Raw genomic sequence first — 72,089 nt, 5'->3', positions numbered from 1 at the left:
CTCCAACCAAAAGACAAAGACTGGTCGAATGGATACAAAAACAAGACCCCTATACATGCTGTCTGTGAGAGATCCACCTCAAACCTAGGGACACATACAGACTGAAAGTGAGGGGATGGAAAAAGATATTTCATGCAAATGGAGACCAAGAGAAAGCAGGATTAGTAATACTTATATCAGATAAAAATAGACTTTAAAATAAAGACTGTTATAAGAGACAAAGAAGGACAATACATAATGATCAAGGGATCAATCAAAGAAGAAGATATAACCATTATAAATATATATGCACCCAACATGGGAAAATCTCAATACATAAGGCAAATACTAACAGCTATTAAGGGGATAATTGACACAATAATAGTGAGGGACGTTAATACCCCACTCATACCAATGGACAGATCATCCAGACAGGAAATTAACCAGGAAAAACAAGCTTTAAATGATACACTGGACAAGTTAGAACTACAGGGTATTTCACCCACAACCAATGGATTTCACCTTTTTCTCAAGTGCACATGGAACATTCTCTAGAATAGATCACATCACACCTTGGTAAATTTTTAAAAATTAAAATCTCTTCAAGTATCTTTTCTTATTACAAAGCTATAAAATTACATATCACCTACAGGAAAAAAAAGCTATAAAAAACAAACATATGAAGTCTAAATGACATGCTTTTGAATAACCAACAGATCACTGAAGAAATAAAAAAGGAAATCAAAAGTCCTCAATGGTGAAAAATTGAAACCATTTCCTCTGAAATCAGGAACAATTCAGGAGTGCCCACTCTCATCACTACTATTCAACAAATTTTGGAAGTCCTAGCCAAAGCAATCAGACAAGAAAAAGAAACAAAAGGAATCCAGACTGCAAAAGAAGTAAAACTCACATTTTTTGCAAATGATATGATCCTCTACATAGAAAACCCTAAAGACACCACCAGAAGATGACTAGAGCTAATCAATGAATATAGTAAAGTTGCAGGATAAAATTAACACAGAGAAATAACTTTTATTCCTATACACTAACAATGAAAAATCAGATAGAGAAATTAAGGAAATAATCCCACTCATCATTGCAATGAAAAGAATAAAATACTTAGGAATAAATTTACCTAAAGAACCAAAAGACCTGTATACAGAAAACTATAAAACACTGATGAAAGAAATCAAAGATGACACAAATAAATGGAGAAATATACCATATTCTTGGACTGGAAGAATCGATATAGTGAAAATGAGTATACTACCCAAAGCAATCTATAGGTTCAATGCAATCCCTATCAAACTACCAACAGTATTTTTCAGAGAACTAGAATAGGCAATTTCATAATTTGTATAAACACAAGAATGGAACTGGAGGAATCGACCTTCCTCACTTCAGACTACTACAAAGCTACCATCAACAAGACAGTATGGTATTGGCACAAAGACAGAAATATAGATCAATGGAACAAAATGGAAAGTCCAGAGACAAATCCACACACCTTTGGATACCTTATCTTTGACAAAGGAGGCAAAAATATACAATGGAGAAAAGACAGTCTCTTCAACAAGTGGTGTTGGGAAAATTGCTCAACTACGTGTAAAAGAATGAAACTAGAACACTTTCTAATACCATATACAAAAATAAACTCAAAATGGACTAAAGATCTGAATATAAGACCAGAAAATTATAAAACTCTTAGAGGAAAACATAGGCAGAAAGTGAAAGTGAAGTCACTCAGTCGAGTCTAACTCTTTGTGACCCCATGGACTGTAGCCTACCTGGTTCCTCCATCCATGGAATTTTCCAGGCAAGAGTACTGGAGTGGGTTGCCATTTCCCTTCCCAGGGTATCTTCCCGACCCAGGGATCAAAGCCAGGTCTCCTGCATTGCAGGCAGATGCTTTACCATCTGAGCCACCAGGGAAGCCCTGGTGGCAGAACACCCTCTGAAATAAATCACAAGATCCTGTATGATCCACCTCCTAGAGTAATGGAAATAAAAACAAAAGTAAACAAATGGGACCTGATTAAACTTAAAAGCTTTTGCAAAGCAAAGGAAACTATAAGCAAGGTGAAAAGACAACCCTTAGAATGGGAGAAAATAATAGCAAATGAAACAACTGACCAAGAATTAATCTCCAAAATATACAAGCAGTTCATGCAGCTCAATACCAGAAAAACAAACAACACAATCAAAGAGTGGGCAAAGGGCCTAAGCAGATATTTCTGCAAAGAAAAAATACACATGGCTAATAAAAACATGAAAAGATGTTCAACACCACTCATTATTAGATAAATGCAAATCAAAACCACAATGAGGTATCATCTCACACTGGTCAGAATGCCTGTCATGAACAAGCCTACAAACAATAAATGCTGGAGAGGGTATGGAGAAAAAGGAACCCTCTTACAGTTGGTGGGAATGAAAACTGGTACAGCCACTGTGGAGAATAGTGTGGAGATTCCTTTAAAAACTGGGACTAGAACTGCCATACGACCCAGCAATCCCACTGCTGGGCATATACCCTGAGGAAACCAGAACTGAAAGAAACACATGTACCAAATGTTCATTGCAGCACTATTTACAATAACTAGGACATGGAAGCAACCTAGATGTCCATTGCCAGATAAATGGATAAGGAAGTTTTGGTACATATACACAATGGAATATTACTCAGTAAAAAGGAACACATTTGAGTCAGTTCTAACGAGCCTATTATACAGTGAAGTAAGTGAGAAAGAGAAAGACAAACACTGTATATTAGTGTATATATATGTAATTTAGAAAGATGATACCAATGATCCTACATGCAGGGAAACAAAGGAGACACAGATATAAAGAATGGGCTTTTGGACTCAGTGGAAGAAGGTGAGGGTGGGATGATTTGAGAGAATATTATTGAAGCATATACATTACCATATTTAAAATAGATGACCAGTGTGAGTCCAATGAATGAAGCAGAGCACCCAAAGCTGGTGCTCTGGGACAACCTAGAAGGTGGGGTGGGGAGGGAGGTGGGGTGGGGAGTTCGTGATTGGGGGGACACATGTATACCTATGGCTGATTCATATTGATGTATGGCAAAAGCCATCATAACATTGTAAAGTAATTATAGTCCAATTGAAATAAATAAATAAATAAAGGCAGCTAGAGAAAAAACAATGTATTACATACAAGGGGAACCCCATGAGACTATCAGTATAATTCTCAGGCCAGAGAGGAGTAGAATGATATAGTCACAGTGCTGAAAAACAGACTTCCAACCCAGAATTCTCTACCCAGAAAGGTTATTGTTCAGAATCGAAGAAGAGACTGAGTTTTCCACACAAACAAAAGTTAAAGGAGCTCATCATCACTAAATAAGCCTTATAAGAAATGTTGAAAAGAATTCTATAAGTTGAAAAAATATACTAATTAATAATAAGAAAACATACAAAGCAATCATCTCACTGGAAAAGATCAACAAAAATTAAAGGTAGATAGGTAGTGAATCAATCACTTATAAAGGAAGTATGAAAGTCAAAAAATAAAAGTAGAATTAAAAATTGTAATAACTAGTTTAAGGGATGCATAAAATAAAAATATGTAAAATCAGCCTAAAATATGAAGACTGACTGGAAGAGTAAAAATGTAAAGCTTTTGGAATGTGTTCAAATATAAGTTGCTATCAAAACATTCTTAAATATATGCACAGGATGTTACTTATGAAACTCTTGGTAACCACAAAGAAAAAATTTACAGTAAATACAGAAAAGAAAATGAGAAAGAAATCTAAATATAACACCAAAGAAAACCATCAAACCAGAAGAGCGAAAGAGAAGAAAGGAAAAAAGAAGAACTATGGAAACAGCCAATAATCAGTGAACAAGACTGCAATATGTACATGCCTATCAATAAGTATTTTAAATGTAAATGGGCTAAATTTGCTAATCAAAAGAGGTAAAATGGCTGAATGGATTTAAAAAATAAGACTCATCTATAGCTATATTCTGCATACAAGAGACTCACTTCAGAAGTAAGGACACACACAGGCTGTGAAGGGATGGAAAAAGATATTCCATGCAAACAAAAATGAAAAGAAACTTTCAATAGTTATAGCAGATAAAATAGACTTTAAAACAAAGATTATAAGAAAAGACAAGGATACTAAGAATAATAAAGAAGCCAATAAAGCACGAAGATAAATATTCATTTATATATATATATATGTATATATATATATATATATATATGCACCCAATGTAGGTGCAGTGCTGCAGTCCATCAGGTTGTGAAGAGTTGGATGTGACTTGGCAACTAAACAACCCAATGTAGGAGCATCAGAATATATAAAGAAAATAGTAATGTACCAAAAGGGAGAAACTGAATGCAATACAATAATAGTAGGGGACTTTAACACCCCCCACAAGACTGTATATTGTCACCCTGCTTATTTAACTTATATGCACAGTACATCACGAGAAATGCTGGGCTGGAAGCAGCACAAGCTGGAATCAAGATTGCTGGGAGAAATATCAATAACCTCAGATATGCAGATGACACCACCCTTCTGGCAGAAAGTGAAGAGGAATTAAAAAGCCTCTTGATAAAAGTGAAAGAGGAGAGTGAAAAAGTTGGCTTAAAGCACAACATTCAGAAAACGAAGGTCATGGCATCTGGTCCCATCACTTTATGGGAAATAGATGGGGAAACAGTGGAAACAGTCTCAGACTTTATTTTTGGGGGCTCCAAAATCACTGCAGATGGTGATTGTAGCCATGAAATTAAAAGACACTTACTCCTTGGAAGGAAAGTTATGACCAATCTAGACAGCATATTGAAAAGCAGAGATATTACTTTGCCAACAAAGGTCCATCTAGTCAAGGCTATGGTTTTTCCAGTAGTCATGTATGGATGTGAGAGTTGGACTGTGAAGAAAGCTGAGCGCCAAAGAATTGATGCTTTTGAACTGTGGTGTTGGAGAAGACTCTTGAGAGTCCCTTGGACTGCAAGGAGATCCAAGCAGTGCATCCTAAATGAGATCAGTCCTGGGTGTTCATTGGAAGGACTGATGCTGAAGCTGAAACTCCAATACTTTGGCCACCTCATGCAAAGAGTGTACTCATTGGAAAAGACCCTGATTCTGGAAAGAATTGAGGGCAGGAGGAGAAGGGGACGACAGAGGATGAAATGGCTGGATGGCATCACCAATTCAATGGACATGAGTTTGAGTGAACTCCAGGATTTGGTGATGGACAGGGAGGCCTGGTGTGCTGCAATTCATGGGGTCACAAAGAGTCGGACACGACTGAGTGACTGAACTGAACTGAACTGAACAGTAAAAGATGGGACTTCCCTGGTGGCTCTGCAGTAAAGAATCCACCTGCCAACGTAGTGATGTGGATTTGATCCCTGGGTTGGGAAGATCCCCTGGAGAAGAAAATGGCAAACTATTACAGTATTCTTGCCTGGGAAATCCCACGGACTGGGGAGCCTGGTGGTCTACAGTACATGGGATCACAAAGAATCAAGTATGACTTAGCAGCTGAAAACAACAACACACATTCTCCTCAAGAACACAAAGAACATTCTTTAGAATAGATCATATGTTAGGATACAAAACAAGTCTCCTTAAATTCAAGAAAACTGAAATCATATCAGTGTTTTCTCTGACCACAATGGTATAAAAATAAAAGTCAATGACAGTAAGAAATATAGAAAATCATAAAAATATGGATATTAAATGGCATACTACTGAATAGCCAACATTAAAAAATCAAAGAAATTTAAAAATACCTTAAGACAAATGAAAACAGAAATACTACATACCACAACAAAAGAAGTTCCTAGAGAGAAGTCCATAGCAATACAGGCTTATCTTAAGAAACAAGAAAGATCTCAAAGAAGCAATCTAATTTCACACCTTATAGGAACTAGAAAAAGAAGAATAAATGAAGTTCAAAGTTAGCAGAAGAAAAGGAAATAATAAAGATAAGAGCAGAAATAAATAAGAGACTAAAAAGACAATTGAAAAGATGAAAGAAGCTAAGAGTTGGTTATTTGAAAAGATAAACAAAATCAGCTTTGTTGTCGTTGTTCAGTCACTAAGTCATGTCTGACTCTGTGACTCCATGAACTTCAGTACGATAGGCTTTCCTGTCCTTTACTGTTTCCCAAGTTTACTCAAACTCATATCCATTGAGTCAGTGATGATATATAACCATCTCATCCTCTGCTGCCCTCTTCTTTTGGGTTCAATCTTTCCAAGCATCAGGGTCTTTCCCAATGAGTTGGCTCTTCACATCAGGTGGGCAATGTATTGGAGCTTCAGCTTCAACATCAGTCCGACCACTGAATATTCAGGGTGGATTTCTTTAGGATTGGCTGGTTTGATCTCTTTGTTGTCTTCAACAGAGCCTTCTCCAGAACCACATTTCAAAAGCATCAATTCTTTGGTGCTCAGCCTTCTTTATGGTTCAGCTCTCACATCTGTACCTGACTATTGGAAAAGCCATAGATTTGACTATACAGAACTTTGTAGCAAAGTGATGTCTTTGATTTTAAATTTGCTAAGTTGTTATAGCGTTCTTTCCAAGGAGCAAGTGTCCTTAATTTTTTTTATTAATTAATTTTTTTTTAACTGGAGGCTAATTACTTTACAATATTGTGGTGGTTTTGTCATACATTGACAGGAATCAGCCATGACTGCAGCCACTTTCCACAGTGATTTTGGAGCCCAAGAAAATAATATGTCACTGTTTCTACTTTTTCCCCTTCTATTTGCCATGAAGTAATGGTACCAGATGCCACGTCTTCGTTTTTTGCATGTTGAGTTTCAAGCCAGTGTTTTCACTCTTTCACTCTCATCAAGAGGCTCTTTAATTCCTCTTCACTTTCTGCTATTAGAATGGTACATATGCATATCTGAGGTTGTTGATATTTCTCCCAGCAACCTTGATTCCAACTTTTAATTCATCCAGACCAGTATTTCTCACGATGTACTCTGCATAGAAGCTAAATAAACAGAGTTACAATGCATAGCCTTGTCCTATTCCTTTCCCAGTTGTGAACCCATCAGTTGCTCCAGGTCTGGTTCTAACTGTTGCTTCTTGACCTGCATACAGGTTTCTCAGGAGACAGGTAAGGTGGTTTGGTATTCCCATCTCTTTAAGCATTTTCCACAGTTTGTTGTGATCCACACAGTCAAAGCATTTAGCATAGTCAATGAAGAAGAAATAGATGTTTTTCTGAAATTGTCTTGCTTTCTTCATGATCCAACGAGTGTTTGCAATTTTATCTCCGGTTACTCTGCCTTTTCTAAACCCATGAAAGCTCCCAGTTCATGGACTGCTGAAGCCTAGCTTGAAGGATTTTTAGCATAACCTTGCCAGCATGTGAAATGAGCACAATTGTATGGTAGTTTGAACATTCTTTGGCATTGCCCTTTTGGGGGATTGGAATGAAAACTGACCTTTTCCAATCCTGTGGCCACTGCTGAGTTTTCTAAGTTTGCTGGCATATTGAGTGCAGCACTTTCACAGCACCCACTTTTAGGATTTGAAATAGCTCAGCTAGAATTCCATCTAGCCTTGTTCATAATAATGCTTCCTAAGGCCCACTTGACTTCATTCGGACTGACTTCAGGATGTCTGGCTCTGGATGAGTAGCCATACCATCGTGGCTATCTACAACCTTTTTTGTATAGTTTTTCTGTGTTTTCTTGCCACATCTTCTTAATGTCTTCTGCCTCTGGTAGGTCCTTACCATTTATGTCCTTTATTGCACCCATCCTTGCATGAAATGTTCCCTTTATATTTCCAGTTTTCTTAAAGAGATCTCTAGTCTTTCCCATTCTATTGTTTTCCTCTACTTTGCATTGTTCATTGAAAAAGGACTTATCTCTCTTTGCTATTCTCTGGAACTCTACATCCAGCCGGGTATATCTTTCTTCTCCCTTGCTTTTCACTCCTTTTCTTTCCTCAGCTATTTGTAAAGTCTCCTCAAACAACCACGTTGCCTTCTTGCATTTCTTTTTCTTTGGAATGGTTTTGTACTGCTGTCTGTACAGTGTTACAAACCTCTGTTTATAGTTCTTCAAGCACTCTGTCTACAAGACCAAATTCCTTGAATCTATCTGCACCTTCGCTGTATAATCATAAAGGATTTGATTTAAGTCATACCTGAATGGTCTAGTGGTTTTCCATATTTCAACTTGAATTTTGCAATAAGGAGCTCATGATCTGAGCCACAGTCATCTCCAGGTCTTGTTTTTGTTCACTGTATAAAGCTTCTCTATTTTCAGCTGCAAAGAATATAATCAGTCTGATATTGGTATTGACCATTTGGTGTTGCCCATGTGTAGAATCATCTCTTGTGTTGTTGGAAAAGGGTATTTGCTATGACCAGTGTTCTCTTGACAAAACTCTATTAGCTTTTGTCCTGTTTCATTTAGTACTCCAAGGCCAAACTTGCCTGTTATTCCAGGTATCTCTTGACTTCCTACTTTCACATTCCAATTCCCTATGATGAAAGGGATATCTTTTTTTAGTGTTAGTTCTAGAAGATCTTGTAGGTCTTCATGGAACTGATCAAATTCAGCTTCTTTGGCATCAGTGGTTGGGGCACAGACTTGGATTACTGTAATGTTCAATGGTTTGCCTTGGAAACAAACTGAGATCATTCTATCGTTTTTGAGATTGCACCCAAGTACTGCATTTGGATTCCTTTGTTTACTATGCAGGCTACTTCTAAGGGATTCTTGTCCATAGTAGTAGATATAATGGTCATCTGAATTAAATTCAGCCATTCCTGTCTGTTTTAGTTCACTGATTCCTAAGATGTTGATGTTCACTCCTGCTTGATCACATTCAATTTACCTTGATTCATGGACTTAACATACAATAATGTTCTTTGCAATATTGTCCTATGCAATATTGTTCTTTGCATCACTGGACTTTATTTTTACTTGCAGACACATCCACAACTAAGCATCATTTCCACTTTGGCCCAGCTGCTTCATTCTTTCTGGATACTTATTTTTTTTTAATTTTTACTTTATTTTGCTTTACAATACTGTATTGGTTTTGCCATACATTGACATGAATCAGCCACGGGTGTACATGAATTCCCAATCCTGAACCCACCTCCCACTTCCCACTCCATATCATCTCTCTGGATCATCCCCGTGCACCAGCCCCAAGCATCCTGTATCCCGTATCGAACATAGACTGGCGATTCGTTTCTTACATCATAGTATACATGTTTCAATGTCATTCTCACAAATCATCCCACCCTCTCCCTCTCCCACAGAGTCTAAAAGTCAGTTCTAAACATCTGTATCTCTTTTGCTGTCTCGCATACAGGGTTATCATTACCATCTTTCTAAATTCCATATATATGTGTTAGTATACTGTATTGGTGTTTTTCTTTCTGGCTTACTTCACTCTGTATAATCGCCTCCAGTTTCATCCATCTCATCAGAACTGAGTCAAATGAATTCTTTTTAATTGCTGAGTAATACTCCATTGTGTATATGTACCACAGCTTTCTTATCCATTCATCTGCTGATGGACATCTAGGTTGTTTCCATGTCCTGGCTATTATAAACAGTGCTGCAATGAACATTGGGGTACACGTGTCTGTTTCAATTCTGGTTTCCTCAGTGTGTATGCCCAGTAGTGGGATTGCTGGGTCATAAGGCAGTTCTATTTGCAATTTTTATTTTTATTATTATTTTTTTCAAGAATAGTTCAAAGATTATCCTCATATCCTCATATCCTTTATTTTTTATTTTTTTCAAGTTTATTTTTTTATTTTTATTTTTTAATTTTTTTAAATTTTAAAATCTTTAATTCTTACATGCGTTCCCAAACATGAACCCCCCTCCCACCTCCCTCCCCATAACATCTCTCTGGGTCATCCCCATGCACCAGCCCCAAGCATGCTGTATCCTGCGTCAGACATAGACTGGTGATTCAATTCTTACATGATAGTATACATGTTAGAATGCCATTCTCCCAAATCATCCCACCCTCTCCCTCTCCCTCTGAGTCCAAAAGTCCGTTATACACATCTGTGTCTTTTTTGCTGTCTTGCATACAGGGTCGTCATTGCCATCTTTCTAAATTCCATATATATGTGTTAGTATACTGTATTGGTGTTTTTCTTTCTGGCTTATTTCACTCTGTATAATCAGCTCCAGTTTCATCCATCTCATCAGAACTGATTCAAATGAATTCTTTTTAATGGCTGAGTAATACTCCATTGTGTATATGTACCACAGCTTTCTTATCCATTCATCTGCTGATGGACATCTAGGTTGTTTCCATGTCCTGGCTATTATAAACAGTGCTGCGATGAACATTGGGGTACATGTGTTATTTGCAATTTTTAAAGGAATCTCCACACTGTTCTCCATAGCGGTTGTACTAGTTTGCATTCCCACCAACAGTGTAGGAGGGTTCCCTTTTCTCCACACCCTCTCCAGCATTTATTGCTTGTAGACTTTTGGATCACTGCCATTCTGACTGGTGTGAAGTGGTACCTCATTGTGGTTTTGATTTGCATTTCTCTAATAATGAGTGATGTTGAGCATCTTTTCATGTGTTTGTTAGCCATCTGTATGTCTTCTTTGGAGAAAGCAATCTACAGATTCAGTGAAATCCCTATCAAGCTACCAGCAGTATTTTTCACAGAGCTAGAACAAGTAATTTCACAATTTGTATGGAAATACAAAACACCTCGAATAGCCAAAGCAGTCTTGAGAAAGAAGAATGGAACTGGAGGAATCAACCTGCCTGACTTCAGGCTCTACTACAAAGCCACAGTCATCAAGGCAGTATGGCACTGGCACAAAGACAGAAATATAGATCAATGGAACAAAATAGAAAGCCTAGAGATAAATCCACACACCTATGGACACCTTATCTTCGACAAAGGAGGCGAGAATATACAATGGATTAAAGACAATCTCTTTAACAAGTGGTGCTGGGAAAACTGGTCAACCACTTGTAAAAGAATGAAACTAGATCACTTTCTAACACCATACACAAAAGTAAACTCAAAATCGATTAAAGATCTAAATGTAAGACCAGAAACTATAAAACTCCTAGAGGAGAACATAGGAAAAACCCTCTCCGACATAAATCACAGCAGGATCCTCTATGATCCACCTCCGAGAATACTGGAAATAAAAGCAAAAATAAACAAATGGGATCTAATTAAAATTAAAAGCTTCTGCATAACAAAGGAAACTATAAACAAGGTGAAAAGACAGCCTTCTGAATGGGAGAAAATAATAGCAAATGAAGCAACTGACAAACAACTAATCTCAAAAATATACAAGCAACTTATGCAGCTCAATTCCAGAAACATAAATGACCCAATAAAAAAATGGGCCAAAGAACTAAACAGACATTTCTCCAAAGAAGACATACGAATGGCTAACAAACACATGAAAAGATGCTCTGGACACTTTTGTAATTGCCTTCCACTCTTCCCCAATAGCCTATTGGACACTTTCTGATCTGGGGGATCTCATCTTTAGGTGTCATATCTTTTTGCCTTTTCATACTGCTCATGGGGTTCTTCTGGCAAGAATACTGAAGTGGTTTGCCATCCCTCCTCCACTGTACGATTTTTTTTTCTTGGTCAGAATTTTCCAACAGCTTCATTTCCAACAAGACCCTCCTCTATGGCAAGACTGTGTTCCATGAAAGGTATTCTACACCATGCACAACAATTAACTCGAAGTGGACTAAAGATGTAAATCTAAGGGCAAAACACATATAATTCCAAGAAGAAAATACAGGCGGTAACCTCAGTAGCATCAGTCTTAACAATGTTTTTGTGAGGCTGACTCCAAAGGCGAGGGAAACAAAAACAAACAGACAGAACCATGTCAAACTAAAAAAGTTATGCACAATGAAGGAAACAGTAAACAAAATGACAGTGTATCATATTTTTAGATTCCACATATGAGTGATATCATATGGTATTTGTCTTTCTGTTTCTGACTTACTTCACTTATATGATCATCCCTAGGTCCATCCATGTTTCTGTAAATGGCATTATTTCATTCATTTTTATGGCTGAGTAATATTGTCTGTGTATATATATACATATATACATGCATACATATGCACGTATACATTATAAAAATATAGAATTATTTTTATATTCTCCATTATGGCTTATTACAGGTATGGAATATCATACCCTGTGCTATAAGTAGGACTTTGTTTTCTAATCTGTTTAATACATAGTAGTTTGTATTTGTTAATTCCAAACTCTTAATTCATTCCTCCCCAACTTTGCCTTTTGTAACCAAGTTTTCAATGTTTGTGAGTCTATTTCTGTTTTGTAAATAAGTACATTTGCATCATATTTTAGATTCCACATATTAGTGATATCATGCAGTATTTGTCTTTTTCTCACTTCATTTAGTATGATAATCTCTAATTTCATCCATGTTTTTGCAAATGCCATTATTTCATATTTGTTTATGGTTCCGTAGTATTCCATTTGAGCAAACTCCAGGAAGATAGTGATGGACTGGGAAGCCTGGTATGCAGCAGTTCATGGGGTTGCAAAGAGTCGGACATGATTTAGTGACTGAACAACAAGCATTCCATTGTATATACACACCACATCTTTATCCATTCATCTCTTGATGGACATTTAGGTTGCTTTCATGTCCCAGCTACTGTCACTAATGCTGAGGTGAACACTAATTTTTTCAAATTGGAGTTTTCTTTGTTTCTGTGCCCAGGAATGGGATTGCTTGATCGTACAGCGAATCTATTTTAAGGGAGTCTCCATCCTGGTTTCCATTATGGCTACATCAATTTACATTACCAACAACAATGTGAGAGCATTCCCTTTTCTCTGCATCCTCTCCAGAGCTTATTTGTAGCCATTTTGATGACAGCTATTCTGACTGGTGTGAGGTAATATCTTATTGTAGTTTTGTTTTGTGTTTCTCTTAGTCAGACTTTAATTTTTTGGGCTCCAAAATGACTGCAGATGGTGATTGCAGCCATGGAATTAAAAGACATTTACTCCTTGGAAGGAAAGTTATGACCAACCTAGATAGCATATTCAAAAGCAGAGACATTACTTTGCCAACAAAGGTCCATCTAGTCAAGGCTATGGTTTTTCCAGTGGTCGTGTATGGATATGAGACTTGGACTGTGAAGAAAGCTGAGTGCCGAAGAATTGATGCTTTTGAACTGTGGTGTTGGAGAAGACTCTTGAGAGTCCCTTGGACTGCAAGGAGATTAAACCAGTCCATTCTGAAGGAGATCACCCGTGGGTGTTCTTTGGGAGGACTGATGCTAAAGCTGAAACTCCAGTACTTTGGCCCCCACATGCAAATAATTGACTCATTGGAAAAGACTGATGTTGGGAGGGATTGGGGGCAGGAGGAGAATGGGACGACAGAGGATGAGATGGCTGGATGGCATCATTGACTCAATGGACATGAGTTTGAGTGAACTCCAGGAGATGGTTATGAACAGGGAAGCCTGGCGTGCTGCAGTTCATGGGGTCACAAAGAGTCAGACACGACTGAGCGACTGAACTGAACTGACCAATTAGTGATACTGAAAATCTTTTCATGTGCTTGTTGTCCATCTGTATGTCTTTTTTTGGAGAAATGTCTATTCAGGTCTTCTGCCAACTTTTTGATTGGGTTGTTTGGGTTTTGGGATAGTAATCTGTAGAGCTGTTGGATAAATTCCACTTGATCATGGTGTATCATCCTTTTAAAGTACTGGTGGAATCAGTTTGCTAGCTATTTTTAAGGATCTTGCATTTAAGTTCATCAGTGATATTGGCCAGTAATTTTCTTTTTGTGGTGTCTTTGTCTGGTGTTGGAGAAGACTCTTGAGAGCCCCTTGGACTGTAAGGAGTTCCAACCAGTCCATTCTGAAGGAGATCAGATCTGGGTGTTCTTTGGAAGGAATGATGCTAAAGCTGAAACTCCAGTACTGTGGCCACCTCACGCGAAGAGTTGACTCATTGGAAAAGACTCTGATGCTGGGAGGGATTGGGGGCAGGAGGAAAAGGGGATGACAGAGGATGAGATGGATGGATGGCATCACCGATTCAATGGACATGAATCTGAGTGAACTCCGGGAGTTGGTGATGGACAGGGAGGCCTGACGTGCTTCAATTCATGGAGTCGCGAAGAGTTGGACAGGACTGAGTGACAGAACTGAACTGAACTGTCTGGTTTTGTTATCAGGATGATGGTGGCCTCATGGAGGAGTTCAGAAATGTTCCTTCCTCTGCAATTTTTTGGAATAATTTCAGAAGGATCAGTATTAACTCTTCTCTAAATGTTTGGTAGAATTCATTTGTGAGGCCGTCTTGTCCTGGGCTTTTGTTTTGGGGGAGTTTTAAAATTACTGATTCAATTTCAGTACTTGTAATTGGTCTATTAATATTTTCTATTTCTTCCTGGTTCAGTCTTGTAATACTGTGCCTTTTAAAGAATTTTCTATATTTTCTAAGTTGTCCTTTTTATTGGCATATAGTTGCTTATAATAGTCTTTTATGACCCTTTGTATTTCTGTGGTGTTGGTAGTAACTTCTACTTTTTTCATTTCTAATTTCATCAACTTGGAACTGCCTGCCCTTTTTCTTGATACATATGGTTAAAGGTTATCAACTTAAAAGAAAAACTTTTCAAAAGACCAGGTTTTAGTTTTATTGATCATTTTAATTTTTTAGTATCTATTTCATTTATTTCTTTTCTGATCTTTATGATTTCTTTCCTTCTACTAAGTCCGAGTTTTATTTGTTCTTTCTCTAGTTGTTTTAGATGTAAGTTAGTTTGCTTATTTGAAATTTTTCTTCTTTCCTGATGTAAACTTGTATCACTATAAAATTCCCTCAAAGAACTACTTTTGCTTTGTCCCATATGTTTCATACTATGTTTTCATTTTCATTGATCTCTAATTTTTTTTTTTCACTCCTCTGTGACTTGTTTGGTGATCCATTGGTTATTTGGTAGCATAATGTTTAGCCTCCAGGTGTTTGTGTTTTTTGAAGGTTTTTTCCCTTGTAATTAAACTTTAATCTCATAGCATTGTTGTTGAAAAAGATGATTGATATGATTTCAATTTTTTTGAGTTTCCCAAGGCTTGCTTTGTGGTTCCATATGTGATCTATCCTGGAGACTGTTCCATGTGCACTTGAAAAGAATGTTTACTATGCTACTTTCACACAGAAAGCTCTATAAATTTAAGTCCATTTGGTCAAATGTGTCACTTACTACCCATTTTTACTTACTGATTTTCTGTCTGCATGATCTGTCTATTAGTGTAAGTGGGAGGTTAAAGCTCCCCCAGTATTATTGTGCTAATCTTAATTTCTCCTTTTTTATCTGTTAACACTTGCCTTATACATAGAGGTGCTCCTATATTGGGTGCATATATACTCAAAATTGTTATTTCATCTTTGGTTGATCCCTTGATAATCATGTATTGTTCTTCTTTGTGTCTTAAAACAGTCCTTATATTAAGCCCCATTTTATCTTATGCAAGAATTGCTACTCTGGCTTTCTTTTAGAAAAAATTTTTTTACTGAGAAAAAATATGCTTGGTCCTTAGAAGAAAAGCTATGACAAAACAAAGCAGTGTATTAAAAAGCAGAGGCATTACTTTGCTGACAAAGGTCCATATAGTCAAAGCTATGGTTTTCTCAGTAGTCATGTACAGATGTTAGAGTTGGACCATAAAAAAGGCTGAGCGATGGAGAATTGATGCTTTCAAACTGTGGTGTTGGAGAAGACTCTTGAGAGTCCCTTGGGCTGCAAGGAGATCAAATCAGTCAATCCCAAAGGAAATCAACCTTGAATATTCATAGGAAGAACTGATACTGAGGCTGAAGCTCCAATACTTTGGCTACCTGATGCGAAGAGCTGACTAATTGGAAATGATCCTGATGTTGGGAAAGATTGAGGGCAGGAGAAGAAAGGGATAAGAGAGGATGAGATGGTTGGATGGCATCACTGACTCAATGGGCGTGAGTTTGAGCAAACTCTGGGAGATGGTGAAGGACAGGAAGCCTGGCATGCTGCAGTCCATGGGGTCACAAACAGTCGGACAAGACTGGGTGACTGAACAGCAAGAAAAAAGCTCAACATACCAAAATTAATGTGATACTTTTAGAAGATGATGCAAATCCAACTGACCATGGATTTGTTGATGCCTTCTTAGGTACAAAACTAAAAACATGATCCATAAAAGAAAAAACTGATATGATGCACTTTATTAAATTAAAAACATCCGCTCTACAAAAGACATTGTTAATAGAATGAAAGGACAAGCCACAGACTGGGAAATAATCTTTGCAAAACACATGTCAGATGAAGGACAAGGATCCAAAGTATACAAAGAACTCTTAAAATTCAACAAAAAGAATATTAACATTGCCCAAATGGGCAAAAAGTACATAAAAGAATCTTCATAAAGAAGATGTACAGATGGCAAATAGCATATGAAAAATGCTCAGCATCATATGTCATTGTGAAGTGAAGTGAAAGTTACTCAGTCGTGTCTGACTCTTTGTGACCCCATGGACTGTATAGTCCATGGAATTCTCTAGGCCAGAATACTGGAGTGGGTAGCCTTTCCCTTCTGCAGGGGATCTTCCCAACCCAGGGACCGAACCCAGGTCTCCCACATTGCAGGCAGATTCTTTACCAGCTGAGCCACAAGGGAAGCCCTCATATGTCATTCAGTTCAGTTCAGTTCAGTTCAGTCGCTCAGTCGTGTCTGACTCTTCGCGACCCCATGAATTGCAGCACACCAGGCCTCCCTGTCCATCACCATCTCCCGGAGTTCACTCAAACTCTTGTTCATTGAGTCGGTGATGCCATCCAACCATCTCATCCTCTGTCATCCCCTTCTCCTCCTGACCCCAATGCCTCCCAGCATCAGAGTCTTTTCCAATGAGTCAACTCTTCGCATGAGGTGGCCAAAGTATTGGAGTTTCAGCTTTAGCATCAGTCCTTCGAAAGAACACCCAGGACTGATCTTCTTTAGAATGGACTGGTTGGATCTCCTTGCAGTCCAAGGGAATCTCAAGAGTCTTCTCCAACGCGACAGTTCAAAAGCATCAATTGCTCGACGGTCAGCTTTTTTCACAGTCCAAATTTCACATCCATACATGACCACTGGAAAAACCATAGCCTTGATTAGATGGACCTTTGTTGGCAAAGTAATGTCTCTGCTTTTGAATATGCTATCTAGGTTGGTCATAACTTTCCTTCCAAGGAGTAAGCATCTTTTAATGTCATGGCTGCAGTCACCATCTGCAGTTATTTTGGAGCCCCCCAAAATAAAGTCTGATACTGTTTCCACTGTTTCCCCATCTATTTCCCATGAAGTGATGGGAACAGATGCCATATGTCATTAAGGAGTTGCAAATTAAAACGACAGTGAGATAGCACTACACACCTGTTACCATGACCAAAACCTAAACAGCTGAGAACACTAAAGGCTGGTGAGGATTTGGAGCAGTGGGAGATCTCATTCGTTGCTGGTTGGAATGAAAAATGGTACAGCCACTTTGGAAGACAGTTTGGAAACGATTTACAAAATTAAACATGCTCTACCATGTTTCAGCAGTCATGATCCTGATTGTTTAACCAAATGAGTTGAAAATTTTTACCCACAAAAAAAGCCTGCACATAAATGTTTATAGCAAGTTTATTCAAGGAATTCCTGAAGTTAGTGTTTTCATAGTTTTTGAATAAACACCCAGGAGTGAAAATCCTGGGTCACATGGTAGTTCTATTTTCAGTTTTTTTGGGAAGTACTCCACACTGTTTTCCAAAGCTATTGTACAACTTTACATTCCTGCCAACAGCATATGAGTTACCTGTTCTCCACAACATCTCCAACACTTGTTATTTGTAGTCATTTTGATGGTTGCCATTCTAATGAGTATGAGATGATCTCATTATGGTTTTTTTTTAATTTTTATTTTTACTTTATTTTACTTTACAATACTGTATTGGTTTTGCCATTCATTGACATGAATCCACATCATTGTGGGTTTGATTTGTATTTTCCTGATGATTAGTGGTGTTCAGCATATTTTCATCTAACTGCTGGCAATTAGTATGTTTCCTTAGGAAAACATAGGAAAAATACCTATTTCTTGTTTACATAGGAAAAATACCTATTCAGATCTTCTGCCCATTTTATAAACAGGTTGCTTTTTTGATGTTGAGCTGCATGAGTTCTTCCTGCCTTTTAGAATATAAAGCCTTTATCAGATGTTATTTGCAAATATGGTTTCCCATTCAGTAGGTGACCTTTTCATTTTGTTGACAGTTTCCTTCACCGTGCATATGTTTTTTTGTTTTTTGTTGGTTTTTTTTTTTTTAGTCTGATGTAGTTTAGGGCAGAAAGTGAAGTGGAACTAAACAGCCTCTCGATGAAAGTGAAAGAGGAGAGTGAAAAAGTTGGCTTAAAGCTCAGCATTCAGAAAACTAAGATCATGGCATCTGGTCCCATTTCTTCATGAGAAATAGATGGGGAAACAGTGGAAACAGTGTCAGACTTTATTTTGGGGGGGGCTCCAAAATCACTGCAGATGGTGATTGCAGCCGTGAAATTAAAAGACACTTACTCCTTGGAAGGAAAATTACGACCAACCTAGATAGCATATTCAAAAGCAGAGACATTACTTTGCCAACAAAGGTCCGTCTAGTCAAGGCTATGATTTTTCCAGTGGTCATGTATGGATGTGAGAGTTGGACTGTGAAGAAAGCTGAGCGCTGAAGAATTTATGCTTTTGAACTGTGGCGTTGGAGAAGACTCTTGAGATTCCCTTGGACTGCAATGAGATCCAAACAGTCCATTCTGAAGGAGATCAGCCCTGGGATTTCTTTCGAAGGACTGATGCTAAAGCTGAAACTCCAGTACTTTGGCCACCTCATGCGAAGAGCTGACTCATTGGAAAAGACTCTGATGCTGGGAGGGATTGGGGGCAGGAGGAAAAGGGGATGACAGAGGATGAGGTGGCTGGATGGCATCACCGACTCGATGAACAAGAGTTTGAGTGAACTCCGGGAGATGGTGATGGACAGGGAGGCCTGGCATGTTGCAATTCATGGGGTCACAAAGAGTCTGACATGACTGAGCGGCTGAACTGAACGCAGTCCCATTTGTTTATTTTTGTTTGTCTCCCTGAAGAAACATTTTAAAGAATTTCTAAGACAGATGTCAAAGAGATTGCCTATGTTTTCTTCTATATTAGGTTTAATTGTTTTTCATCTTACGTTTAGGTGTTTAATCCATTTTGAGCTTATTTTTGTATATTGTATAAGAAATTTTCTAAATTTATTTTTTCACATGTAGCAGCCCAGTTTTCCTAGCCCCATTTATCAAAATACACAGTCTGTGGACCACACAGCCCTTGAAATCACCAGGCCAGAATATAGGAGTGCATAGCCATTCCCTTCTCCAGGGATCTTCCCAACCCAGGGATCGAACCCAGGTCTCCCACATTGCAGGCAGATTCTTTACCAGCCGAGCCACCAGGGAAGCCCAATAATATCGGAGTGGGTAAACTATCCCTTCTCCAGGGGAACTTCCTGACCCAGGAATCAAACTGGGATCTCCTACATTGCAGACGGATTTTTTACCTTATCAACTCTAGCTGCCTTGTATCCTAGGCCATCAGCTCCATCTTCACAACTCAGCTAGTCTGAAATGTTCTTCCTCACTTTCCCCTCCCTGACTTGTAGTGTAGAAACCCTCAAAGCAGTCATCTGAGGCATTTGTAAGCTTTAACTCAGTTGTTTCCCATCTTTCAGGGATCACTGTCTGATGGGAATGTCTGTGTCTCCCTAAATTTGTGTGTTGAAATCCTACCCACCCGCTCCACGTGATGATATTTGAATATGGGGCTTTTGGGAAGTAACTAGAATTAGAAGAAGGCATGAGGGTGGAGTCCTCATCAATGAGATTAGTGCCCTTATAAGAGTTAGAACTCCTGTCCTCTTTCTGTTCTTTTTCACGTGGGAATACAATGAGAAGTTGATAGTCTGTTCTCAACAGAATCTGAACATGCTGGCACCCTGATCTTAGCCTCCAGAACTGTGAGAAATAAATGCCTGCCGTTTATTAGCCACCATTTTATGGTAATTTTTATGACAGCCCAAGCTGACTGAAACATTGTTCATTATCTGATTCATTGTTCATTATCTGATTGTCTTGAAAACAGTTGTTTTATACATTCTTGTCTGATTGTTGTTATTGTCATTGCTTCAAGTTGGAAGTTAAATCCAGTCCCTGTTACTCTGTCTTGTCCAGAAGTGATTTTACTCAGAGTTTTTTTTTTAAATTATTTTTTCAGTCATTTTTAATATAGTATGATATAGACATTCCTAAAAATCGCCACACCATGCAAAATTATGCAATAAAAACCCATTTTGCTCATAGGAAAATTAGGTTATGAACACAACACCAGAAAATACTGACACATTAAATTAAAAGATAAGTACTAAATAAAAATGGAAGTACACTTTTCAACAGGTATAATGACTAATAAATACATAAATACTATAATAAACATGGCAATTTACCTTGTGAAAAATCTGAAATTTACTTGTGGGAAGGCATGCTCATTCTCCTGCCAGCCTGCCCACCTCACCGTCACCATGCTGTATGTATGAGAAAGAAAGCAAAAGAGCTTTTAAAAACATTGAGACAAATGGTAGATTAAAAAGAAAAACAAGAGAGAACATGGAGAAAAAAGTGCAAATAGTCTAACAAGACAGACAGGAAATTAAAGCTAGAATGTACTAGGCAGAGCAGCCAAATTGACCATTTGAAGGGATATAACTTGTGAATTATTGTCAAGTGATAGAAGGAGGATTGTCCAAGATAATATGGAGCATTTCAACACCAGATATGGAAGTGTGGGGCTCATTGTCCTTGAGGCATGTGGAAACATGTGTTTTATGACCTACATTTCTCAGTTCATCTGGGTGCAGTCTTTTGCAGTTACCTAGTGTTTTTTAGGTACAAAACTGTGCTTCAGTCAGTTCAGTCACTCAGTCGTGTCCAACTCTTTGTGATGCCTTGGACTGCAGCATGCCAGGCCTCCCTCTCCATCACCAACTCCCGGAGTTTACCCAAACTCATGTGCTTTGAGTCAGTGATGCCATCCAACCATCTCATCCTCTGTTGTTCCCTTCTCCTCCTGCCTTCAATCTTTCCCAGTATCAGGGTCTTTACAAATGAGTCAGTTCTTTGCATCAGGTGATCAAAGTATTGGAGTTTCAGCTTCAACATCAGTCCTTCCATTGAACACTCAGGACTGATATCCTTTAGGATGCACTGGTTGGATCTCCTTGCAGTCCAACGGACTCTCAAGAGTCTTCTCCAACACCACAGCTCAAAAGCACCAATTCTTTGGCTTCAGCTTTCTTTACAGTCCAACTCTCACGTCCACACATGACTACTGGAAAAACCATAGCTTTGACTAGACGGACCTTTGTTGGCAGAGTAATATCTCTGCTTTTTAATATACTGTCTAGGCTGGTCATGGCTTTTCTTCCGAGAAGCAAGCATTTTTTATTTTATTTTATTTTTTTACTTTTTTTAAATTTTTATTTTTACTTTATTTTACTTTACAATACTGTATTGGTTTTGGCATACATTGACATGAATCTGCCACGGGTGTACATGAGCTCCCAAACATGAACCCCCTCCCACCTCCCACCCCACATCATCCCTCCGGATCACCCCCGTGCACCAGCCCCAAGCATTCTACATCCTGCATCGAACATAGACTGGCGATTCATTTCTTATATGATAGTATACATGTTTCAATGCCATTCTCCCAAATCATCCCACCCTCTCCCTCTCCCACGGAGCCCAAAAGTCCACTCTACACATCTGTGTCTCTTTTGCTGTCTTGCGTACAGAGTCATCATTACCATCTTTCTAAATTCCATATATATGTGTTAGTATACTGTATTGGTGTTTTTCTTTCTGGCTTACTTCACTCTGTATAATTGGCTCCAGTTTCATCAATCTCATTAGAACCAATTCAAATGTATTCTTTTTAATGGCCGAGTAATACTCCATTGTGTATATGTACCACAGCTTTCTTATCCATTCATCTGCTGATGGACATCTAGATTGCTTCCATGTCTTGGCTATTATAAACAGTGCTGCGATGAACATTGGGGTACACGTGTCTGTTTCAATTCTGGTTTCCTCGGTGTGTATGCCCAGCAGTGGGATTGCTGGGTCATAAGGCAGTTCTATTTGCAATTTTTAAAGGAATCTCCACACTGTTCTCCATAGTGGCTGTACTAGTTTGCATTCCCACCAAGAGTGTGAGAGGGTTCCCTTTTCTCCACATCCTCTCCAGCATTTATTGCTTGCAGACTTTTGGATCTCAGTCATTCTGACTGGTGTGAAGTGGTACCTCATTGTGGTCTTGATTTGCATTTCTCTAATAATGAGTGATGTTGAGCATCTTTTCATGTGTTTGTTAGCCATCTGTATGTCTTCTTTGGAGAAATGTCTGTTTAGTTCTTTGGCCCATTTTTTGATTTGGTCATTTATTTTTCTGGAATTGAGCTTCAGGAGTTGCTTGTATATTTTTGAGATTAGTTGTTTGTCAGTTGCTTCATTTGCTATTATTTTCTCCCATTCAGAAGGCTGTCTTTTCACCTTGCTTATAGTTTCCTTTGTTGTGCAGAAGCTTTTAATTTTAATTAGATCCCATTTGTTCATTTTTGCTTTTATTTCCAGTATTCTCAGAGGTGGATCATAGAGGATCCTGCTGTGATTTATGTCGGAGACTGTTTTGCCTATGGCCTCCTCTAGGAGTTTTATAGTTTCTGGTCTTACGTTTAGATCTTTAATCGATTTTGAGTTTACTTTTGTGTATGGTGTTAGAAAGTGATCTAGTTTCATTCTTTTACAAGTGGTTGACCAGTTTTCCCAGCACCACTTGTTAAAGAGATTGTCTTTACTCCATTGTATATTCTTGCCTCCTTTGTCAAAGATAAGGTGTCCATATGTGTGTGGATATATCTCTGGGCTTTCTATTTTGTTCCATTGATCTATATTTCTGTCTTTGTGCCAGTACCATACTGTCTTGATGACTGTGGCTTTGTAGTAGAGCCTGAAGTCAGGCAGGTTGATTCCTCCAGTTCCACTCTTCGTTCTCAAGATTGCTGTGGCTATTCGAGGTGTTTTGTATTTCCATACAAGTCTTGAAGTTATTTGTTCTAACTCTGTGAAAAATACTGCTGGTAGCTTGATAGGGATTGCATTGAATCTGTAGATTGCTTTGGGTAGTATACTCATTTTCACTATATTGATTCTTCCAATCCATGAACATGGTATATTTCCCCATCTATTAGTGTCCTCTTTGATTTCTTTCATCAGTGTTTTATAATTTTCTATATATAGGTCTTTAGTTTCTTTAGGTAGATATATTCCTAAGTATTTTATTCTTTTCGTTGCAATGGTGAATGGAATTGTTTCCTTAATTTCTTTCTCTACTTTCTCATTATTAGTGTATAGGGATGCAAGGGATTTCTGTGTGTTGATTTTATATCCTACAACTTTACTATATTCATTGATTAGCTCTAGTAATTTTCTGGTGGAGTCTGCGTCTTTTAATTTCATGGCTACACCCACCATCTGCAGTGATTTTGGAGCTGAAGAAAATAAAGTCTCTCACTGTTTCCATTGTTTCCCCATCTATTTGCCATGAAGTGATGGGATCAGATGCCATAATCTTATTTTTTTGAATGTTGAGTCCTAAGCCAACTTTTTCACCCTTCTCTTTCACTTTCATTAAGAAGCTCTTTAGTTCTTCTTCACTTTCTGCCATAAGGGTGGTGTCATCTGCATATATGAGGTTATTGATATTTCTCCCAGCAATCTTGATTCCAGCTTGTGCTTCATCCAGCCTGGCATTTTGCATGATGTATTTTTCATGTAAGTTAAATAAGCAGAGTGACAATATAGGGCCTTGATGTACTCATTTCCGAGTTTGGAATCAGTCTATTGTTCCATGTCCAGTTCTAACTGTTGCTTCTTGACCTGCATACAGATTTCTCAGGAGGCAGGTAAGGTAAGATAAACTTCCCATGTCAGTTCAGTTCAGTTCAGTCGCTCAGTCGTGTCTGACTCTTTGCGACCCCATGAACCACAGCATGCCAGGCCTCCCTGTACATCACCAACTCCCAGAGTTCACTCAGACTCACTTCCATCGAGTCAGTGATGCCATCCAGCCATCTCATCCTCTGTCGTCCCCTTCTCCTTCTGCCCCCAATCCCTCCCAGTATCAGAGTCTTTTCCAATGAGTCAACTCTTCGCGTGAGGTGGCCAAAGTACTGGAGTTTCAGCTTTCCATCATTCCCTCTAAAGAAATCCCAGGGATGATCTCCTTCAGAATGGACTGGTTGGATCTCCTTGCAGTCCAAGGGACTCTCAAGAGTCTTCCCCAATGCCACAGTTCAAAAGCATAAATTCTTTGGCACTCAGCCTTCTTCACAGTCCAACTCTCACATCCATACATGACTACTGGAAAAACCGTAGCCTTGACTAGACGGAACTTAGTCGGCAAAGTAATGTCTCTGCTTTTGAATATACTATCTAGGTTGCTCCTAACTTTTCTTCCAAGGAGTAAGTGTCTTTTCATTTCATGGCTGCAATCACCATCTGCAGTGATTTTGGAGCCCCCCAAAATAAAGTCTGATACTGTTTCCACTGTTTCCCCATCTATTTGCCATGAAGTGATGGGACTGGATGCCATGATCTTTGTTTTCTGAATGTTGAGCTTTAAGCCAACTTTTCCACTCTCCTCTTTGACTTTCATCAAGAGGCTTTTAGTTCCTCTTCACATTCTGCCATAAGGGTGGTGTCATCTGCATATCTGAGGTTATTGATATTTCCCCCAGCAATCTTGATTCCAGGTTGTGTTTCTTCCAGTCCAGCATTTCTCATGATGTCCCATGTCAGTAGGTGCCTAATGTGCTACTGGAGAACAGTGGGAAAATAACTCCAAAAAGAATAAAGAGATGGAGCCAAAGTGAAAACAACGCCCAGTTCTAGATGTGACTTATGATGGATGTAAAGTCCGATGCTATAAAGAACAATATTGCATAGAAACCTGGAATATCGGGTCCCTGGATCAAGATAAATTGGAAGTGGTCAAACAGGGGATGGCAAGAGTGAATATCATAATTTTAGGTGTCAGTGAACTAAAATGGAATGGGATGGGTGAATTTAATTCAGATGACCATTATATCTACTACCATGGGCAAGAATCCCTTAGAAGAAATGGAGTAGCCATGCAGTCAACAAAAGAGTCTGAAATTCAGTACTTGGAGGCAAAATGACAGAATGATCTCTGTTAATTTCCAAGCAAACCATTCAATATCACAGTAATCCAAATCTAAGCCCTAACCAGTAATGCTGAAGAAGCTGAAGCTGAATGGTTCTTTGAAGACCTACAAGACCTTCTAGAACGAACACCCAAAAAAGATGTCTTTTTCATCCCAGGGGACTGGAATGCAAAAATAGGAAGTCAAGAGGTATCTGGAATAACAGGTAAATTTGGCCTTGGAGTACAGAATGAAGCAGGGCAAAGGCTAATAGAGTTTTGCCAAGAGAACACACTGGCCATAGTAAACACCCTCTTCCAACAACACAAGAGAAGACTCTACACATGGACCTCACCAGATGATCAATACCTAAATCAGACTGATTATCTTATTTGCAGCCAAAGATGGAGAAGCTCTATACAGTCAGCAAAAACAAGATGGGGAGCTGACGGTGGCTCAGATCATGAACTCCTTGTTGCCAAATTCAGACTTAAATTGAAGAAAGTAGAGAAAACCACTAGACCATTCAACTACGATCAAAATCAAATCTCTCATGATCATACAGTGGAAGTGAGAAATAGATTCAGGGATTAGATCTAATAGAGTGCCTGAGGAACTATGGATGGAGGTTTTAACGTTGTACAGGAGACATGGATCAAGACCATCCCCAAGAAAAAGAATTGCAAAAAGGCAAAATGGCTGTCTGAGGAGACCTTACAAATAGCTTTGAAAAGAATAGCAGCAAAAAGCAAAGGAGAAATAGAAAAATATACCCATTTGAATGTAGAGTTCCAAAGAATAGCAAGGAGAGATAAGAAAGCCTTCCCCTGTGATCAGTGCAAAGAAATAGAGGGAAATAATGGAATGGGAAAGACTAGAGATCTCTTAAAGAAAATTAGAGATACCAATGGAATATTTCATGCAAAAATGGGCACAATAAGGGACAGAAATGGTATGGACCTAACAGAAGCAGAAGATATTAAAAAGAAGTGGCAAGAATACACAGAAGTATACAAAAAAGATCATGACCCAGATAACTCCAATGGTGTGCCCACTCACCTAGAGTCTGACATCCTGGAATTCTAAGGATGACTCCACTAAAATGCCTGCCTGAGAAAACTAAACACTGCCAAGAGAATATACTGTTTGTCCTACCCAGTACCTAATGATAGGCCACTGCTATCTTCAGCTCCCTTAATTCGAGCATTTACTATAAAAGGACTTACAATTATGAATCCTTTCTCTGTCCTTTTGAGATGTATATCTATGTCCTACAACTAGATGTGTCTTTCTCAAAGACCAGAAAGTCATTGCTTCAAAATGCAATCATAAGGAAGGATAGAGCACTCCCAGTCTCTAGGGAAAGATAAAATCTTAACCTTGATAATTGCCAGCTAGCAGACACTGGCCCACCTGCATTTATACTGACCGACCCTTCATGATTTTTCACTTCTTTAACTCTCCTTGAGTCTCCATTCACCTTTCCTTGGTTTTCCCTTTAAAATATCAGAACACTTCCTGACAAATTGGTATGAGGCTCAGGTTCTTTCTCTTACTGGCAGCAGAAATGTTTTCACTGCTTTAACTAATCCCCAGCTTTGATTATCTCTTACAGCTCACATAGCAAAGAAGTGAAAGCAGCCTCTGAAGAAACAACCAGCAAGAAAGTTAGGCCCTCAATCTAACAGTTGCAAAGAACTGAATTCTGCTAACCACAGGAGCTTGAATGTAGATCTTGCCTAGTTGAACCTTCAAATGAGACCGCAGTCCTGGACAACACCTTGACTGCAGCCTTGTGAGAGACCTTAAAGCAGATGGCTCAGCTAAGCTGTGCCTGGACTTCTGACCCAGAAAAACCATGGGATAATAAAGTGTGGGTAATTCTCACCAGCCAAACTTGTGGTAATTTGTAATGCAGCATTATATAACTAATACAGTCTTCCTCTCTAGAAGCTTTAAATTTTATCTTTCTCTTTTGTAGTCTCTATTTTCTCTATTTTTAGGCATGGTTTTTGTCTCTGTTTTTTTCCTTTTCTTTCCTACTCATTTCTTTACAGCTCTTTTCATCTGACATCTTTCTACTTTATTTAATCCTGGAAAATTAGTTTACAGATTTAAAAAAATTGTTTTCATTTTTCTCTTTCTGCAACTCTTGTTATCTAGATATTGGCACATAGCTTCTATCTAGCACAATTTTATTATTTATTATTAAATTTCAAAGATTGCTATTAATTAATATTACTTTTTTCTATTTTCCAGCTGCTTTCCAACATTTTTCTTGATGTGTTCTCTCAGTTCCCTAAGTTTTCCTTAGACTGTATGATTCTACTAATTGTCATATCTAATGTATTTTTAACTCATATATACTGACCTAATAAATTCATTTTTGGGTGGTTTTCCAATTATAATTTCCTTTAATTTCCTTATCTTAACTTGATTGATCATGCATATTTAAAATTTTGGTTTATCTGTTTTAGTAACTCTTCTTCATATTATATTTTTTCAGTAATTCCATTTGTCTTCTTCTGAAATAGTGTATTCCTTTTTACTTACTTTGGTTTGTGATGCCATATTCTCCTGTTGACTGTGGTTGCTTTACCTGGTAATGCATTTTAAGCAAGGGCCAAAGGCCTTACCCATATTTATGTAATTTTTTCCAGTAAAATGAAGGAGAGTGGGTATGTTGAGTCTAGAACAGAGAACTCCAGGTATCCCCAAACAGTAAAATACTCTGCTTTCTGTCTCCCCACAAACCAGGTCCCCAAGTGAGGGTTTCACTCGACTGAAATAATTCACTGGAATTTTGGGAGGAAGCTGCATCCTAGACTCTAATCTATAAGTCTTAGGATTTTTTAGAGAGACAGAGATGCCTGCACCTCAAACTATTTATCTATTAATCTCTTATTCAACTCTTCACCGCAGCAGTGCACTTTGTGTGCTTAGTCACTCAGTTGTGTCTGACTCTTTGCAGCCCCACAGACTCTAGCCCGCCAGGCTCTTTGTCCATGGGGATTCTCCAGTCTAGAATACTAGAGTAGGTTACCATGCCCTTCTCCAGGAGATCTTCCCAACCCAGGGATCAAACCCAGGTCTCCTGCATTACAGGAAGATTCTTTACCATCTGGGCCACCAGAGAAGCCTAAAGTGCTCTTTGCTGACCTGATATTATCATGAACACTTGCACCAGGAATATTGACTATTTCTTTAACTTCCTTCTGAGTGGATGGACAGACATTGATAATCCAAGGCAATGTGGGAGAGAGGGAACAGAAATAACTTAAAACTGCCTTTTTCAAACTTATGACTTTAGTTTTCTGAGCTCAGACCACAACTACTTTCTTCCCTACACGTTCATTTTTTAGAGCACTCAGGCGGCGGCAGCGGGCTGGCACACTAAGCGTGGCCGAGAGCTACCGTGCGTCTGAGGCCAGGGGTGGCGGCCAGGAGGAGCAACCCCATGCCCAAGGAGTGGTGGCTATGCTGCTGCAGGAAGGCCTAGAGGAGCCACCCCACGTTGAAGGGCAGGAAGGGCAGGGGGAGGAGATACCCCTCATCCAAGGTAAGGAGTAGAGGCTGTGCTTTGCTGGAGCAGCCATGAAGAGATACCCCAAGCCCAAGGCAAGAGAAACCCAAGTAAGATGGTAGGTGTTGCAAGGGGGCATCAGAGGGCAGACACACTGAAACCATACTCACAGAAAACTAGTCAATCTAATCACACTAGGACCACAGCCTTGTCTAACTCAATGAAATTAAGCCATGCCCGCAGGGCAACCCAAGACAGGAGGGTCATGGTGGAGAGATCTGACAGAATGTGGTCCACTGGAGAAGGGAATGACAAACCACTTCAGTATTCTTGGCTTGAGAATCCCATGAACAGTATGAAAAGGCAAAATAGTAGGATACTGAAGGAGGAACTCCCCAGGTCAGTAGGTGCCCAATATGCTACTGGAGGTCAGTGGAGAAATAACTTCAGAAAGAATGAAGGGATGGAGCCAAAGCTAAAACAATATCCAGCTGTGGATGTGACTGGTGATAGAAGCAAGATCCGATGCTGTAAAGAGCAATATTGCACAGCAATCTGGAATGTCAGGTCCATGAATCAAGGCAAATTGGAAGTGGTCAACAGGAGATGGCAAGAGTGAACGCCGACATTCTAGGAATCAGCAAAACTAAAATGGACTGGAATGGGTGAATTTAATTCAGATGACCATTATATCTACTACTGTGGGCAGGAATCCCTCAGAAGAAATGGAGTAGCCATCATGGTCAACAAAAGAGTCCAAAATGCAGTACTTGGATGCAATCTCCAAAACGACAGAATGATCTCTGTTCATCTCCAAGGCAAACCGTTCAATACCACAGTTATCCAAGTCTATGCCCCAACCAGTAATGCTGAAGAAGCTGAAGCTAAACGGTTATATGAAGACCTACAAGACCTTTTAGAACTAACAACCAAAAGAGATGTCCTTTTCATTATAGGGGACTGGAACGCAAAAGTAGGAAGTCAAGAAACACTTGAAGTAACAGGCAAATTTGGCCTTGGAATGTAGAATGAAGCAGGGCAAACACTAATAGAGTTTTGCCGAGAGAATGCACTGGTCATAGCAAACACCCTCTTCCAACAACACAAGAGAAGACTCTACACGTGGACATCACCAGATGGTCAACACCAAAATCAGATTGATTATATTCTCTGCAGCAAAAGATGGAGAAGCTCTATACAGTAAACAAAAACAAGACCTGGAGCAGACTGTGGCTCAGATCATGAACTCCTTATTACCAAATTCAGATTTAAATTGAAGAAAGCAGAGAAAACCGCAAGACCATTCAGGTATGACCTAAATCAAATCCCTTATGATTATACTGTGGAAGTGAGAAATAGATTTAAGGGCCTAGATCTGATAGACAGAGTGCCTGATGAAGTATGCAATGAGGTTAGTGACATTGTACAGGACACAGGGATCAAGACTATCCCCATGGAAGAGAAATACAAAAAAGCAAAATGGCTGTCTGGGGAGGCCTTACAAATAGCTGTGAAAAGAAGACAGGCAAAAAGCAAAGGAGAAAAGGAAAGATATAGGCATCTGAATGCAGAGTTCCAAAGAATCACAAGAAGAGATAAGAAAGCCTTCTTCAGCGATCAATGCAAAGAAACAGAGGAAAAGAACAAATGGGAAAGAGTAGAGATCTCTTCAAGAAAATTAGAAATACCAAGGGAACATTTCATGCAAAGATGGGCTCGATGAAGGACAGAACTGGTATGGACCTAACAGAAGCAGAAGATATTAAGAAGAGATGGCAGGAATACACAGAACAACTGTACAAAAAAGATCTTCATGACCTGGATAATCACGATGGTGTGATCACTCATCTAGAGCCAGACATCCTGGAATATGAAGTCAAGTGGGCCTTAGAAAGCATCACTACGAACAAAGCTAGTGGAGGTGATGGAATTCCAGTGGAGCTGTTTCAAATCCTGAAAGATGATGCTGTGAAAGTGCTGCACTCAATATGCCAACAAATTTGGAAAACTCAGCAGTGGCCACAGGACTGGAAAAGGTCAATTTTCATTCCAATCCCAAAGAAAGGCAATGCCAAAGAATGCTCAAACTACCACACAATTGCACTCATTTCACACTCTAGTAAAGTAATGCTTAAATTTCTCCAAGACAGGCTTCAGCTATACGCAAACCATGAACTTCCTGATGTTCAAGCTGGTTTTAGAAAAGGCAGAGGAACCAGAGATCAAATTGCCAACATCTGCTGGATCTTGGAAAAAGCAAGAGAGTTCCAGAAAAACATCTATTTCTGCTTTATTGACTATGCCAAAGCGTTTGACTGTGTGGATCACAATAAACTGTGGAAAATTCTGAAAGAGATGGGAATACAGACCACCTGACCTGCCTCTTGAGAAACCCGTATGCAGGTCAGGAAGCAACAGTTAGAACTGGACATGGAACAACAGACTTGTTCCAAATAGGTAAAGGAGTACGTCAAGGCTGTATATTGTCACCCTGCTTATTTAACTTCTATGCAGAGTGCATCATGAGAAACGCTGGGCTGGAAGAAACACAACCTGGAATCAAGATTGCTGGGAGAAATATCAATAACCTCAGATATGCAGATGACACCACCCTTATGGCAGAGAGTGAAGAGGAACTAAAAAGCCTCTTGATGAAAGTCAAAGAGGAGGGTGAAAAGTTGGCTTAAAGCTCAACATTCAGAAAATGAAGATCATGGCATCTGGTCCCATCACTTCATGGGAAATAGATGGGAAACAGTGGAAACAGTGTCAGACTTTATTTTTTTTAGGCTCCAAAATCACTGCAGATGGTGATTGCAGCCATGATATTAAAAGACACTTACTCCTTGGAAGAAAAGTTAAGAGCAACCTAAATAGTATATTCAAAAGCAGAGACATTTCTTTGCCGACTAAGGTCCGTGTAGTCAAGGCTATGGTTTTTCCATTGGTCATGTATGGATGTGAGAGTTGGACTGTGAAGAAGGCTGAGTGCTGAAGAATTGATGCTTTTGAACTGTGGTGTTGGAGAACACTCTTGAGAGTCCCTTGGATTGCAAGGAGATCCAACCAGTCCATTCTGAAGGAGATCAGCCCTGGGATTTCTTTGGAAGGAATGATGCTAAAGCTGAAGCTCCAGTACTTTGGCCACCTAATGCGAAGAGTTGCCTCATTGGAAAAGACTTTGATGCTGGGAGGGATTCGGGGCAGGAGAAGAAGGGGATGACAGAGGATGAGATGGCTGGATGGCATCACTGACTCGGTGGGCATGAGTCTGAGTGAACTCCGGGAGATGCTGATGGACAGGGTGGCCTGGCGTGCTGCGATTCATGGGGTCGCAAAGAGTCGAACACTACTGAGCGACAGAACTGAACTGAAATCAGTTCCCTCTGGAGTTTTCAAAATGTTCTTCAGTTTAGTTCAGTCAGTTTCTCAGTCGTGTCTGACTCTTTGCAACCCCATGGACTGCAGCACGCCAGGCCTCCCTGTCACCAACTCCCAGGCTTTACTCAAATTCATGTCCATCGAGTCAGTGATGCCATCCAAACATCTTATTCTCTGTCGTCCCATTCTCCTCTTGCCTTCAATCTTTCCCAGCCTCTGGGTCTTTACAAATGTGTCAGTTCTTTGCATCAGGTGGCCAAATTATTGGAGTTTCAGCTTCAGCATCAGTCCTTCCAATGAACACCAGGACTGATTTCCTTTAGGATGGACTGGTTGGATCTCTTTGCAGTCCAAGGGACTCTCAAGAGTCTGCTCCAACACCACAGTTCAAAAGCATCAATTCTTCAGCACTCAGCTTTCTTTATAGTCCAACTTTCACACCCATACATCCCTACTGGAAAAACCATAGCTTTGACTAGATGGACCTTTGTTGATAAAGTAACTTCTTTGCTTTTCAATTTCTTCCAAGGGGCAAGCATCTTTTAATTTCATGGCTGCAGGCACCATCTGCAGTGATTTTGAAGCCCCCTCCCCCCAAATAAAGTCTGTCACCATTTCCACTGTTTCCCCATCTATTTGCCATGATGTTATGGGACCAGAGTCTTCCCTGGTGGCTCAGATGATAAAGCGTCTGCCTGCAATGAAGGAGACCTGGGTTTGATCCCTGGCTTGGGAAGATCTCCTGGAGAAGGAAATGGCAACCCACTCCAGTACTCTTGCCTGGAAAATCCCACGAACAGAGGAGCCTGGTAGGCTACAGTCCATGGGGTCACAAAGAGTCGGAGATGACTGAGCGACTTCACTTCACCATGGGATCAGATGCCATGATCTTAGTTTTCTGAATGTTGAGTTTTAAGGCAACAATGTTCTTAGTTCTTAGAATATGTTTTCCTTTTATAATATAGGGGGAGGAAACAGCAGTTCTTGCTCATCACTGTAGCTGCTGCTGCTGCTAAGTTGCTTCAGTCGTGTCCGACTCTGTGTGACCCCAGAGACGGCAGCCCACCAGGCTCCCCCATCCCTGGGATTCTCCAGGCAAGAACACTGGAGTGGGTTGCCATTTCCTTCTCCAATGCATGAAAGTGAAAAGTGAAAGTGAAGTCCCTCCATCGTGTCCGACTCCTAGCGACCCCATGGACTGCAGCCTACCAGGCTCCTCCATCCATGGGATTCACCAGGCAAGAGTACTGGAGTGGGTTGCCATTGCCTTCTCCCATCACTGTAGCAGGATTCAACAAATCTTGTGTTGTAATTATTAGTTATAGTACTTGCAAAGAAAAATCTCTGCTGTATTTATAGTCATTTCCCTTTTTTATTCTGTATTTTTGCTTTTTTTTGGCTTTATTAATCTCTCTTAATGTCTATGTCTAGTATTGATTTTATCAAAGAATTAGCTTGTGGCTTTGTTAACTTACTGCATTATTATTATTATTTACTTCACTTGCTTATTCTTGTTTCCTTTGGTATTCTGTTGCTTCTAAAAATATGTCTAAATTGGATTCTTAACTTTCTAAAAATTAATTAATTAATTTGACTGTGTTGTGCCTAAGTTTTAGTATTCGAGATCTTCCTTGTGGTATGTGGGATCTTTTTTCAAATTTTTTTAGTTGCAGCATGTAGAATCTTTAGTTACAGTGTATGCAACTCATGTGTTTAAATATTATTATTTTATGACAAACATTTAAATCACTTAATTTCCACTATAATTTCATCTTTAATCCAGGCATAATTTAGTAATAGGTTACTCAGTTTACAGATATATCTTAAAGCTAATTCTTAATTATCTGAATAACTAATTTTAACCAACTTATGGTTGGTAAACATAGTAGATATAGTACATTATTTTATACATATTCTATATGGTCTCAAAAATAATGTGAATTATTCAATGAGTGGAGAGTTATTTACACACCTGATGTCCCAATCTGGTTTATTGCATTGTTTAGAAGTTTGAAATCTATGCCCAGCTTTTGTATGTTTTAACTATTAATTTCTCAGAGATATATGTCTATAAAATCATCCTCTACATTTGTTGATTTGTGAATCTACTCATTTCTGTCCGTTGTTGCTAAATTTGTCACTCTTTTAGCTAGCAATATCTTTATCTTAATATGCTCTTGTTTCTCTTTGATGTCCCATTCCTTTATCCATGCTGTTGTATTATTCTCTGTGCATCAGTTTATCCACCAAATGTACTATTTTTCACTAGCTGTTAAGAGTAAACAAATTAATATTTATAAAAAGTACTTAGGGTAGTGCTTGGCATGTAATATTATGTAGGTGTTTGGATAAAAATGGCTAGAGGTGGTCATTGAAACCACAAGCATGTTTACAGTCACTTTAGGAGACAGGATAGTTAGAGAAAATAAAAGGATCAATGATCAAATTGGAGGAAATCTGCTTAATGGCCATGTGAGGGATAAAACTTCAAAAGAAACTGAAAATGAGTACATAAAAATGTAGGAGGGAATCCAAGAAAATACATTACCAATGGCACCAAGTAGAAGGATTAATGTGCTGCTGAATAACTAAGATCATGGCATCTGGTCCTATCACTACATGGGAAATAGATGGGGAAACAGTGGAAACAGTGTCAGACTTTATTTGGGGGGGCTCCAAAATCACTGCAGATGGTGAGTGCAGCCATGAAATTAAAAGACGCTTACTCCTTGGAAGGAAAGTTATGACCAACCTAGATAGCATATTCAAAAGCAGAGACATTACTTTGCCAACAAAGGTCCATCTACTCAAGGCTATAGTTTTTCCATTGGTCATGTATGGATGTGAGAGTTGGACTGTGAAGAAAGCTGAGCGCCGAAGAATTGATGCTTTTGAACTGTAGTGTTGGAGAAGGCTCTTGAGAGTCCCTTGGACTGCAAGGAGATCCAACCAGTCCATTCTGAAGGAGATCAGCCCTGGGATTTCTTTGGAAGGAATGATGCTGAAGCTGAAACTCCAATACTTTGACCACCTCATGCGAATAGTTGATTCATTGGAAGAGTCTGGTGCTGGGAGAGATTGGGGGCAGGAGAAGAAGGGGACGACAGAGGATGAGATGGCTGGATGGCATCACTAACTCAATGGACATGAGTTTGGGTGAACTCCGGGAGTTGGTGATAGACAGGGAGGCCTGGCATGCTGCAATTCATGGGGTCGCAAAGAGTCGGACACAACTGAGCGACTGAACTGAACTGAACTGAATAAAGATATAAGTAAATGTGATAAACAGCATCTACTGAAATAGCTGAATGAGTGGTTTAATGAGTACACTTGACACTCTGATGCATTTCCCAGAACTTCTTTGGGAAATGAAAGTTTTATTCTGCTCACATTCCAACTGGGAACATTGCCAGCAGATATGCTTTAGCTATGCCTCAGCTATGCCTCCTTGAGTAATTGCCTTGGCTAAAGAGATCCTCCTCACCTAAGCTCATGCACCCTTCCCTGGCAAAGCTTGAATCCCACTTGGGAAGGCTTCAAAAGTTCATCTTAATTTTAGAGCTCTATGTGGGATTCTCTAAGGCCTTTGTTAAGACTGGGCATCACAACCTAATTTCTCCCTTTGCCCAACTTTGCTCCCTTCTTCCTTTCTAGGCTTCCCTGGTGACTCAATGATAAGGAATCTGCTAGCCAGTGCAGGAGACTTGGGTTTTCAGGTAGGGAAGATCATCTAGAGAAGGAAATGGGAACCCACTAAAGCATTCCTGCCTGGGAAATCCCATGGACAGAGGAGACAGGTCGGGCTACAGTTCATGGTCACCAAGAATCCAACAGGACTTACAGCTAAACAACATGCCTTCCTTCCACAGACACTGATCCCTAATAAACGTCCTGCCCACCAAAGTCCATCTGAAGAGTCTGCCTCCCAGGGAACCCAATCTGTGACAATGAGCTTCATTTATGAGAAGTACTGATGGATATGAGAAGTTAAGAAACGCAAAAGTTAAGAAATGAGTGGTGAGAAAAATGAAACAAGCCAAGAATGAGCAACTCATTTAAGTAATTTTGCTTTCACAGACAGGAAGTGAAGTCACTCAGTCGTGTCCGACTCTTTGCGACCCCATGGGATGTAGCCTATCAGGCTCCTCCGTCCATGGGATTTTCCAGGCGAGAGTGCTGGAGTGGATTGTCATTTCCTTCTCCAGGGGACCTTCGCAACCCAGGAATTGAACCCAGGTCTCCCGCATTGCGGACAGACGCTTTACCGTCTGAGCCACCAGGGAAGTCTCACAGACAGGAGGAAGATAAAGATCAAAACCAAGATAGTAAAAAGGGCTCAACTCTCTGCCTCCTCTTTAGTATGGGAATATTTGGCTGAAAGATAAATACCACTCACACACACAGGATTCGATATCGTCAAAATTAATCTTTACCAAAGAGTGAATAGTAGTTTAAAAGTATTACTCTATGATAATCGAGACGTCAAGATCTTTCATCATTTCATTAACGAGTTAGGAGAATGACTAACCAGCATTTCTAAAAGACCAAAATAAACCTTTAACTTAGCTACCATACATTAGTCTCCTAAATTTGAACAGTATGAGCCTGTTTACATGTTTACTGCTGGTAGCTAATAAAACTAGATCTTTTAAACCACTCCTCCCACAACTTCGTCCTAGTCCCAGCTGAAGCCAAAGACTCAACCCGTTTCTCAGATAAGAGACTTAACAACAGTAATCAAGAGACATCTGCCAAGTATTTCTCTGGAGATTCAGGTAAAGATGCCAAAAAGTAACTCAATACAAGAAACGAAACTTTTAGGGAATGAAGAAACTATATGACAGTGTTATTTCCAGCGAGTATTAAGGGGTGGAGGGAGAGCGTAGATTTAAGTCTCGAGGCAAACCTTTAAGTAAGAGAATAAAACCCGAGAAACCCTCAGGAAGTAGCAATAAAACAGACGCTTGCCACAGGCAGGTGTCTTAAAATTTTCTCACTCCGTAAGTTCATATGACTCCGAAAGAGCCCTCCAATGTCTTTTAAAGCACGGGCGGAAAAGAAAACAGACCAGCGGCAAATACAAAGGGAGGAAATTTGCGATTGCCCCGGAAACATTTTATTTTGCGTAGGCATCTGGAGAATTTTCTTCTGCGATTCGTTCCTTGATCCGGAAGAAGAGATGGCAGACAGCACCTTTGATTGGATCGCAGTATAAGGGCGGGGCGCTAGCGAGCCAGTCATCTTGGTGACCGGATGTGACGATAGCGGAAGCTGGCAGGCTGAGCTTTGCTAGCTGGCGGCTTTGGTGGGCGGGGTCGGTCGGGCCCTGCTGGCTCGGTTGTTCACGGCTGACCCGGCATCCATAGGGGCGGTGCCACTAAGGCCACGCCTCCAGCGCTGACTCCGGGCGGCTCTGGAGCGAAGTCCCTGGCGCTGAGTGGGTGGAGACTCGAGACCCTTCTCTGAGAGGCTAGAGACGGAACCGCCCCTTCAGTCTCTTCTACTCTTCCGGTTTTTGGTGGCTACGCCGCCTCCCTCCGGAGCCTGAGGATACGCCCTCTAGAGAGCCTGCCGTCTCTCTCCTTTCAGCTTCGAACCCCTCTGTGCTCCGGGACAACTCCAGCCCAACATTCTCTCGCTCTCGCTCTCGCTCTCGTTCTCTTCCCTTGGAGGACCTCGGCCCCGACACTGCCCCCTTTCCTGGATGTATTGGCCCCTCCCAACCCTATAAAATGTCCAATAACCCACAGAAGGTCTTCTTGAAACCTACAGAGGAAAAGTCAGGCAACGCCTCGCATTGGTAAGTACCGGTTTCTAATCTCCCTCGACCCGGCGGCCCCTCTCCTGTCTCTTAGCAGGATGTCGAGTCAGCCGTCGTTTCCTGACGTTCTGCAATTCAGACGCCTTTGATCCCTCTGTGTGAGCATTCCAGGGAAAGTGCGCGGCAGTTTGGCGCTTAGAGCTCTTAGCGCACGTCCCCCTTCAGAGTCTGACGCAGTCAGCCTCTGCCCTGGCGCCGCAGGACTCCATCGTCTGAATTTCATAGGCTGACAGAGTAGATCTCCATGGGAGAGGAAAATCAACATGGCCGGCGCGCCTGTATGACCAAAACCTTCTGGAAGATTCTCGCGCACTCGCAGAAAAACACGCAGCAATGAGAGCGAATTAGCAAATGCAGCACAGGTGGCGCTGGATCGTCAGGGAAAATATCTGTAATGTAAGAGTTTGTGGGAAGGAAAGGTTGTTGTTGTTTTTGGTAATTGATAATATAGAAACTGAAAAGTTGTTTTAGAATAAGGGAATCAATTTTTTTAAATTTGTTCAAATGATAGCTTTATTTGAAGATATTAAAAAATGAAAGAGGAATTATCATGTAAAATCCTTTGGAACAGCATATTTGAAGAAGGTATAATGAGAATGCCATCTCGAATTGGATGTGTATGTAGAGGAACTACATTTGTCAGAGGTAGATTGCTGTACTTCTTAGACACTTGTTTGTAAATTTAGGCAATAGTGTATCACTAACTCATTTTTTTTAAACATTATTCAAGATGAAATAAAACGAACAAAATTGTAAGCTAAGGTAGAATATTTTAAGTTAAACTATCCATGGTTTGTGAGTATCTAATAAGTGGTGAGAAAAAAGGTTGAGTCCTTGTAGAAGAAAATGTGAAGAAGAAATCATAGAAATGGAGATGTAAAAATCATGGAAGAGCATTTATGTTTGAAGAAAACCAGTATCACTACGTTTAATCCTTGATTTGCTAGTTACTATTTGTGAGGCCGTGACTTGGTTTCCAGTCTGTAAGTAAGAACACCCAGAGGTATTTTAAGGATTAAAAGAATGAATATACTAAAATACTTAGTGCAGTAAAAATAGAAAAGCGTTGTTTAAATGTTAGCTATTATAATTTTAAGGATACGATTTTACTTCTGTAAAAATTTTAGCCCAGGAAGTAGGTAGTTATGAGTAGATATGAAACCTGATTGTGATAAACACTTTTAAAAAGCATGCTTAATAATCTAAAATGAAATGGTCATCAAAAGTGATTACCTAAAACTGCACTGAAAACTGCCAAGAAGGAGCCATTGTATTTCAGGTCAGAACAAGAGCCAGCTTTTGTGCATGTACGTTTTTTGTTGGTTTATTTTTGGTGGAAGTTGAGAGGAAAGTCAGATAGTGCCTTGTATGGATACGCAAAAATGGAGCTAGTCTTTAATGGTTGCTGATTTCTTCTATCTTGTTTCAATACCTGTATATTTGCTAACGTTTGATTTATCCTAGTTTAATACAATTTGTTTTAGGGTTTCATTCTTTTTAAATACCGGAAATTAGAGTAAGAACCTTACTTTTTGTTTATTGTGTACTTTATTATCCTGTTTCTACTTTTGGCTATATTTTAAAACATTGCAAATTGAATTATGTTTTCTACATTTATCAATTGTTTGGAGTTAATTAACTCGCTGGTTTAGGCGTTATTTTTATCATCTTTGAATGCATTTTTCTTCAAATCCTTGAGGTTTTAAATCACGTATTTGGGACATTTGCCAGATGCCTTTCTGAAGCTCTTTGACATTTATTTTGGTTACTGTTTGCATATTTGATTCTGTTGTTTTATAATTAATCTGCAGGACATTCAAAGATACTTTTGTAAATACGTGGATTAATGTCAGCTCTTTAGTTTTTTGGAAGCTTCATGGTCTTATATATCTGATAATATTTTTATTGTAAAATCATTTTTATAAGCTTAAAATGGTTATATGATTTTCTTATTTTCTATGGATACTTGCATTTTTCTTGAGTTACCTCTTTCCTGCTGTAAAAGCTTTCAGTAATGTGATACAGAATGTTGATTGCTTTAAAAGTATCTCTCTAATTCAGCAGGGTATAAAATGTAAAACCCAAATTTAATCTTATAGTACAAAGGAGAAATCTGGAAGATATCTGTGATAGTAGGCATTAAGTTTATTTAGATTTGGACTGTATATGTAAAGAGCAAAGCTGGAGTCAGAATGGTACAGTTGAGGTACAAAGACCTTGGTAGAGTTGGAGAAAGAAGATAGTTACAGAGACCTAGATTCATGTTCTAGTTCATCACTTAGTATAGTTAAAACATTTGGTTAAAAGCTGTTCACTGAGTGCCTACTGTGTGACAGACTGTACCAAATGGAGAGACTGATTGAAGAATAGGCTATGGACCATGCCCATGAAAAACATTAACATCTAGGGGGAATTATAACATAATACATTTGTTAATAATAATATGTACAGGATGATCCTGTGAGGGCATAGAGAAAGGAAATTGTGGGAAAGGTTTCTGGAGTGGCCGAGTTGGGGAATATTAAGTATTAGCTGTCCAATTAAATGATGAATGCCTATACCCAGGCAGAGGAAATTGATATTTTTTAAAAACGCAGTATGATGTATTACTAGTAATTGATATTTATTGTTTGAGTCTATACTACAAGCAGGATAACTAGATAGCTCATAAGGATTTGATGAAGAGATTAGACTTCTCTCCATTGGAGACCCTTCTGAGGATTTTAAGAAAGGAACTGTTACAGTCACGTGTCATTTTAGGTAACTGATGACTGTGGATTTGAGGTGCCGAGTCAGACGAATAAAGATTGTATTTCAGTTGTCCTTTCAGAGATTCTGAAAGCCTGTGCTAGAATGTAGAGCAAGGGTTGGATTCGAAGAAATAAAGAAGGGCAAATGGGCAGATCTTGTCAGTGAATTGGTATGAAGAAAAGTGGGTCAATTATGATGCCAGTTTTCTGGGCAGATACTGGCAAATTAATTGAGATGAGGAATACGCCAAGAAAGCAATCAGTGAGATATTTGAATCTGAAATTCAGGTAGAATCAAAGCTGGAAATTTGAGAGTCAGAGTTCACAAAGAGACTTGTGAGTCATCAGCTTAGAAGAATTATAATAAAAGCCTGTGATAATATATCCCACAATAATAAGAGTTAGGATGCCATGTGATTGGCAGTTGGCTTCTATCCGCCTTTGACCCTTTGTTCTTAAATAGGGAACTAAATGGGTGTCCTCAGCAGGGGACTTGGTTTGGTTATAAAATGTTCCCTTGTCAGTTTGATGTGCATGTAGTTTTGTACTGTGTGTTATTATCTTTGTTTATGTGATTTGAGTGTGTGTGTGTACGAGAGAGAGAGACATACTATACTGGTTAAATGAAATCTATTTCTCATTAATACCTCAGTTTATGCATGAATTTTGAGGACTATATTATATTGAGGTTATGCTAAAGTAAATACAAAAGAGTGAATGGGATTGCCCAAGAAAGCATGTCATTCTGAATACGTTCTTTAATATTACTAAACTTCCATTTTCTCAACTATAAAATGGGAATGGCAGTACCTACCTTGTTGGACTGTTTATTAGGATTAGAGTTAATGACAACTGTTTATAACAATATCTGTTATGCATATGATGTCATGTGAAATATATTATCATATATGTTACTACATTATATACTTGTATATATTATGTGTGTGCATAATAGAGAATAATACCGAGATTGTCATAATAATCATAGAGAATAAGTTGGAAAAAATCTCTTAGCAGTCGAAAATTTTGTGAAATTATCTACAAAATGTTTATTAACCTACAAAAAAATTTTTAAATAATTTATTTTTGATTGCACGGGGTCTTTGTTGCTGAGCATGGGCTTTCTCTAGTTGCAGTGATCAGGGGATACTCTGGGTCATGGTGCACAAGCTTCCCATTGTGTTGACTTCTCTTGTTGCTGAGCACAGGCTCTAGGCACATCATTTTCAGTAGTTACACCACAGGGGCTCATTAGATGTGGCTCACGGGCTCTAGAGTATGGACTCAATAGTGGCACGTGGGCTTTAGCTACCTGTGATGTGGGGAATCTTCCCGGACCAGGGATCAAACCTGCATCCCCTGCATTGTCACGAGGACTCCTATCCACTGTACCATCAGAAAAGTCCTAACCTGCAAAATTTTTATGATTCCGTATCAAATCTGTAAATGCTTCATTCAAAATGAAAAGTCAAAAATGTCAAAAGTTATATAGTGTTTATTTAATATCTTTTATTAAAGTTTTCACATTTTCAAAAGATTACCTGATTCATTTACTTTATCTTGGACAGCAACTATAATATTTTAATGGAAGATGATATCTAGCATGTATTGGGAGCTTATCAGGATCTCAACCAGTTATAACAAAACTTACAAATAAAGAGAGATTTGAAGAAATTAAGTAAGTTTACCAAAGTCAATTAATAATTAGGAGAGCTAGGATTAGAAGCCAGTAATCTTCTAATGCATTTCTCTGTTCTCTTTTAAAGTCTTAAACTATAACTTTCCAATGTAATTTCTCAGTTCAAATCCTAATTGATTTAAAGTAATTAGCATGTTGATTATTCTTTGTTTAAGTGGCCTAACCAGAGCATGGGATGCAAAATCTGGCTCTAGTTTTAGTTCTAACTTTAGCTAGAAGAATATAATCTTTATTATGTTAAATGGAATGTCTCTTCTGTATCTGAAAAAAATGTATAGTGATTGAAGAAGTATGAATTTCATCCTGGTTTATCACTTCTTTCCTTAGCATTCTGCATTTCAGTTTAATCTTTGTAACTCATTCCATTTATTATTAGGAAATCATGGATTTTTTAAAAAATTACAGCTTGTAGGATTCAGTTTAGCTAATATTGTTAACAGTGTGCCAGTTGCTCTATTAGGTTTAGAGAACATAGATATGAATAGGTCTCTGGCAGATCATATAAATCTCTACTGATATACTGACATAGAAGAGACTGTATTTTCCATCCGTTTTTTGAGGGGAAGTGAAAAAGAGGGAAAAACTCTGGATTCGATTTTAAAAGAGTTTGTATAGTATAAATATTTTTTATAAAACGAATACAAGGGTCATATAATAAAGTATGTGAATGACCTGTTGGAAGCCTGTGTGATTTGCTTAACTACTGTGCTAATTAAAATGTGTTTACGTGTGTGCTAAGTCACTTCAGTGATATCTGACTCTTTGTGACCCTATGGGCTATAGTTGGCCAGATTTTTCTGTCCATGGGATTCACCAGGCAAAAATACTGGAATGGGTTGCCATTTCCTCCTCCAGGGGGTCTTCCTGACCCAGGGATCAAACCTGCAACTCTTACGTCTTCTGCATTGGCAGGCAGGTTGTTTACCACTAGTGCCATCTGGGAAGCCCTTAAAAGACTACATGTTAGTTGCTCAGTCATGTCCCACTCTTTGGGACCCCTTGGACTGTAGTCTGCCAGGCTCCTCTATGCATGGAATTCTCCAGGCAAGAATACTGGAGTTGGGTTGCCATTTCCTTCTCCAGCGGATTTCCCTGACACAGGGATGAAACCCAGGTCTTCTACATAGCAGGCAGATTCCATAGCATCAGAGCCACGAGGGAGGTCCAAAATGTGTTTTCCACTATGCAAATAATTAATTATAAAAGCATGGATTCTGTTCTGTTGAAACTTCTAAACTGTTAGTCAGATATTACTGACAGATGAAATACATTAACTAAACAATACAGGTGTTGAGGCATTTTAATATGTTTGAAATATTTCAAAGAGTTGTGTTATTTTTTATATAATTTTGTTAGGGCCTTCTGTGCTAGTTATTGGAAGAACAATTACAAAATAAATGATATAGTCCGTGACCATAAGGAGTTTCAGCCTTACTGAGGAAGACAATAGTTTACTCATTTTTAAAAATTAGCTAATAGATTAAAGACAATACAGAAGGCATTATATAACTCCCAGCATTAATGGCAACAACAAGAGTGCTTTAGGGATTCCAAGTTGGGAGAGATTAATGTGAGTTTGAGTGTCTAGGAGATATTTCATAGAGAAAATGGATTGGTCCTCAATTTATAACTGTTTTAAATTGTTAGAGAAGAAAAAAAAAAACTTTAATAGAGTAAATATTGTACATGGGACAATCCAGAATAGTAGAGACCTTTATGATAAGACCAGAGATTTTATGTTGAGATGTTATAGGAGATTTGTTGGGACTAGGTTGTAGATGATTTTAACATTAAACTGAATTGGCAGTCATGAATTACTGAAACTTTGAGCAAGAAGGTAACAGGATGAAAACAGTGATTTAGTCTGCTAGAGATACATGATAATAATGGCTTCAGTCAAGCAATCTAGGTTAAAAGTCAAAGCCAAAAAATATAGGAATGAGATAATGAGGACAGGACACAAGGTGATACAGGTCTGATCTAGGAAGTAGAAGTAGCGAAGACGAAGAGAGAGAATATGACAAAGATATGTTAGAAAAAGGGGAAAAATATGGACTTGGTGATCCATTCAGTATACATTTATTGTATGTTTATCCTTTGTAGGTATCTAGGTATCTATACAAGGTATTTTTAGTGAATTAAAGGTGAATAAGGAGAGTGGTAAAGATGGAGCTGACTAGGTATTTTAAGACCTAAGTGATTTGGAAAATAATATGCTGACACATGACTGGATGATAAGAAAGTATTAGTTTTCAATACAGAGTAATTTTAACTTTAATGGTTTTAAAAGTGAAAATATTTGGTCAGACAGTACAAATATGGAATTGAGATAAATATTAAGGAATAGGAATAAATAGAGATAAATAATAGAGTCATTATTGCAAAGGAGATAATTCGAGATAATAGATGAAGCTTTGAACTGTTACCTTGATGCAGTCTTTATGGAAGAATGCCTTTAAAAAGTTTTTTTTTTTTAATTGAAGTATGGTTGATTTACAAAGGAATGTCTTGAAAGAAAAATAGTCAAGAACTGTACTTTCAGGAGTAGTCATAATTGGATGCTTAAAATGCAGAAAATTAATACGAAATAGAACAGTAAGAAAGACAAAAGAAATACTGTACACAATGGAAACGGTGTTAGGAAGAAGTTCCAGATAGGGAGATAATTAGCTACCAATGTTAGCTTCAGCAGAGAGCACCTAGGAAATGAAGACAGAGTAAGCCAGATTTAAATGTGAGGACATATTTTATAATCTTTGAAAATAAGGTGTAGTAGAATATGGGGGAAAAAAATAGATTGCAGAAGACAGTGAGCTTCAAGTCAACTTTCTAGCGTATCAGCAACAGAAAGTTGGTAGATGGTTTTAACTGTGGTTCATTAACAAATGTACCAACTTCCTGTCACTGAATGTAAGCACCCACATCCTAATCATCTCTCTAATCCAAATGACTTCAGCATCTATATGAGTAATCTCTTTTGTCACCTGGTCTTTCAGTTCATAGATCTGTTTCTTCAATGTTTTCTCCATTCTATCACCATCAATCCACTTCTGTAGTTGTTGTTATCAGATGAAATTGCTGCATTTACAAAATTCTTGGTTTTAGGCATCCTGCTTTCCAAACACCAGTTTCTGTGTTTTAGCTTAGTTGTTTTAAGTACTCCCACGCTGACTTTTTTATCTGGCCCTTCAGTCCATTCCCTTTATTTTCTCCCTATGAAAGTGAAAAAATGAAAATGTTAGTTGCTCAGTAACGTCCGACTCTTTGCAACATCATGGACTGCTGCCTGCCAGGCTCCTCTGTCTGGGGAGTTCTCCAGGCAAGAATACTGGAGTGGGTATCCATTGCCTTCTCTAGGTCTTCTCATCTAGGGATCAAACCCGGCTTTCTTGCATTGTAGGCAGATTCTTGACTATCTGAGCCACCAGGGAAGCACCTTTCTCCCTAGATGTTAGCCTTTTATCTTCTCATTTTCATCCCATCCTGAAGAGATTCTACATTTCATTATTTGAAAAAAATTTTCAATACCCTAAAATCATTTGCTCCTCTTTGATTTTTGTTACACCCTTCTGAAGCCACTGCAACCTTGGATGAACTTAGTGATAACACTTTCTCTTTGGCTATACCTGGTAAAACAAGGAGACTAACCAGTACAGTTGCTATCACTGTAAATTAATGATCGTTACCTATCTCTCTGGGCCATTTACAGTGTCTGATGATGCTGATATTTTCTAAAGTCAGCTTATTCTTGCTAAAAGACTGTTTTTGCATCTTTTTTCTTTTTTTTTTTCCCCTAGCTAAGTTTTTCTCATATTGTATTTGTGTGTGTGTGTGTGTGTGTGTGTTTAACTTTGCAATATTATATTGGTTTTGCCATACATCAACATGAATCTGCCACGGGTGTACATGTGTTCCCCATCCTGCAACCCCCTCATACCTCCCTCCCCATACCATTCCTCTAGGTCATCCCAGTGCACCATCCCCAAGCATCTAGTATCATGCATCAAACCTGGACTGGCGATTCAATTCACGTGATATTATGCATGTTTCAATGCCATTCTCCCAAATCATCCCACCCCTCACCCTCTCCCACAGAGTCCAAAAGACTGTTCTATACATCTGTGTCTCTTTTGCTGTGTTGCACACAGGGTTATTGGTACCATCTTTCTAAATTCCACATATATGTGTTAGTATACTGTATTGGTGTTTTTCTTTCTGGCTTACTTCACTTTGTATAATAGGTTCCAGTTTCATCCACCTCATTAGAACTGATTCAAATGTATTCTTTTTAATGGCTGAGTAATACTCCATTGTGTATATGTACCACAGCTTTCTTATCCATTTGTCTGCTGATGGACATCTAGGTTGCTTCCGTGACCTGCTGCTGCTAAGTCACTTCAGTCGTGTCTGACTCTGTGCGACCCCATAGATGGCAGCCCACCAGGCTTCTCTGTCCCTGGGATTCTCCAGGCAAGAATATTGGAGTGGGTTGCCATTTCCTCCTCCAATGCATGAAAGTGAAAAGTGAAAGTGCAGTCTCTCAGTCATGTCAGACTCTTCGCGACCCCATGGACTGTAGCCTACCAGGCTCCTCCGTCCATGGGATTTTCCAGGCAAGAGTACTGGAGTGGGTTGCCATTGCCTTCTCCATGCTTCCATGACCTGGCTATTATAAACAGTGCTGCGATGAACATTGGGGTACATGTCTCTTTCAATTCCTGGTTTTCTTGGTGTGTATGCCCAGCAGTGGAATTGCTGGGTCATAAGGCAGTTCTATTTCCAGTTTTTTAAGGAAGCTCCACACTGTTCTCCATAGTGGCTGTACTAGTTTGCATTCCCACCAACAGTGTAAGAGGATTCCCTTTCTCCACACCCTGTCCAGCATTTATTGTTTGTAGACTTTTTGATAGCAGCCATTCTGACAGGCGTGAAATGGTACCTCATTGTGGTTTTGATTTGCATTTCTCTAATAATGAGTGATGTTGAGCATCTTTTCATGTGTTTGTTAGCCATCTGTATGTCTTCTTTGTAGAAATGTCTGTTTAGTTCTTTGGCCCATTTTTGATTGGGTCATTTATTTTTCTGTAATTGAGCTTTGGGAGTTGCTTATATATTTTTGAGATTAATTCTTTGTCAGTTGCTTCATTTGCTATTCTTTTCTCCCATTCTGAAGGTTGTCTTTTCACCTTGGAGTTTCCTTTGTTGTGCAGAAGCTTTTAATTTTAATTAGGTCCCATTTTTTTAGTTTTGCTTTTATTTCCAATATTCGGGGAGGTGGGTCATAGAGGATCCTGCTGTGACTTATGTCAGAGAGTGTTTTGCCTATGTTCTCCTCTAGGAGTTTAATAGTTTCTGGTCTTAACGTTTAGATCTTTAATCCATTTTGAGTTTATTTTTGTGAATGGTGTTAGAAAGTGTTCTGCTACTGCTAAGTTGCTGCTAAGTCGCTTCAGTCATGTCCGACTCTGTGCGACCCCATAAACGGCAGCCCATCAGGCTCCGCCATCCCTGGGATTCTCCAGGCAAGAACACTGGGGTGGGTTGCCATCTCCTTCTCCAATGCATGAAAGTGAAAAGTGAAACTGACAGTGAAGTTGCGACCCCATGGACTGCAGCCCACCAGGCTCCTCTGTCAATGGGATTTTCCAGGCAAGAGTACTGGAGTGGGGTGCCACTGTAGTTTCATTCTTTTACAAGTGGTTGACCAGTTTTCCCAGCACCACTTGTTAAAAAGATTGTCTTTTCTCCGTTGTATATTCTTGCCTCCTTTGTCAAAGATCAGGTGTCCATAGGTGTGTGGATTTATCTCTGGGCTTTCTATTTTGTTCCATTGATCTATATTTCTGTCTTTGTGCCAGTACCATACTGTCTTGATGACTGTGGCTTTGTAGTAGAGCCTAAAGTCAGGTAGGTTGATTCCTCCAGTTCCAGTCTTCTTTCTCAAGATTGCTTTGGCTATTTGAGAATTTTTGTGTTTTCGATTTCTTTAAATCTCTCCCTATTTTTGCTCTTCTTAACAAATGATGTTACTTCCTTATTTCACAGTGAAAATAAAAGTCACTAGATCAGAATTACCTCAACCTTGTAATGCCAAAGCTTTAAACTTACCTCCAAATGTACCTATCCTCTTTTCCAATGAAAAGAGACACTTCCCCAGGTCTCTTTAAGGTTTAGTCTCTTCATCTGACTTGTGGTCTCAATTTCCTACCTCCTTTTAAACTTTACATTATTAATTATCCCTCTTTCTCCTTTATTTCCAGTCTCTTCCTTTTGGTGACTCACGTGAATACTCATGCTCAAATTCAGAGATCCTCAGCTTCCGGATCTAATGCCTGATGGTCTGAGGTGGAGCTGATGTAATAACTGATATAATAATAATAGAAATAAAATGCATGATAAATGTAATGTGATTGAATCATCCTGAAATTATCCCCCCACCCTGGTTCATGGAAAAGTTGTGTTCCATGAAACTAGTCCCTGGTGCCAAAAAGAATGGGGACTGCTGCTCTAGTTTACCTAACATTAAAAAAAAAAAAAAAATCTCCTCTTTGACCTCATTTAGTTTCCAGCTACTTGCCAGTTTTTCTCTTTCCCTTTACATCCAAAGTTCATAAAAGTGTTATCTATCCTTGCTGTTTTCATATTCTTTCTTCATATTCACTCCTACCAACTTCTTTCCACACAAAACTGCCCTTTAATGCCATCAGTGATCCTTATGCCAGTAGTTTCTGTATACATTTGTAATCTGCCTTTGATTTGGTCTCTCAGAAACTTTCAGTGGAATTACCCAGTTTTCTTGAAACTCTTTCTTCCTTTGTCTTCAATTTCCTCAGAATCTCTTGGTTTCCTTTTTACCACTCAGAGAAAGTGGGAAGTTGATGAAACATTTTAAGTAGGGAAGGACCAGCCAGCTTTAAGAGTGCTAAGTAATTTGAAGAGAAGACGATAGACTGAAGAAAAGATTGGTTGTTAAGCTACTATAACAGACCAAGCCAGAGAGACTGGAGTGGAAACAATTGATTTGGAAACAGTTGACTAGATCAAGAGAAATTTAGGAAATAATATCAATAGGATTTTGAGATAGGTTGGATACATATGGTTAGAAAGCTGGAATTACTTACTTAGATTTAGGCATCTAAGATAGTTGGGATACCATTTACTGAAGGAAGAACGCTGGAAAAGACTGTTTAGTTTTAGGTGCATTTGCGATTGTGAATGGAAATGTCAAGAGGGAAGTTGGACATACAAATCTGACTCAAAAGAGCTAAGATATAAATATTTGAATTGTTGATATATAAATGGTAATTTAAGTCATGTATATAAAATAAATCATGTGGGGCAAAGCTTATTGAGTAGGAAGAGTTCACTTTAAACTTTGTTGAATTCCAACATTTTAAGGCTGATTCAAGGATGGAGTTGGCAAAGAAAACTCAGGAACCACTACAAAGATAGAAGAATATAGTATCTAGGAAGCCTTAGGAAGAAAATGTTTTAAGAAAGGAGTAAGCATGTTTGTTGTCATACAAATAGATCATCATCTCAATGATAATTGCCTATTTACATATTCATGAACTCAACAGTTTAAGTTCTTTTAGGGATTGTGGGTTGAACTACATTGGAAGCTAGCAAACATTTTCTATAAAGGGCTAGATAGTAGATACTTAGGCTATATAGGCCATATAATCTCTGCTGCAACTACTGAACTCTTGTTGTAGCATGAGAACAGCCATGTACAGTACATAAAAAGTAGGGGTGACTGTACTAATAAAACTATTTATGGATCAGTTCAGTTGAGTCTCTCAGTCATGTCTGACTCTTTGCAACCCCATGAACCGCAGCACACCAGGCCTCCCTGTCCATCAGTGACTTTGAAATTCATAGTTTTTACATATCACAAAATATTTGTGATTTAAAAAAAAAAAATTTTTTTAAGCATTCTTAGTTTGTGTACTGCATAGAATTTTTTACTTTGATTTGTATTAATACCTGAGGCTTAAAAAACACCTTTAGGTAGTAAAACATACCTTTAGACTACTGAGAATTCTAATTATTATTTCATTATTTTTCATTCTTAATTTTTTTTCATCTGATCTTATAAGGCCGTGTTAACTGTGTAGGACATGGACTCCATACCCATATTGCGAGAATTTAGCATGAGAGACAGTACATAAACTGGTGAAAAAAAATTAAGATATGGTAAAAACTTGTGATATATATATTCCATGAAGAACATTAATAGATGTAATGTTATTAATTATGAAGGAGGAGCAAGGGTAGTTAAAAGTGGCCAGAGGATGTATCTTCTGGGAAATATCATTTATGTTGAGACTTTAAGTTACATGGGTGGATGAAGAATAACTAATTAATAACTAATAGCATGTGTGATGACTCTGATTCCCATACTAAGGGTTTAGTATTCCAAGAGCTGAAGGTTGGTTTTAGGTATATAGCTTTAGTTGTCTGCATTTAACTAATCTACAGATAATTGATTATATAATCTGATACTGGTATGTATTTATTTTTTCTTTAAAATCAGACAACCTGTGCTAAGTAGTAGCTAATAACTATCAGGATCAAAATAGGCTGTTAAAAAGAAATACTGACTTCCAGTGTATTTGATAGTTTACAGGGAATGATGTCGTTCATATTCCATATTCATTGAAAGCCATTCAGCTGAAATGATGTTGCTATTAAAATATGGATTGACAGTTGAACCTAATATGAGTAATTGCCATACCAAGAGCTATTTAGTACTAAATGTCAAACATACTGAAATCAAAGAAGAATCCGCTTCCTACATGAGTAACTCAGTTTAGTCTCCAGACATGTGATGCATGAAGGTGGTATCTTAAGAGATGTGTTGAGCAAAATAATAGCTGACAGTAGAACTTGTCATTATCAGTCGGAAGAATACAGAACAGATTAGCTAGGGAAAGAAAAGAACAAGGGAAATAGAATGACATAAATGGAGGTAAAATGAGAATCATGGTCAGTAAGAGTAAAGAAGAAGGACTAGAAGAAAGAATTTAAGGAAAAGAAGAAGGGAGAATACGTGGTTTAAGAGGAGCATATTCTAGTAGGTGAAATTTTATACAAGATAAAACCTTAGAAAAGTCTACTTTTAGTTTTAGGAATAAATGCTAGTATCTCATATGCATTGCCTAATCATATGAGAAGATCTAAATCAAAGCTCGCCATATCTTTGATTATCTCTTCTACTTCAAAATCTTTCCTTTGCAGTATTTCACTTTGAAAACTCAAAGTGTCAAGTTACATACTTATATTTTATAAATTTTTACTTTAAAAAAATAATATTTACAAATACTTGTTTTTAAATAAAATGTATATACCATGTAGTATGTTGTATTTATTTACTCAATCTTTTTTTAAGTGTTTCAGGCTGCATGTACCAAGTAGTTCAGACGATTGGCTCGGATGGAAAAAACCTTCTGCAATTACTTCCAATTCCTAATTCCTCTGGAAATCTTATGCCACTAGTTCAATCTTCAGTCATGTCTGATGCTTTGAAAGGGAATACAGGAAGTCCAGTTCAAGTTACTTTTCAGACTCAGATTTCCAGCTCTTCCACAAGTGCATCAGTTCAATTGCCCATTTTTCAGCCAGCCAGTTCTTCAAACTATTTTCTTACAAGAACAGTAGATACAGCAGAAAAAGTTAGAGTTACTTCTGTGGGAACTGAAAATTTTACTTCATCAGTTTCTAAAGTTCAGAGTCATGGTGTGAAAATTGATGGACTCACCATGCAAACATTTGCTGTTTCTCCCTCTTCAACACAAAATGATTCATCTTACATTTTAGTAAATACCCAGAGTCTCCCAATGACTGTGAAGTCTCCGGTTTTGCCTTCTGGGCATCATTTACAGATTCCAGCCCATGCTGAAGTGAAATCTGTACCAGCGTCATCATTGCCTCCTTCAGTTCAGCAAAAGATACTTGCAACTGCCACCACAAGTACCTCAGGAACAGTTGAGCCCTCCCAAATACCTACTGTTATTTATGTATCTCCTGTAAATACAGTGAAAAATGTAGTTACCAAGAACTTTCAAAACATTTACCCAAAACCTGTTACAGAAATAGCAAAGCCAATGATACTAAACACCACACAGATTCCAATGAATGTTGCTAAAGAGACACAGTTAAAAGGTGGTCAGCATTCTCAAGCTGCTCCAGTGAAATGGATTTTTCAAGAAAATCTACAGCCTTGCACTCCATCTATTGTTCCTGTTAAATCTTCAAATAATGTGGCTTCAAAGATTTTAAAAACTTTTGTAGATAGAAAAAATTTGGGAGATAATGCTGTAAATATGCCACCATTGAGTACCATCAGTCCTAGTGGGACACAATCCAAAAGTATGCCTATTAAAGATAATGCTCTGGTTATGTTTAATGGGAAAGTCTATCTCTTGGCTAAAAAGGGGACAGATGTTTTGCCATCAGTAATTGACAAACAGAATTCAGTTTCTTCTGATATTCCACCAAGAAAAGATGCATCACAGATAGTGAGTTCAAGTCCAGTCACAGAAATATCCAGAGAGGTTGTAAATATTGTTTTGGCTAAAAATAAATCTTCCCAGATGGAGACAAAATCAGTTTCAAATACTCAGCTTGCTTCCATGGCCAATTTAAGGGCAGAGAAGAATAAGAAAGTGGAGAAACCATCTCTTTCTGCCCCAAACCCACATAGTATGAACCAATCTGTTAACTACTTAAAGCAGAGTAAGACTTTATTCTCACAGCCAGTCTTACCAGATGGATTTAGTACAGGACAAAATGCCCCCAGGAAAGGAAATATCATCCAGAGCATAGAGAAAATAAGTTCCTCTGTTGATGCAACAACTGTTACTTCACAACAGTGTGTTTTCAGAGACCAAGAACCAAAGGTAATTTTCCCATGTCAGGGTGTTCTTTTTATCTTATGTATATAGAAAAATTTTCTGTCTTGATTCTTAAAGTTAGTTATCTATGATACCTCTTTTTCCCTCCTCTCCCATCCTCCTTTTCATCATATACATACCATACACACGTGAATGCTTAAGCCAAAGCTTTCATTTGAGGGAAATGTTTGAGAAGTGTAATGAAGCCCAAACAGTATTTTTCTCTTGAATCATTTGGCATGCCAAATCTTCAAAGCAAAATTAAACAAACAAATCACAGAGCAACAAGATTCAGAAGAGTTGGAGAAGGATAATGTGAATTCAAAGCTTTGTAAAATTATGTGTGTAAATATGTATATGCATGCTTATATTTGTACACATAAGTACATGTACATACATATATTTAAGAGCTTACTTTTAGTATATGAAGAGATTAATGTTACACATAGAGGAGAGCTGAGATTTGTTTGTTTGTTTTGTGGTAGGGAGCTATCTGGCAGTTTTTTAGGTAGATGGTGGAAGTGGTAGGGCTTGACTAATTAACACCTTTCATTCATATGTGGAAAAAATTTATCAACATCTTGATTGTTTTTTTTAATATACGTTTCCTTTTCCTTTTTCTAGCCCTTCTTTCTCATTCAGTTACCCAACATATCCACGTAATTATTTCAGTTCTACTTAAGATATGTGTATGTGTGACCTCTAAATATTTGTACTTAGAGGTCTACCTAATAATCTCAGTATTTTCCCCTTTTGTACAGAATTCACTGAACTCCAGGGATATAAGGAGGTAAATTCTGATTAAGTACAATTGATTAAAGGTATAAGGGTTTTTCAAAAAATGATAATTTCCAACATAATGTCATATAGATTATTTTCAACTTGTTATTAGTCTGTATTCTCATTTCATTTGTTTGAGAATTGACTACCTGTTACTTTGCTAGTACAAGAAAGTAAAATCGTAGGGGAGCATTTTGGTTTTGCCCAGTAAAGTTCAGCTTTTCAAGTGTGGGTAGTAATGTAAGAGTAATGCAATCCAACCATTTAGGACTTTAAAGCATGGCATTTTAAGTAAGATGAGGTAATTAGTTCCTAGTGTGATAAAATAGCTTAAGTAATTGGCAGTATTGTTTGTGTGTTTTCTTTTCCTATTTCCAGATCCAGAATGAGATGGCATCAACATTAGAAAAAGTTACTCAAGAAAGAAATGGAAAGAACAGTTCTCAACGAAGAAGCAATAAGGCGTCATATCTGAAGAGTGATGCTGAACTTAAAAAGATATTTGGTATCACTAAAGATTTGAGAGTGTGCCTTACTCGGATTGCTCAGCAGTTGGGCTCTGGAGAAGGTTTTGATTCCTTTAGCCCTTTGGTGAAGAGTGAAACTTACAAAGAGGCAGAGTTTATAGTGAAGGAGGAAGGGAGAAAACAGGTAATAGATTTTAAAGTATCCTTTGTAAGTACTCCAAAGATACATGAATGTATTAATTTTCTTGATTTTTATTTTTTAGTCTTATGCATTAATATGATAGTTCTTACAAATATTGTCTATATGTATTATACCAAAACATATAAGAAAATAAGATATGCACAGGTAAAAAGATATCCCCAGTTAATTAAAATGTTGTTTAGGGAATTCCTTGGCAGTCCAGTTGTTAGGACTGCCATTCACACTGTCGAGGGCCCAATCCCTACTCAGGGAACTAAGATCCCTCAAGCTGCACAGTGTGGCCAAAAAAATTTAAAAAGGAAAATAAATGACAGAAATGTAGGGAAAATATAAGCATGTAGATATTCACTACAGTATTGCTTTTAATATAAGCCTTAAGAGAAATCTACACAATAATGGTGAACCAAAAAATCCCTGTAATTTTGTCTACTGTCATTCTACTTATAAATGCTTCCTTATTTTTTAATATTCTGAACTTCAGATCAGAAACCAGTCAACCTTTCCCAGTGATAATCTTTCATACATGCCTACTGTGCAGGTGAAAAAAAAAAAATGTTAAATTCTATTTCTTAGGCTCTTCACAAACGATTGTTAGGCTTTTGTAGTAGATCAATATAGCTTCTGATAGTTGACTTAAGCAGGAAAATAGGCAATTTATTCTCAGTGAGTATCATTGGGACATTGCCATTCACTTTGATACCATACAGTGACAAACATTACTTTCTCCCTGTAGTTCTCAGTAGTTTTGTTGAGTTGAATTTAATGGCTAAATATTTGTAATTGGACATATTTTTAAATTCAAGAGCACAGTATATATTCAGCAATAATATTTTTCTTTTGATGTCTTACTCAAAATTGCAGCAGGGTATTGATAAGAAAAGAAAAGCAAAAACCACTAAGAAGATGGATCACCCAAAGAAGAGAAGAACTAATAGTGTTAATAACACAACTATAAATGGAGGAACTAATGTTACCAGTTCCCAGCTCATTAGCAGTATTTTACCAACTTCAGATGTGTCAGACCATAACATCCTCACAAACTGCAACAAAACCAGAGAAGAAAAGAGAACTGAGGTAGAGCACTGTACTCATGGAAACCAAGCAAAAGGCACATTGAGCTCAAGTACAGCTTTTGAACAAAGCCATTCCTTTAATGAAAGTTATACTGAAGATATTTTCCCAATGACACCACCAGAGTTAGAAGAAACCATTAGAGATGAAAAGATAAGAAGACTTAAGCAAGTGCTGAGAGAGAAAGAAGCTGCTCTTGAAGAAATGCGTAAGAAGATGCATCAAAAATAGTAAAATGGCTGTTCTTAAAGGCATCAGTGAAATAGCTGTGTTTTTCATATACTTTTGCATTAAGTTAGTTATAGGACATTCTGAAAGTGTTTTGGAATGTAAAAGTTGTCTTTTCATCAGCTGATTGTAAAATTTTATGTAAGAAATACAGAAAAGGTTAACTCACATTTGACTTTTATGAATAACTCATAGGATATCTGAATCTTTGTCTATAGATACCTTTTTTTGGAAGGAAAAATTTTCTATTTTTCTATTACTTCAACTAGAATTCCCTAAGTTTGAATATTTGTTATTGTTTGTATGTTTAGCTAAATTGCTCAGATGTTATTCCAACAATAGTTAATTATTGTGTACTTTTAAAATTATATAATCCAAGATAGGAAATCAGCTCAAAACTTAGCTTTACCAATGGGCTTGTATCTTTATATGTCTCTTTACCCATAAAATGACGATACCTTCTACTCACTGTTGTTGTTTTTCTTAAATTTCATGAAAGAAAATTATTATAGCAGCATTATTAAAAAATTCAAACATTTTTCAAGAGTGAGGGATGTTTGTTTTGTAACTTTTACAAAGTAATTTCACATGATACAAAATGGGTTTTAGAATTCAGGCTATATAATGTATTGTTTGCTTAAAGTGGTATGTTATCTCTAGGCAAATGCATCCCTTTTTTGAAATATGTAAATATATGACTAAGATTGTGTGAAAAGTAAATCTGAACATGGCCGCATTTAATACTTTTTAAAATTGTAAAGTGTAGTTTTTCTTAATAGAGCCAGACATTTTAATATCTGGTTATCTTTGACTTGGAGAGTTTGAGAGTGGCATAGAGATAGGGATTACAGGGAAGGAGGAAAAGTTATTTTTAAGAAATGATAAAATTCTGGAAATAAGGTCAAATAAAACCTGGACATTGGCAACAAAATAGAAAGTCAGAAAATACTGAGAGGGAATAAAACAAATGCAAACTGAGTGTCAACTAGATTCTCCTGCCCCCTTTTTTTTTGGTAACAACTTTATTAAGATAGTTTGCATATTGTAAGTTTCACCCTTTTGAAGTGTACAGTTGTTATTCACAGAGTTGTATAACCTTCAACATGATCTAATTTTAGATCATTTTCATTACCACCTAGAAAACGTCATACTCATCAGCCATCACTCCCCAGACCCTTCTTTCCCCATCCCTTGGCAACCCACCAATACACTTTCTGTCTCTATAAGTTTGCATAGTTTAGACAGTCATATGCATGGAATGAACCATTCAGTATGTTTTCCTTTGTGTCTGATTTCTTTGAGTTAGTTTAATATTTTCAAGGTTCATCTGTGCTGTCACATGTATTCATACTTCATTTTTTAAATTGCTAATATTCCATTGTATGGATATACCATACTTGTTTATCCATTTGTTTGTGGACATTTGGGTTGTGTACACTTTGGCTACTAGGATGTTATATTGCTGTGTTTTCCTGAATGTTTGGGTATATGTTTTTGTGTGAACATAATGTTTTTAAGTCTCTTGGATATATACCTAGGAGTGTAATTGCTGGGCCATACCCTAACTTTGAGGAACTGCCAGATTATTCCAGGCAGATTTTCCCCCCCTACTCTACCATATTAGATTTTGTTAAGGACACCAGCGACTACCATGTTGCGAGATTCAGTGGTCAGTTGTCAGTCTTCTTATCTATCTGTGGGGAGATTAGTTCATGAATTAATTACCTCCTTAAAAAAAAAATTTAAGTTTTAAAAAAAGAAGCAGTACATGTCCATTGTGGGAAAATTGCAAATAACAATCCAAAATATTAAAATTTCACTTTCCTATCAAGCTAAAATATTAAATGTTGGAGCTTGGGGATACATAGTTAAAGGCTATCAGTAAATAGATACCATTTGAAGCCATGGGTCTGAATAACTTCACTTAGGGAAACAGACTAAACAGAGAAGAAGGTGAACTTGTGGGCTCATGTCTTAATACAATTAAAGATTGGGAAAAGGGCAGTCTCAGGTAAATTTTGAGAATCAGAAAGAATGAATTGTATTTATAAATCCTTGGATAGTGCCTGACAGCGATGTATCAGTATTTGTTAAATAAAATCATCTAAAATCATTCTAATAGACATACTGCATCCATTTTCATTTCATTTTCTTACTTTACCTCGTCCTTTAGATATTTTCTGCTTTTATTAAGGTTTTGCTGCTCATGGAATTATCAAGCGCCCATTTCTTCTGATAATAAATTCCATAATATGGAAACGTAGCTTGAATTCTTTAGAGAAAAATTCTCAAAATTTATCAAAACTAATGGTCTCAAACTCTTATTTCTCATTCTGAAATTCACTCAAATTAGGGTTTTATCTTTACCACTCCATTAAAGCTATTTTTCTCAAGGTCTTCAAATACCAACATATTGCTAAATATAATGGTCAATGCTTAGTCTTTATATTACCTGACCTGTTAGAGTGTTTGACAGTTTTTATAAGTCATCGAAATTTGACCCAATTTTCTTGGGCCCCAAAATCACTGCAGATGATGACTGCAGCCATGAAATTAAAAGACTTCTTGCTCCTTGGAAGAAAAGCTATGACCAACCTAGACAGCATATTAAAAAGCAGAAACATTACTTTGCCAACAAAGGTCCATCTAGTCAAAGCTGTGGCTTTTCCAGTAGTCATGTATGGTGTGAGAGCTGGACGGTAAAGCTGAGCACAAAAGAACTGATGCTTTTGAACTGTGGCGTTGGAGAAGACTTGCGATTCCCTTGGACAGCGTGGAGATCAAGCCAGTCCATCCTAAAGGAAATCTGTCCTGAATATTTGTAAGGACTGATGCTGAAGCTCCAATACTTTGGGCCACCTGATACAAAGAACTGACTCATTTGAAAAGACCCTGATGCTGGGAAAGATTGAAGGCAGGAGGAGAAGGGGATGACAGAGGATGAGATGGTTGGATGGCATCACCAACTCGATAGACATGAGTTTGAGCAAGCTCTGGGAGTTGGTGATGGACAGGGAAGCCTGGAGTGCTGCAGTTCATGGGGTCACAAAGAGACATGACTGAGCAACTGAACTGATACACACACTTATGTACATACCAAGCAAGATATATTTCTGTTGCTCCAAAGAGTTTCCATGTACCTGTTTAGTCAGTTTCTCGTTTCTCCATCCAGTTGGACACAACTGAGTGACTGAACAGCAACAACATTGAAATTTGCTCTTCACTCTTGCTACCAAGACATCATATTCTTAATTTCCTGCTACGTTACTGGTTGCTCCTCCTTAGTCTCTCGTTATTTTTTCCCCTCCTTCATGATATCTTAATGTTGAAGTTACATACAGCTCAGTCTTGGTGTGTCTTTGATTTTATACCTATGTTCACTTACAATAGTCTCATCTAGTTCTCATGAATTGAAATACCGTCTATATACAGGAACTTTTCTCTGAACTTCAACATTGTGTTTCCAACCACCTTCTTGATATTTCTATTTAGAAGTTCAGTGGGCATCTCAAAATTAACACAGACCAAACCCAAGTTCTAATCCACACCCACAATTTTCCTCAACCAAGATCTCTATCTCAGTTAATGACAAATCCAGGCTTCCACTTGTTCAAGTGTACACACTTGGAGTACACCTTGAGTTTTCTTTTTGTTATACCCTAATCTAAGCTTCTCTGGAGAAGGGATAGGCCACCCACTCCAGTGTTCTTGGCTTCCCTGGTGGCTCAGTTACTAAGGAATCCACCTGCAATGCAGAGACCTGGGTTTGACCCCTGGGTTGGGAAGATCCCCTACAGGAGGCCATGGCAACCCACTTGAGTATTCTTGCCTGGAGAATCCCATGGACAGAGGTCCCTGGAGGGCAGCAGTCTGTGGGATCGCCAAGAGTCAGACATGACTGAGTGACTTGAGTACACCACAGTTGAACCTTGTAGTAGACCTTGATTTTTCTTTTTCCCTTACCCTAGTCAGTTAGGAAATTGTCTTCATTTACCTGGAATCTGACCATTGTTTACCACCTGTTTGGTGACAGCCTTGCATTATCTGTCATTTGGATTATTGAAGCAACCATCTCCGTGCTTCCACCAGTGTCCTCTTACAACCTTTACTTAGAGCAATAGCCAAATAATTTTGCTAAAAGTATAAGTGCATGCATGCTCAGTCATGTCCAACTCTTTGTGACCCTGAGGAGTGGATCTGCCAAGCTCCTCTGTCCATGGAATTTTCCAGGTGAGAATACTGGAATGGGTTGGCATTTCCTACTCCAGGGGATCTTCCAAACCCAGGGACTGAATTTGCATCTCTTGTGGCTACTACATTGGTAGGCAAATTTACTTCTGCACCACCTGGGAAGCCCCAAAAGTAGAGGTAATGAGAAGAAAAAGAACCAAAAGCAGAATTAGAATGGGCAAAATATATGAACAGATAATTCACGATGAAAGATAAACAACCTTCAAATGAAAAATATTCAAATTCATTTGAGATTCAGTTCAGCTCAGTCGCTCAGTTGTGTCTGACTCTTTGTGACCCCATGAATCGCAGCATGCCAGGCCTCCCTGTCCATCACCAACTCCTGGAGTTCACTCAGATTCATGTCCATCGAGTCAGTGATGCCATCCAGCCATCTCATCCTCTGTCGTCCCCTTCTACCCCCAATCCCTCCCAGCATCAGTCTTTTCCAATGAGTCAGCTCTTCGCGTGAGGTGGCCAAAGTACTGGAGTTTCAGCTTTAGCATCATTCCTTCCAAAGAAATCCCAGGGTTGATCTTCAGAATGGACTGGTTTAAATGCAAATTAAAATTCAACATTTTTCATTGGTAAGAATGGAAAATACTTAAGAATATGGCAACACATGTTGGCAAGACTGTAAAGAAATAGTCATGTTCACATGTTGCTGATGGGACTACAAATGGATACAGTTTTTCTGGAGGGAAATTTGATGGTATGTAACAACATATGAACCAATTTTGATTCAACCAATGGGGCCAGCTCCTCCGTTTTGAGGAATCCTGAAGATATCCCTCCAACGGTATTAAAGTATATACAAAAATATATTAATTATAATAGTTTTTAATTGCAGTGTATTGCAAACAATTTAAATGCCCATTCATAGGAGAGTAGTTGAAAAAAAAACATATGTCTACATAGTGAGATGAGGAAGACCTTTATGAACTGATAAGTGATTTCTAAGACATGGGGTAATTTTTAAGACATGCTTTAAAATGGAAAAAAAAAAAAAACCAAGAGTATAGCATGTTACCCTCCATGTATCTACCCTTCATAATATCATATCTCCCCTTTGTGGCTCAGCAGTAAAGAATCTGTCTGTAATGCAGGAGACATAGGTTGGATCCCTGGGTGGGTAAGACCCCCTGGAGGGGGGCGTGGCAACCCACTCCAGTATTCTTGCCAGGAAAATCCCATGGACAGAGAAGACTGGCAGACTGTGGCCCTTGGAGTCACAAAGAGTCAGACATGACTGAAGTGACTGAGCAGGCACAAGAGCTGTAAGAAAACAAACATCTGCTCATTTGTACAAAATAAATACAAGGAGCATAAACCAAAAGCTAACAAGACAGACAACCTAAAGGAAAGGGATAGAAAGAAGAAGAGAATGGCAATAAGGTTAGCAAGAATGAAGTAGAGTAACATTTCTCTGATGATATCTTTTTGTATGATTCTTAGAATCTTGCATACTCTTCACATATCGTTAAATAAACAAATGACTAAAACACAAGCAGGAAATGACTAAAGAAAATTGGAATGCCAATACTAACAAATGAAAGTAAATGCATTGTGAAAGAATGGCATGACCATACTTAAGGAGATGGGAGAAAAAAAAATCAGCCTTAGCAACTTAGAAGCAGTATCTTCACTAGGCACAAAGCTAAAGTCTTAAGCACTGTGCTCTGGTTAGTAAATGTTTTTCTTACAGGTATATGAGTTAGTAACCCTGAAACTGCATTTGCCTACTATGCACTAGAATTGAACAAGTACATATATGTGGATAGTGAGAGCCAGGCTTCTTACTGTTACTTTGTAAAGAAAGGAAGAAGGATAAAGTCAAGCCTGTGGTATTGGATTGGAATAAGAGGCATCCACATAGATCCATGGTTTTTAGTATATAATTCAGACACATAAATATATAATATGGGCATATGTGTGGGTTAGTATACATTCATATTTCCTAACTCACTCACTGAGAAGGCCTAGAAGCAGTTGACACTCCAGAACAATGAGCACACCTAATACCAGATCTTGGTGTCTAAATGCCATGCTCCAACATAAGGAACCAGAGTTCCTTGGATAATTTGATTCCAGGGCAACCTGGAGCAAAGAAAATAGAAGATAAACTTGGGGCATTTTGTGATGTCAGAAGGTAAGGAAATGCTCCTACAAAAGATGGAGGCTTATTAGAAACAGAGAAGCCAATCTAAAGGAGCATCTAATGGCCAAAACTGGAATAATGTGAATAACAATATAATAGTGTTTGACTTTAACCCCTAGAATAGTATACTCAGGAAGTATATGCAAATATAAAAATCAAATGCATAAATGAAGGAAAAGAGACAGCTCTTCCTTACAGTTGAATTTCAATTAAATGTAGATGGAAAGGGGAAATAGAGAATCATCATTCTAAGTGCCCTAGTAATATTTGTTGCAGACAAGATTCACCAATGCATGCTAAAATTAGGGGGCAAAAGTTTGAGAAGGATTTGAAATCTCAAAATACCTCCCCAAAGATACTTATTAACCATAAGGGGAAATAATTGCTAAGTCACTTCAGTCGTGTCCGACTCTGTGCAACCCCATAGGCGGCAGCCCACCAGTCTCCCCCATCCCTGGGATTCTCCAGGCAAGAACACTGGAGTGGGTTGCCATTTCCTTCTCCAATGCATGAAAGCGAAAGGTTAAAGTGAAGTTGCTCAGTCATGTCTGACTTAGCGACTCCATGGACTACAGCCTACCAGGCTCCTCCATCCATGGGGTTTTCCAGGCAAGAGTACTGGAGTGGGGTGCCATTGCCTTCTTTGAAGGGGAAATAAAGTAACTATAATTTAGGGGAGAAACAGCAGACACCAACCTATCCAAATGATCAAGATAAATAACACTAGTAAGTAGACATTATCATGAATCCCTTGATATGATGCATAAAGACATTTTTGTATGTGGTAGTCTTCCTCCAAATAAAAACCTTTCTGTTATGGGCTGAATGTTTGTGTCCTTTCTAAAATTCATACACTGAGGCCCTAACCCCCAGTGTGGAGATGAGGCCTCTAAGGAAGTAAATGAGGTTAAATGAGGTAATAGGAATGAGACTGTGATTTAATGATTAGTGTCCTTATGAAACTTTAGAATGATCCCCTACAATCACCCCTCCCAGCAAGAATGTACTGAACCAGCATGCTTGCTCTGAAGAAGATCAAGTGAAGACATGGTGAGAATGCAGCCATCTGCAAACCAGGAAGAGAGTTCACATTGGAGTTCACACTAGACACTGAATTGACTGGAACCTTGTCCTTGGACTTGAGCCTTCAAAACTGAGAAATAGATATCTGTTACTGTAGCCACTCAGTCTGTGATATTTTGTTATGGAAGCCTGAATTAATACTCTTTCCAACCATGAGAAAATATGAGTAAACCCCATTTGAGGAGCATTCTACAAAATTACTGATTAGTATTCTCCCAAATTGTGAAGGTCATGAAAGACAAGGTAAAGAGTAAAGAACAGTTGTGGACTGGGAGAGGCTAGAGGGAAAAAAAAAAAAACCAAATACAAAACTTCATGCAATATGGGACCTAGGGTAGGATTCTAGGACATGAATGAAAAATGTGAAATTTGAAAAAGATCTATAGCTTAGTTAATAGTATTGTGCTAGTATTAATTTCCTGTTTTTGATCTTAACATAGGGGAAGTGGGATAAGGGATATAAAGGAACTCTTTGTACAATTTTTTCAAATTTTCTGTTTTTCTAAGATTAGATCAAAAAGTTTATAAACAAAACAAAATCTTTTAAAAATGCAGATCAGAATATTCCCTCCCCTGTTCAAAATCCTCTTAGTGGCTTTCTATCTCACTCAAATTAGATGCCAAATTCTGTACAATGGGAAAGCCTTATACTAATTTCCTATAGGAAGCCCTATACTCACTGTTCCCATGCTTCCTCTCTAACTTCATCTTCTATTAGTCTCCCCCTCTCCACTGAACTTCAGCCAAACTAAGCTCTTATTTTTCCTTAGTATAGCAGGCACATTTCTGGCTTATGTCTTTGCATTGGTTTATTCCCAATACCACTGGCTGTTCTTCCTCTAAATAACTGCATGACCTGCTCTTTCACATTTTTTGTCTTTTCTTAAATATCATTTTATCAGTGAAACATTTCTTACTACCCTATATTATTTTATACCCACCAGCTACCTGGAATTCCGTATTCTGATATTACTTTTTCCATTGCTCTTGTTTTCATTATCAGTATATTGAATGTTTTATTAATACTTAATTATATTATTGTATGTGATAATACAGCAGAGTTTAAGTTGCACCTAAATTAAAGTTAGAGAGAGGTCTATTTTTTTTCAGTGATGTATTCCCAGTGAACATGAAGAGAGAATGAATAGTCATGTTGAGGTTGCTTCATCTCCAATGTCTTATTCTAGTTTCAAATGCAGGAAGAAAGACACACACACACACACATACACACACACTCAAAGAAGAAATATATTAGGAAAGCAAAACCTCTCATCATATCTTCATGTGTTATTAGATTATTGGCCAAACTATTTTACATGACCATCTGTAACGAAGACTGGGATTTTTTTTTTTAACCTAGGAATATTACTATTCAAACAAAATTTAGTTTCTGTTGAATAAAGAAGAAAGGAAGAAGTTACTGGGTAGGCTACTGATAATGTCTGCCACAAAAACCATATCTACATTTTTACAAAAAAATTTAGGTTTAGAGGGAAAAAGAATGAATATTCTAAACTATTTAGACAAATATAATATTACTTAAGAGGTAGCTAAATGTTTCATAAATTTATACTTTTGTTTCAATAATTTTAAGAAGAAGGGGAAGCACAACTTTTATGGTTCTGAGCGATAAAGTGTAAAGAATTTTCCCAATCTCCCAATTTATCCCTCCCCAGCTTCCCCCTTATCTCCTGATAACCATAATTTTTTTTTCTACATCTGTGACTCTACTTATGTATTTTAAATAAGTTCATTTGTATCCCTTTTTTATATTCCACCTATTAGCAATACCATATGATATTTGCAATGACCTATATGGGAAAAGAATCTTAAAAAAAAAAAAAAGTGCAGGGCTTTCCTGGCAACCTACTGGTTAACAATTCCACTGAAGGGGTCATGAGTTTAATCCCTTATCAGGGAACCAAGATTCCACATGCTGCAAGGTGTGGCAAGCAAACAAACACAGAGTGGATATATGTAATACTGATTGACCTTGCTGTACACCTGAAGCCTCACACTATAAATCAATGATGCTCCAAAAGAAAAAAAAATTTTTTTAAGAATTTTATGCATACCTAAGTTCACCCTGCTTCTTTAACTTCTATGCAGAGTACATCATGAGAAACACTGGGCTGGAAGAAGCACAAGCTGGAATCAAGATTGCCAGGAGAAATATCAATAACCTCAGATATGCAGATGACACCACCCTTATGGCAGAAAGTGAAGAGGAAAGAAAAAGCCTCTTGATGAAAGTCAAAGAGGAGAGTGAAAAAGTTGGCTTAAAGCTCAACATTCAGAAAATTAAGATCATGGCATCTGGTCCCATTTCTTCATGGGAAATAGATGGGGAAACAGTGGAAACAGTTTCAGACTTTATTTTGGGGGGCTCCAAAATCACTGCAGATGGTGATTGTAGCCATGAAATTAAAAGATGCTTACTCCCTGGAAGGAAAGTTATGACCAACCTAGATAGCATATTCAAAAGCAGAGACATTACTTTGTCAACAAAGGTCCATCTAGTTGAGGCTATGGTTTTCCAGTAGTCATGTATGGATGTGAGAGTTGGACTGTGAAGAAAGCTGAGCACCGAAGAATTGATGCTTTTGAACTGTGGTGTTGGAGAAGACTCTTGAGAGTCCCTTGGACTGCAAGGAGATCCAACCAGTCCATCCTAAAGGAGATCAGTCCTGGGTGTTCTTTGGAAGGACTGATGCTGACGCTGAAACTCCAATACTTTGGCCACCTCATGCGAAGAGTTGACTCATTGGAAAAGACTCTGATGCTGGGAGAGATTGGGGGCAGGAGAAGGGGACGACAGAGGATGAGATGGCTGGATTGCATCACCAACTCAATGAACATGAGTTTGAGTGGATTCCGGGAGTTAGTGATGGACAAGGAGGCCTGATGTGCTGTGATTCATGGGATTGCAAAGAGTCAGACACGACTGAGTGACTGAACTGAACTGAACTGAAGTTCTGAATGAAAAATGATATCTATAACAAGATATTCTCAAGTATACAAGAGCCCAGAAAATATGCTTCTCAGGTTTCCTTATTGAATAAAACTATTTTAACATGTGCTATTACAGCTCATTCATTGTAGGGCTTTTGTTTTAGCCCCATAGCTTGCAGAATCTTAGTTCCTCCACCAGGGGTTGAAACCCAGTCCCCTGCATTGGAAGCACAGAGTCCTAACCCTGGACCACCAGGGTATTCCTTGCATAATGTGTTTTAAAAATATATTAACCCTGAATATTCATTGGAAAGACTGATGCTGAGGCTCCAATATTTTGGCCACCTGATGCGAGGAGCTGACATTGGAAAAGACCCTGATGCTGGGAAAGATTGAAGGCAGAAGGAGAAGGGAACAACAGAAGATGAGATGGTTGGATGACGTCACCAATTCAATGGACATGAGTTTGGACAAACTCTTGGAGATAGAGAAGGACAAGGAAGCCTGGTGTCCTGTAGTCCATAGGGTTACAAAGAGTTGGACATGACTGAGTGACTGAACAACAGTGGCTTTGTACTAAGCTTGGCTAGGCTAAGCTACATTTCCTAGAACTTCCTTTTGTATGTAGTATTTCTAGTTAGGGTGGACTACAAGAGAGACTTCTGTGGGAAACTTGGGAGGCAAAAGCAAAGCAGTAGCCATTTTATTGCTTACACAGATTATCTGATCTACTGGCACATCTCTTTGTCGTGAGGTGTGGCCAGATCTGGAACTACTTCATCTTCCCTGTATCTTTCTTCAGCTTCTCTTACTTATTGGCCAAGTTACTAAGTTTAGGTCTGTGACAAAGAGGACATGCATACCATCAAGGTCAGAGACAACAGGAATCGACACAAATTTCAATCTGTCCTGTGGCCCTCAGCTTGTCCTTGTATGTTCCAACTTGTTCTTCCTCTCCCTCAGAATTTCTTGCTGATTTCCTGCCCTGTGGACTTGAAGTTTCACGATCAGATAGGGAGACAATGGCTCTTCACAAGGAGGCAAGAAGATTAGATTCCTAGAGTGAATCCTTTTGCATATACACAAACATACATATTCCACATTCTAGTGATTCTGCTTCTCTGATTGAACCCTGACTTATACACTACCCTGAATTTATTTTAAAATTCTCCAACACTTTCTGCTAAGAGTTTAGAATTTTTTCCTTTCAAAGTCTGTTCTTTAACTTGCTTCCTATTGGTTTTCATGTATGTACAGTGTGAATGAGTTCAATTCCATTTCTTTCCAAATGATTAACCCATTGTTTCAAGATTCTTAATTGAAAAGTCCATCTTTTCACTTTTGACAGGTAATATCAAGTTTATCATATAGCAAGTGTCCATACATGTATGGGTTTGTTTTCTGGTCTTTCTCTTAGTATATCTATGTATATATATTAGTATAGCTGTACCTAACTTAAGGGCTATCTATAACTCAGTGAGTACTTGTGCCTTAATTACAATAGCTCTAATATAAATCTTGGCATGTACCCTATCTTACTTTTCTTGGTCAACAGTATCTTGGTATTTTGATCCTTAGCATCTTTACATAAATTTTAGGAATATCTTCTCAAATTCCATAATGTAATCTGTTGGTATGTATTCAGGTTGGATTATATCAATAGATTAAATTGGAGATAATTAACATGTATTATCTTGTATAATCAGAGAAGGCAATGGCACCCCACTCCAGTACTTTTGCCTGGAGCATCCCATGGACAGAGGAGTCTGGTAGCCTGCAGTCCATGGGGTCGCTAAGAGTTGGACACGACTGAGCGACTTCACTTTCACTTTTCACTTTCATGCATTGGAGAAGGAAATGGCAACCCACTCCAGTGTTCTTGCCTGGAGAATCCCAGGGACGGGGGAGCCTGGTGGGCTGCCGTCTATGGGTTCACACATAGTCAGACACGACTAAAGTGACTTAGCATCTTGTATAATGTTAACAGATACAATCTCTAAGCATGGTGCATTTCTCTATTTAAGTTTTCTATAATTATTTTCAACTGAGTTTTAAAATATTCTCCAAGAAGCTCTTATATAACTTTTTAGAAATTTATTTCTAGATACTTATATTTTTCCTCTATTAAAAATGATAATTAAATTTTTTGATGGAAAATATAGCATAAGTCTAAAGATTTTCAATAGAAATATATTGTATATATTTACTGGAGTGTTGTTTTTTAATTCAGTATTATGTTTTAAAACATCATCATTTAGTTAATTCATTTTCATTGACATCTAATATTTCATCACGATCTAATATTCATCACATCTAATATTCATCATGAATATGTCATGATTTATCTACTCTATTGTTGATAGGCATTAGGAATTTCCCCAGTGTTCAGCTGCTATAGACAGTGTTTCTCTAAAACAAATTTATACTATGTCCCTGAGCATTTCACTATGCATTTCTGTAGGATGTTTATTTAAGAGTGAAATTACTGCATCAAAGAACGTGTCACACTGTTGTACAAGGGATTGTATTAATTTATGTACTCATCAGCAATATATAAGATTTCCCAATATTTCATATTTTAATACAGAAACTAGTCAGCTCTGTTGTTTATTTACTTAGCCAAAGTAATATATATGCAGTGATATCTTATTTCCCTGATTGCTCATGAATTTGAGTAATTTATTATGTTTACCAGCTGTTTGAATTTCCTCTTTTGTAAAGTGCCATGTCAGCCTCTGGTGGAGATGTGGATCAGCAGTGGCTTGCTGCAGGGTTCGGGTCACTGAGTGTGGCAGTGCATGCATGGGACCTTTTGAAGGAGGTCAACATTATCTTCTTTACCTCCGCCATAGTTTGGCCTCAGATCAAACAATAGGGAGGGAACACAGCTCCACCCATCAACAGAAAATTGGATTAAAGATTTGCTGAGCCTAGCCCCACACATCAGGACAAGAGCCAGTTTCCCTCTTAGTCACTCTCTTCCATCAGGTAACTTCCATAAGCCTCTTATCCTTCTCAATCAGAGGACAGACAAAATGAAAAGCACAACTGCAGAAAACTGACCAATCTAATCACATGGACCACAGCCTTGTCTAACTCAATGAAACTATAAGCCATGCCATGTAGGGCCGCCCAAGACAAATGGGTCATGGTGGACAGTTCTGACAAAATGTGGTCACCTGGAGAAGGGAATGGAAAACCACTTCAGTATTCTTGTCTTGAGAACACCAGGAACAGCATGAAAAGGCAAAAAGATAGGACACAGAAAGATGACCTGCCTGGGTCAGTAGGTACCCAATATGCTACTGGAGATCAGTGGAGAAATGATTCCAGAAAGAATGAAGAGATGGAGCCAAAGCAAAAGCAACACCCAATTGTGGATGTGACTGGTGATGGCAGTAAAGGAGGATGCTGTGAAAAACAATATTGCAAAGGAACCTGGAATGTTGGGTCCAGATCAAACAGGAGATGGCAAGAGTGAACGTCAACATTTAAGGAATCAGTGAACTAAAATGGAATAGAATGGGTAAGTTAAACTCAGATGACCATTATATCTACTACAGTGGGCAAGAATCCCTTAGAAGAAATGGAGTAGACTTCCTAGTCAACAAAATAGTCTGAAATGCAGTACTTGGATGCAGTCTCAAAAACGACAAAATTATTTCTGTTTGTTTCCAAGGCAAATCATTCAATATCACAGTAATCCAAGTCTATACCCTTTTTCAGTAATGCTGAAAAAGCTGAAGTTGAAGGGTTCTATGAAAACCTACGAGACCTTATAGAACTAACACCCAAAAAATATATCCTTTTTATTATAGAGGACTGGAATGCAAAAGTAGGAAGTCAAGAGACACCTGGAGTAACAGGAAAATTTGGTCTTGGAGTACAGAATGAAACAGGGCAAAGTCTAACAGAGTTTTGCCAAAAGAACATACTGGTCATAGCAAATACCCTCTTCCAGCAACACAAGAGAAGATTCAACACATGGACATCACCAGATAGTCAATACTGAAGCCAGATTGATTATATTCTTTGCAACCAAAGATGGAGGAGCTCTATACAGTCAGCAAAAAAGACCAGGAACTGAATGTGGCTCAGATAATGAACTCCTTATTGCAGATTTCAGACTTAAATTGCAGAAAGTAGGGAAACCACTAGACCACTCAGGTATGACCTAAATCAAATCCCTTACGATTATACAGTGGAAGTGACAAACAGACTCAAGGGGTTAGATCTGATAGAGTGCCTGAATAACTATTGATAGAGGTTTGTGACATTGTACAGGAGGCAGTGATCAAGACCATCCCCAAGAAAAATAAATGGAAAAAGGAAAAGTAGCTGTCTGAGGAAGCCTTACAAATAGCTGTTAAAGAAGAGAAGCGAAAGGCAAAGGAGAAAAGGAAAGATATACCCATTTGAATGCAGAGTTCCAAAAATAGCAAAGAGAGACAAGAAAGCCTCCTCAGTGATCAGTGCAAAGAAATAGAGGAAAACAATAGAATGGGAAAGACTAGAGATCTCTTCAAGAAAATTAAAGATACCAAGGGAACATTTCATGCAAAGATGGGCACAATAAATAACAAAAATGGTATGGACTTAACAGAAGCAGAAGATATTAAGAAGAGGTGGCAAGAATACACAGAAGGACTATACAAAAAAGATCTTCATGACACAGATAACCATGATGGTGTGGTCACTCACCTAGAGCCAGACATCCTGAAGTGGAAAGTCAAGTAGGCCTTAGGAAGCATCACTAAGAAGAAAGCTAGTGGAGGTGATGGAATTCCAATTGAGCTATTTCAAATCCTAAAAGCTGATGATGTGAAAGTGCTGCACTCAGTATGCCAGCAAATTTGGAAAACTCAGCAGCGGCCACAGGATTGGAAAAGGTCAGTTTTCATTCCAATCCCAAAGAAAGACAATGCCAAAGGATGTTCAAACTGTTGCACAATTGCATTCATCTCACATGCTAGCAAAATAATTGCAAAATTCTCCAAGCCAGGCTTCAGCAATTTGTGAACTGTGAACTTTCAGATGTTCAAGCTGGATTCAGAAAAGGCGGAGGAACCAGAGATCAAATTGCCAACATCTGCTGGATCATTGAAAAAGCAAGAGAGTTCCCCCCCTCCCCAAAAAATCTACTTCTGCTTTATTGACTAAGCCAAAGCCTTTGACTGTGTGGATCACAAGAAACCATGGAAAATTCTTAAAGGGATGGAAATACCAGAGCACCTCACCTGCCTCCTGAGAAATTTGTATGCAAGTCAAGAAGCAACAATTAGAACTGGACATGGAACAACAGACTGGTTCCAAATCAGGAAAGGAGTACATCAAGTTTGTATATTGTCACCCTGCTTATTTAACTTATATGCAGAGTGCATCATGAGAAACGCTGGGCTGGATGAAGCACAAGTTGGAATCAAGATTGCTGGGAGAAATACCAATAACCTCAGATATGCAGATGACACCACCCTTATGGCAGAAAGTGAAGAAGAACT

The 72,089-nt window shown here is 38.4% G+C and overlaps 1 protein-coding gene across 2 annotated transcripts; it reads left to right on the top strand.

Moving 5' to 3' along the window:
* Window positions 1–37,543: 37,543 nt before the first annotated feature.
* On the top strand, window positions 37,544–58,291 carry LRIF1 (ligand dependent nuclear receptor interacting factor 1). Of its 2 annotated transcripts, none has more exons than XM_012178334.5 (4): window positions 37,544–38,055; window positions 51,917–53,426; window positions 54,579–54,851; window positions 55,731–58,291. In XM_012178334.5, the coding sequence occupies exons 1-4, from the start codon at window positions 37,988–37,990 to the stop codon at window positions 56,169–56,171; spliced, it is 2,292 nt and encodes a 763-aa protein (XP_012033724.1). In that variant the 5' UTR covers window positions 37,544–37,987; the 3' UTR covers window positions 56,172–58,291. The 2 variants fall into 2 exon arrangements, with proteins under 2 accessions (XP_012033724.1, XP_042108146.1); XM_042252212.2 differs by having other exon boundaries at window positions 38,043–38,055; window positions 51,925–53,426.
* The last annotated feature ends 13,798 nt before the right edge of the window (window positions 58,292–72,089 follow it).

The sequence above is a fragment of the Ovis aries genome, chromosome 1 (genome assembly GCF_016772045.2).
Source record: "Ovis aries strain OAR_USU_Benz2616 breed Rambouillet chromosome 1, ARS-UI_Ramb_v3.0, whole genome shotgun sequence".
Taxonomy (NCBI): Eukaryota; Metazoa; Chordata; class Mammalia; order Artiodactyla; family Bovidae; genus Ovis; species Ovis aries.
Note: the sequence above shows the minus strand (reverse complement) of the source record. Positions and strands in the feature narration are given on the sequence as shown.

What these genes read in the sequence shown, in the direction of transcription:
- LRIF1 (XM_012178334.5), top strand. Translation starts at nt 37,988, where the DNA reads ATGTCCAATAACCCACAGAAGGTCTTCTTGAAACCTACAGAGGAAAAG. An exon ending in TCAGGCAACGCCTCGCATTG is followed by an intron (nt 38,056 to 51,916) that starts GTAAGTACCGGT and finishes TCTTTTTTTAAG; the next exon opens with TGTTTCAGGCTGCATGTACC. An exon ending in TCAGAGACCAAGAACCAAAG is followed by an intron (nt 53,427 to 54,578) that starts GTAATTTTCCCA and finishes TCCTATTTCCAG; the next exon opens with ATCCAGAATGAGATGGCATC.